This window comes from Cupressus sempervirens, chromosome 5, assembly GCF_028749045.1.
Source record: "Cupressus sempervirens isolate cs-2001-9-10 chromosome 5, ASM2874904v1, whole genome shotgun sequence".
NCBI classification, from domain to species: domain Eukaryota; kingdom Viridiplantae; phylum Streptophyta; class Pinopsida; order Cupressales; family Cupressaceae; genus Cupressus; species Cupressus sempervirens.
In genome coordinates, this window is record NC_143122.1 from 233584132 (window position 1) to 233656220 (window position 72089).

The following is a 72089-nucleotide window of genomic DNA, read 5'->3' on the forward strand; positions in this document are numbered from 1 at the left end:
TGCAAGGGAGTTACCTCAAGGATATTGTTGTTTAAAAATTTACTAAAGCCAATACCATTTGTGTGTAACAAGAAACATAAAGTGCTAAAGGAAGTTTGTGGAGATTGTAGAAGTTGTTCAGACTATCCCTTAAAGAGCTCGTACAAATTTATTTTTGGGGTGACATCAATAATTTGATTTGAGTAAGACTTAATTCCAAGATTTCTTAGAAACTTGTAGAATGCCATGCAAGATCTTCACTAAATGATACATCTTTTCCCCTTTAAATGACAAAATGACATTTTGAACAATCTAAAATCATAAAATAGTAAAATTTGTAAAGTTGACTTCAGAAGTTGAAGTTTTCCTCCTTGGGTTAGGGAGGGTCCCTTTCCAACCTGCCAACTTTGCTTTGAATCTATTAACCAGCTTAGCTGAAGAGGGCTCCAAAGGTTTCAGCCCTAAAGGAAGCCCCAAATAGGAGGTAGGCAAGTTATTAACTGATAAAAAAAGATAGATCTTTTATACCAATTGATTAACTAACCTGATGCCATTCTGTACACCTGAAGGAATTCTTTAAAGCTTCTATGTTATTTTATTGTTGCTTCTCCCATCATAATTGTGTCATCGACAAACTACTCACGAGAGCAAGTATGGTCATTAGAAGACGGTTTGAGGTCAACTATCAACCCTTTAGATACATGAAGACTGATTGATCTACCAAGGGTCTCCACCATGATCGCAAAAAGAATGAGACATAGAGGATCTCCTTGTCTCAATCCTCTAAAAGGTTTGAAGAAATTAGAAGAGGACCCATTAATAATAATTTTAAATGAGGAAGTCCCAACCAACTGGGAATCAAGTTGAATAAAACAATCCTCAAAACCAAAATTCTTCAAAACTTTGAGCATAAAGTCCTAGTCAACTCTTGTTAAGATTAACCACAAACAAACATAATAGTTACAAACAAATATAACCAATATCAAAAAATAATAAGTCACACACAAGAGAACACAAGACACAAATATTTAACATGGTTCACCCAATCCATGGGCTACGTCCACCAACATCAAGTCCAATATTATTATTATCTAGTGATTACAATTTGGAATCCCTTATAGCCCAATACCGCTGCACGAAGCTACAATATCACCATACATAATGAAATGCCTAATCCTAAGCCATTTTATCCAAGCTTTTTTCACTTAGATAATTAGGTCTAGAATAAGTCATCCAATAGAAAAATAGTAGCTGGCACCCTTTACAATACTAGGGTTATTTTGGATTTAGGGGTGCTGCCCCCGAAAACCCTTGTGGGGGCATTACCCCTCGACCCAACCCTATACTGCAACAAGGATTGCACTTAGGGCATTGCCCCAAGACTCTGCAAGGGTGCTACCCCTTGACCCTATCTTGGAGGTGTTGCCTCGAAACCCCGGTAGAAATAATCTAGAGGGAAACCACGTCAGATAAAACTCTAAGTTTGATTAGGCTCCACATAACAAAACTCTATCATAAGCCTTGGATAAATATAGCTTGAGAAGAAAACCTTGAGAATTTTAGCTATTAGTAGAATGAATCACCACATGGACTTTAATAATGGAATCCAAAATTTTCTTGCCTAACACGAAACCATTCTATTGAGGCAAAATAATAGAAGGAAAAATAAATGACAATCTTTTTTAGGGATCAAAATAATGAAGGTAGAAATGAGTTATTTAAGCAATTTCTAGGACCCAAACAATTCTTTAACTGCCGCACATACTTCTGACCAAATTGACCTCTAGAAGTGTTGAAAGAAGAGCATAGGAAATCCATTGACCCCCAAGGACTTCTCTCCTTCAATAGAAAACACCGCTTTATGAATTTCACCACAGATGGAATAGAAACAAAAATTTGGTTATTAATGTCATCTAACAAAGAAGGAATAGCCACTAGAAGCTAGTTCTGACTATTGGGGCAAAGCTTATTATCTTTTTTGAATATATTATAAAAGAAATCCACAAAAGACTAAAGATTTCCCATCTGAATGCACATCTCCTTTCTTTGAGGACATATTCAAAATTCTTTTAAAATCTCTATGTTTCGACACAATGAGATGAAAAAACCTAGTTTTCTGATCTCCAACCTTAATCTAGAGGGATCTTGACCTTTGTCTCCAATAAATCTCCTCTTTGGTAATAATATCATGATACTTCACTAGAAGCTCCTTTTCCATGTCTATATAACCATGAGAATCCCCTTCATCATGAATAGACCTTTGAGGTTCATCCAGACCATTTTTAATAACATTTTTTAGGAGAAAATATCCCCAAAGGTCTCCTTGTTCCAAGATTTCACTTTTTCTCAACATGACTAAGTTTTCTAGATATCTTGAGTATGGATAACCCTTCAACCTTCATATTCCACCAATCCTAAATAAGATTATAAAAATTGGGATGTTCCATTCACATCCTTTCAAACCTAAAGTGAAAATTATGCTTGACAACCAAGGGGTAAGCCAATATAGAAATCAAGAAATGGTCAGACCCTATCTTATTGATAAAAGAAAGAGAATAGTGGAATTTATTAAACCAATCACCCAAAATAAGAGCTCTATCAAGCATTACCTAAATGAGGTTCTTATTATTTTGATGATTGGACCATGTGTACGAGCAACCTTGGAGATCTACATTTAGAAAATCATGTAGATGGATGAAGTGCATAATATCTAGCCTTCCATCCATATGAGCTTGGGTAGAAATGCCTCCCAACTTATCATTATTTTTCAAGGGAGAGTTGAAATCACCCATAACCAACCATGGAATTTCAATGATAGATTTTCGAAAAGTCCACAACCTTTCCAAGAAGGCCAACCTCACATTTTTTTAATTGCATAGACATTAGAGAGAATCTATGATAAATTATCTCTAATATGAGAAAAATTAATACAAAGGATATTTTTTAAAGCTTAAAGGACCACACCTTGAAGAAGGAAATAATTCTAGAAGATAGCCACACCTCCTAAGACTCCTTCAAAATCACACCCAACAACTTTTCCATTCTTAAAGAGAGATAGGACCTCAACTTTTTCTTTAGTCATATCAGCTTCTTGGATTAACAACAGATCTGATTCATGATCCCAAATCACATTCCTCAGTTTAGCTTGTTGATGAGGGTCATTCAATCCCTTAATATTCCAGGACATAATCTCCATTTAGAATTACCAAATTAGATCTCCTATATGGTTCTCTATTTCCCATCTGCAATATCTTGTTTACTGGGTGATTCACGAACTTCTATTTTATTCTTTTTGCCAGAACTCAATTTTTTGCCTCCCACATCCAGTTCAATAAGATTCATGGCCACTTTATTGATAAAGGAAGGCATCTACAGCTTAACTTTTCTCCTATTATTCACAAACTGTAAAGGTTTCTTAGAAGAGGAAAGCAAAGAGTTCATCTTAACTGATGCTTTTGACGAGTGGCCCTCTAGAGAGAAATAAGTATCTAGGACCTTCAAAACGATCCCAATTGAGTCAGAGAGCTTCTAGGGTTGAACCTCAAGCTCTAGAAAGTTCAGAACCACCTTTACACTGGACAAAAGGTCAAGATAGCACCACTTGGCAATTTTGAATGAGCCCATTAGAATAAGGGGAACCCACCAAAACACCCTCAACTAACTCTTTTGGGCCTAAATAATCTCGTCATTCCCCACCAACTTCTTCCTTAGATTCATCATCCATCAAATCATCTTCAAGAAGAACCCTATCCTCCAAAAGATTCGCCCTCTAAGAATGCATCAACTCTAATTGCAACTCAGTATCAAAAGCGTCAGCCACAACCTCAGAGGAGAGGTTACTTGCTTCTAGAGGTCTTTGAGGCAACATTTCACTAGTGAGATTTGGATCCACAAGAGAATCCTCCACACTCACTACCTTCAGAGAGAAGAGAATACTTTGATTCACTTGACTCAAAACCTCCACCTTAGAGCGCCTCTTGGGGAGAGGACCCTACTTATGGATCCATTCATTTTTTGTCTAGGGGGAAGATGAGGTTGAGGAGTCTCTTTGATTTTTTAGGATAATTTTTAGCTTAGTACACTGATCATCAACCAACAGTTGACCAAAACAAGTAGCAATACCTTTAAAAATTACTTCATTTCAAAAATCCAATGGTAACCCAGGGAGTCTGACCCAAACTAGGACATAGGCAAAAAAATTATCCTGAAAGGTCCATTTAGGAGCCCATTTTTGAAAAGATAGGGCTATTTTTCCAATCAACTAAGGACCTTGACAAATAAATTGATTACAATCCTCTTTATTAGAGGATTTAAAGAACAAGAAGCCCTTGGGAAGAGCTACAATCTTTGGCCTTGCAGATACCATCTTTTTAACATGGGAATGAACTTCCTCAATATTCGGACTAGATCCAAGAAACTTACATATGAGCATCACCTCCAAAGCTGAAATAGAAGAATCCAAAAGAGAGTATGGAATAAAAATCAAGAACTCCCTATTCTAGCATCCCACTTTGATAGGTTCGACCAGACATGAAGGTATTTTATTCAAGGTGGCCCCAAACAATCTCCCCCAATCTTTTCATTCCCACTTGAACGTCCCATTCACAGGGCCCCCATAGCGCACATTCGAAGGCTCCATAAGACCCCCCTTGCCAGAACTAGAAGCAACACATGAGGAAAGTGGGACTGCAATCTCAAACACTCCAGGTGGAGTCACCACAACACCATGCTTCAAGGAAGATTCAAAGGAAACACCCAAAGATTCTAGGAACATAATACTATTAGTAATAAATCTTGTAGCAAGGTAAGATGCCCCTGCAAATTCCTTTGGACATCAAGCATCATGCTCACCATCACCATTTTTCCCACTTGGTAATTTCACATTCCAAATCAAATCCTACATTTGCATTTTATTCACTTACTCCTTTTTCATATCCAATTAATTCAATAGATTTATAACTCAAGCATGGATCCAAAGGGTTCCTAATTCCAGATGCCCCTTCTGTAGTCACCGTGAGTCCTTTCTACATATTTTCTGGTTTTGTAAATGTGTACAGAATTACTGGCACTAGATTCATGATTTTTTCAAGCCCTTTAGGCCCGAACCATTTTCATGGCACATGTTCTTGCTGGGTGATTCCCCTAGAATTCCCAAAAAGTACTCCTAGATTTGGCATACATTCAGGATGGAAATTTTGTTTACTTTGCGAAAAGAGAGAAATGCTATTTTATTCACACACATCTTTTTGGATGTTAACATTGCAAAAATGTCCACTAAAGCTTGTATTTGTAACAATGTTATTATGCAGATACAGGTGCAAGCTAACAAAGTTTCCCTGGAAGTTGTTCACTAGTAGGAGTTGCTCAACCAATGGCACAATGCCCCTTGCACTGAGGCTCGAGTACCTCCAGATGCCTCGGTTGACACCTCGACACATTGTGGCTGCCAGCAGCGACACCACTCCTCAGGCTGCCACTTGCACACTATGCGCTCGTAGGCCTCCCGCCACTACCTTCCCAGTGATGGGACTAGTAGCTGGAGGCACCACTCTGCCTCCCCACCCCATGGTGGCTTTGGCTGGTCCCCACCTCCTTCTCTTGGTGATCGTCGAGATAATGCTAGAAAATGGCCCTGCCTAGTGCTGGTAATTTCTCCTCTGTGGCCTGAGGTCAAAGATGTGGAGGCTGCCACTGATCCCCCTACTACTGTTGCTCCTGATGATAGCTGGTCTGTGCCCAACCCGCCCCCCAATCCTAGAAATGATTGGGGTTTTAATGACAAAGATGATCCTCCCCCCTCGGCTACCACTGCTTTGGCAACCTGAGGTTGCTATATATATATATATATATATATATATATATATAATGAATAGTTGCTTTTTTTGGCTTATGCCATGTGTTTAGTTCCAGCTTAGGCCGCTTGAACTCTCTTGCGGGGATATCTTGTATCCCCTGACCCCTTTTTTGTGAATTGTATTCTACGTATATTTATTAATAAAACAAGACTATTCATAAAAAAAAAAGTAATTGTGTTTTGCCTCCTTTTAATTCGCCATAGAATATATAGTTTTATTTCTTTCAATCTAAAATAAAATATTGGTTCCATGTATGTCCTTTCTAGAGGAAGATGTCGCTGGTTTACAATTCAACTAATCTTCCAACCTCGGTCAACAGAAAATACGTAAGCTTCCCTTTTCTGTATAATACTCCAAACACCATTTCAATGCCAACAGATTTTGTCTCTATAGAATCAGTGGCTACCATCCATTAATATGGTCAACACGATCATTGATCCATCTTGAAAAGTGAAGAACACTTGTCCGTAGAAGCCCAACATTCCAATATATTGCTATGATACCTTGTCCTATTTAATCGTGATGCTCCACTCGAAACAAAATTGGGGATAATTCTGAGCATCCAAGATGCTACTACAAACATGAAAGGGCATTTTTGGACTCGGTTAAGAGTTGTAGCAACTTTATATAGCTACCTTCTATAATATAGCGACAACATTATCAGTGCAAAATGTCGATGAAAATGGAGGTGTTCATGGTGATGTTGGTACAAGCTGTTTTACCCATCATTAAGCCAACTATATTCTCGACCATTGCAAGATCATGGTGATGTAGGCACCGCCATGGCTATGAGCATTAGATGAATTTTTTGTTACTAGTGGAGGGCGAGGATGAAATAGAGGCATTTTAAGAGATTATTGAAGAAAAGCCTTCTGATCAATGTTGTGAAGCCCAAGATGGGTGTAGTGTGGTTCAATGAAGGGCAAATCAAGAAATCCATGAATGATTTTAGTTGCACGAATTTAATCGGCCAGGGGAGTTTTGGAATGGTGTACAACGCAAAACTTCCCGACGGTCAGATGATTGCCATGAAGAGAATGAAGAAGTGCTTTGTCGATGATGATGCAAATTTTTGGAATGAGGTAGCGATTTAGAGCAGCCTTCGCCACAAGAATTTGGTGGCTCTGTGAGGTTTTGGCATTGGCGGTGATGACAAAGAGGGGTTCCAACAGTTTCTCGTTTATGACTACCTCGCCAGTGGCAGCCTCAATCAGCACATTTTTAGAAATGCCACCGGGAGAACGCTGACATGGGAGCAGAGGAAGAAGATTATAATTGGGATTGCAAAGGGGTTATGGCATCTACATTCTGGCGTTCGGCCAGCGATATATCATAGAGATATAAAGGCCAAAAACATTCTACTGGATAAGGACAAGAATGCCCATGTTGCTGATTTTTGGCTGGCGAGGTTGACAAGTGAAGGAGAATCATATCTCGTGTCAAAAATAAGCGAAATGCGTGGGTATTTGGTGCCCGAGTATGCTCTGTATGGAATTCTTACAGATCGGAGTGATGTGTATAGCTTTGGAGTTGTCTTGTTGGAAATCATGAGTGGCAGAAGGGCTCTGGATATCTCTATGGAATGTTCGACTGAATACCTTATTACTGATTGGGCATGGAAGCTCCTGGAAATGAGTAGAGTAGTTGAATTGATAGATTGGAGAATGCACGAGAGTGAAGAGGTGAAAGCAATGGAGAGATTTGTTAAGGTGGGTATTTTGTGTACTCATGTTAATCTAGCTTTGAGGCTGAGCATGGCAGAGGCAGTGAAGATGTTGGAGGGAGAGGCTGTCATTCCCGCAATACCAGAAAAGCCTTTGCCAGTAGCAAATCACAGAGTGGCGGACAATGGAAAGGCATTTCTCAACATTATAGAGAGTTATCCTTCCTTCAACTCATCTGTCATTGGAAGATAGGCGGTGCTCATTGGTCGTAACCCATGATGGTCCAATACATGAATTTCTTATTCCTTGCTGGTCATGTTTTTTATAGAAATATCTCAGCGGAGATGCCGATATCCTTGTTGTTTCTGAAAAAACAAACAGAGAGAATAAAACAGCAGAAAGCTCAGGAAATGAGCGCTGAAAACTCCAGGCCCAGCAGGTCTATTTATAGATGAATGAGTAATAAATTTACAGAGCATTTCAGAGATAAATTTGGTTGTATATTTAATGAGAGTAGTTGGAGGGATGGCCGCACATGTCTCCAGAAACATCTTGGTCGGTGCCGACCAGACCTTGCAATGTAATTAATTTACGTTGACATCCCCCCTAAATTAATTACAATAGCTATACTAAAATCTACTGTCTAAATATCCCCCCATAATCTATATATGATGGGTCCCGGCCTAAAGCCTTGTTAGGTACCCATTTACAATCAGTTATCTCCTAAATACAATGGTTGGAATTCATAAGAATCCCCCCTGAATGACAACCATGAGATAATTATGTCACTGCTCTTAAGCCCAAAAGATGTGGAAGATATACAAACTTGGCTTCACTTAAAGCTTTGGTGAATAAATCAGCAATCTGGTCTTCGGTCTTGCAATATTGAAGATGAATCACCTGTTGTTGGAGGAGATGCCTGATATAATGATGATAGACTTCAATATGTTTGGTGCGAGCATGGAACACTGGATTCTTAGACAATGATATGGCACTTTGATTGTCACAATGAAATAGAGAAGGCCCTGCATGATGTTGCTGAAGAACTGATAGGATAGCTCGTAGCCAAGTGATTTCTTTTGCTGCTTCATTTGCTGCAGTATATTCAGCTTCTGTAGTGGATAGAGCTATGGTAGACTGCTTTTTACTGCACCAAGAAACGGGACCTGCACCAAGATAGACAATATAACCTGTAGATAGACCGGCCACTTGGGAATTGATAGAGTTGCCAAAAGGTAAGAATGTGGTTAACAATAAGTGGGTTTATAAGACCAAGTTCAAGTCAGATGGGAGTATTGAGAAACATAAGGCAAGACTTGTAGCCAAAGGGTATTCACAAAAAGAAGGGATAGATTATACAGAAACTTTTGCCCCAGTAGCAAAATTTAGTACTGTCAGAGTTATTATAGCATTAGCAGCTCATTTTTAACATCCATTTGGTGTAAAGGCCACTTAAAATGAGCTGCTAATGCTATAATAACTCTGACAGTACTAATTTTTGCTACTGGGGCAAAAGTTTCTGTATAATCTATCCCTTCTTTTTGTGAATACCCTTTGGCTACAAGTCTTGCCTTATGTTTCTCAATACTCCCATCTGACTTGAACTTGGTCTTATAAACCCACTTATTGTTAACCACATTCTTACCTTTTGGCAACTCTATCAATTCCCAAGTGTTGTTCTTTATCAAGGAATCATACTCATTTTTCATAGCTTTTTCCCATTCATGTTTTCACTAACCACAAGATTGGACATCTCACCAGCCATAGTTAAATTTCCAATCAATTACCAACACACATGCACACAATCACATAAGCATCAAGCAAAGACCACACCTTGATATTGGCCTTCTTAAGAACCTATCAAAACAAAGACTTCCAAAATTACCACTTTCAACTTCCCACACAAATCTTTCAAAGTGCTCTTTTTAATAATATCTTTCAAATGTACTTGATTACTATATCACCAAACAACCACACACAATTTGTATCTTCAAACGAAACAGTCTCAACCACATATAGTATCTCAAAAGATTAGTAAAATAACAAAAACGTGCAACACTCGAATGTGTTATAATTCTCAGCAGAATATGGAAGCTTAACAAATAGTAAAATTCTGCCCCAAACAGCAATTTATTTCTCCAATATTTCATAAATTAAACTATTCTCCAACTGCACCAACACACATATCTATCCATCAAAAAAAATGTTTAGCTGGGATCAAACATACCTTCAGCACTTGCCTTGATTCGTTTAATTCTTCCTCAGCTCACTAATTACGTTTCAACTTGATTTCAGCAATACTCAAGAAATCGAAAGGCTCCTTGACCTCTCTTGCTTCTGCAAGCTCCAAAACTTGAAATTTCAAACTTGCAAAAAACTCACCACACCTTCAATGAACAAGCAGAAGCAATTAATCTCGCCAATTTTCCAATTCCTCAAAACTGCACACAACACCTCTTCAGAACTCTCAAGACTTTCAGTGTCTCCAAGGAAATAGTACAACACCTCAAAACAGCAACAGCCAAGGCAAAGCTTCGATCCAACTCCCTTTCACAAGCTCTGATACCATGAAAAAACAAACAGAGAGAATAAAACAGCAGAAAGCTCAGGAAATGAGCGCTGAAAACTCCAAGCCCAGCAGGTCTATTTATAGATGAATGAGTAATAAATTTACAGAGCATTCCAGAGATAAATTTGGTTGTATATTTAATGAGAGTAGTTGGAGGGATGGCCGCACATGTCTCCAGAAACATCTTGGTCGGTGCCGACCAGACCTTGCAATGTAATTAATTTACATTGACAGTTTCTGAGAGAGAAGTGAGCTGCTAAGAAATCAGTGTTCTTTATTTTTTTATTTTTCTTGCTGTGGTCTCCATTCATAAAGAAGTTTTACTCATTTGGAACTAGAACTCGAATGGTATTAGGCTGAAATGTTTGTGTTCAAAAATTAAGAATTGTCAACTATTCATGCATTTTATAAAATTTATCTAATCTACAATTTTTACTTCATTTTTAAGAAGTATCCTTATGAAACAAACCAAAGACCTATAAATATAAAATATATAAAATATTTATTTTAATGTAGAATGTATTTATATCTTAAATTGATTGCTTACTTGAAATTTAGGAATAAGGATTTAGATGTTAATAAATGAAAAAAGGTTTTAAAATGTTTATATGAGTTAGTATTTTTTTAACAATTATTTCTAATTTTATCTTTTAAAATGTTTAGATATACTTTGAACAAGAGGACCTTTTATAGAACTAGGGTTTTTTTTCTTAAATAAGTGGAGGATAGACCTCATTTTCCATAATTTGTTATATGAAATCAAATCCCTTCTCAAAAATTGATTTATGTCCTTCATGACAACAACCACCAACAACTTATCTTGCACCATGATCTTGCTCTATGTTTCTAGTATTGCATTGCACAATTACTTCAATATTTTAGTGAATGTTTAGTTGCATGAGAGAAAATGCTTCTAGATTTCTTTGTATTTAGATGATTGAGTTGAATGCAAGTTGTAGTGCAATTATAGATTGTGTTTTGACATATTTCATAACGTAAGGCTACTATAATGCTCCCTTTACTTAGAATTCAAACATAGTTTTCTTAAGAAAATATGCTACAAGATTGAGAAAGGACTAATGATCACATAATAACATCATATAAATACGACTTAACAGAAAAAAAAAAAGTTCACTCTTTTTAATTGCTTTCTTAGATGCTTTAATATATAATATAATTTAATATAGTTATATAAAAAAGGCAAAATGTCATAACCCCATTTTTATTTTTTAATTTAATAATGGAAAATTCATAACTTTTCCAAGATAATTATCTGAGTCAAAGTAGAAAATAGTTAAACTATCTAACATGCAATGTTTAATTCTTACTACATTAATGGAGTAAACAAAACATATTTAACCAATTATAAAATTTAAAAATAAACAATGTCATATTGTGAAATATTAAATCCTAGTAGATCCTTATAGAGGCAGTCAAACATAAATAAATTTAAGTCTAGATGCTATTTATATAGCATGAAAGACTCTTGGCAGGAGGATTATGAGAGGGGGGGGGGGGGGTAGGAGATTGATTTTCAGACTTCACAATTTTAGAAAAAGTAACACAATTTGAAATCAAGAGCAACAGATAGGTTATTTGGAAGCCTTGAAGGACTAAGGCTATTTTAGAAGTTATCGTTGTAACTTTTAGGTTTTTATTTTTCTTACATAAGTTCTACTCAACAATTTAAGTGTGAAATCTTCTCATAACCAACTTTAGACTCCTATATTTTAGTATGCTTTGTCGACTTTGTATGACTCTTTTGACTTAATTGGATGTTTGTTGACTCAATTCATAATGTTTAGATAATATAAATGTTTTATAGCTTTGCTATTTTTACATGTGATGTATTTGACTATGATGGGTTATCATTGTTAGAGTGGTCGTTATTGTTGCATCAAAAGATCAGCCTATCAATGCCTAATACAACTATTAAACTTATATAATTCATAGGAGGTTGTTAGTTCATGTCACAAATTTGGAGGGGAGCACTAACTATTTTGTGGCTAGAAATAAATTGAAGGTTCTTTTTCATTTGGAACTTGTGGCTAGAAATAAATTGGATCTTTCAAGATTTGGAAATTATAAGTGCTCTTCTATGAAGAATTATTATTTAGATAATTCATGTAATGATTCTTTCAAAATGTAACTTGTTAGTGATCCTATGGATCCTAGTGATCTAGTTATGATATGGAATTTGGATATTGTTGATTGTAGGGCTAACCCCTTAGCAAGAAGGAAATTAAGGTATGCCGAACATAAAAATATTAAATAAGGAAGGTGGTTCATCCATTTGAGAGATTTTTAAAAGTTAAAATGAATCGGTCTTCTAGAAGGAAATGTGGACATGCATGAATCAATGGTGTTGGTAGGGACAATAGTGAAGTATTGTGCTCCTCTTTTCCTTCTATATCCATTCTTTATGCTATAGAAAATGGTTCTCCCTTGATTTAAAATTAGATTATTTTGTCACTCAAGTTGCACTCAATATGTTAAATAGTAAACATTTGAAGGAAGCTAATTGGTAAGTATTTGTACTAGTAAGATAAGTCCTTAATTGATAGTCCTAGATGGATTATATATATTTTTTGGTCATACTTTGAGGAAGTAGAAAAATGTAGTAGCTTTCTTACTAAATGAAATTCTGAGAACTAAGGTAGGTAGGGTATGGACTATGAAGTCTCTTGAGATTGATTATAAAGGGGATAAGAACAAAATTATATCCACAATCCATATGAAACTATCCAATCTTATATGTTCCTAGATTTGATTGTGTAATTATTTTTGCATCAACATTTTAGACCACACTTGGTGATCCATCATTAGGTTAAGAGAAAGTGACACTTTATTTCTTTCATGACACTCTATTTCTCTTATCATGATGATGGATCATAGAATATGATCTGAAACATTGATGCAAAAATAATCACACAATCGAATCAAGGAAAAAAATATAAAGAGGATGTGGATAAGTTAAATATGGATTCCATAAAGTTGACTAGTTGTGACCTCTTTCAATTTGATTGTGTCTTTGCCTTGAACTTTATTGTGTTGCTCTTAGGTTTTTCTTTGTATGTCTTGATTTATTTTGAATAAGTTAATTACCCCTCTTTTCTAAATATAATATTGCATCTTTCTCTTAAATTCTAAACCTTTGATGTCAGAAAGAGGGTATACAAATTTTCAACAAGCATGTGTAATTTTATTCTACATTCAAATGATTTTTTTTAATAAATCAAAATAATTGCAACACCACTGAATTGCTCAATTACATGCAAAATTGACAAAAAGAAGATAAGTGCATATTTCCATATATAGCTTCTAAAGTTATCAAAACTTTTTAAAACATGAATATATTTAAGTATGCAAAAATTGCTTTTAAAGCAACGAAGACTCTTAAACATATAGAAAATACTAATTATAAAATATCAAAATGCTAAAAATTAAATTTAAAATAACTTCCTAAAACACTTCAACTCTATTCTTGATAGTATTATCTAATGAATTTTTTTTAAAACATAGAAATTTTTATCTATGCAAGATTTACTTTTAAAGCAATGAATCTTAAAAATATAGAAGATGCTATTTATAAATAATCAACATGCTCAAAACCTTCTAAAACACTACAAATCTATTATTGACATTATTATCCAATTAAAATATGCTAGCATGACATTATTGGCAAAGCCATGCAAGGTATTTAAATTATGTTTTTGAGAAGTAAAGGTCTTGTGAAAATTTTATTTTTCGAACACAAGATTATTTAAAATTTTTTGTTGGAATGGAAAATAAGAGTTCCTAACTTTTAGAAATTTTCCTACAAACCTGATTTTTTTGTCACATGTCAATCATTTCTTAATAATTTGACACTTCTCAAGAAATTTTCTTTAAATATTATTTTAAAATCTAACAATATGAACTCTATTTTTTTTTATAGAACTTTCCCTCTACAGAACCTTAAAATTCAAATACTTAAACTAAAATTCCAATAATAATTTTTTTAATAAATAATCTAACATTAAAAGAAAAACTATATAATTATTATTTTTTTAAATGTTAAGCCTGGGATATAAGCTATATTTTAGTACATGGCAGACATGCTCTAGACTTATTCGATATTAAAGCGATTGTAATTGTAATGGTTCGAGCATCACATACAAGATCAGAAGTTGTAGATGATATGTTTTATACTTCATGTTAGTGTATCGGAGTGATTTGTACATTATCCTAATTTCTGCAAAAGCACAAAAGCATGCGTTGTTATTATGCCACGAACAAACTTGATGGTTTTCAATGTCTAACGTTAAAAATTAAGTCCAGCGATTGTACATTTGATGATAAAATATTGTGCAAATGTAAGCCAAAAGAAGATATCGTATATGAAAGAATGATATTAATACACAGTTTTCTTAAGTTCAATATTTTCCCACAACAGGAGAACACATTACATGAAATGCAGCACGGCCGCTGCATATTTTGTTCAGACGGACTAGTTGAAAGAAGGGTTTAAAAATCTGAGAAAATCTGTCCCGTCAGCCTCTGCTCTATGAATTACTATAGGTTGGGGATTTTCTGGCATTGCAGGAACTGCAACCTCTCCCTCCAACATCTTCAATGCTTCTGCCATACTCGGCCTTGATGCCACACAAAATTCCCACCATTACAAATCTCTCCATTGTTTTCAACTCTTCCCTCTCCCGCATTCTCCAATCTATCACTAGATCTATTTTATTGGATGCCTTGAGAAACTTCCATACACAATCGGTAATATGGCATTGGCAAGTTATATCCACAGCCCTTCTGCCTCTCATGATTTCCAGCAACACAACCCCAAAGCTGTAGACATCACAAAGATCTGTCAGCAGTCCAGTCAGAGAATACTCCGGCGCCAAATAACCATGCGTGCCTGCTACTTTTGACTCCAAATGAGATTTCCCTTCCCTTGTTGCAAGCCCAAAATCTGCAATGCAGGGATTCATGTCATCATCCAGCAGAAGATTGTCAGCCTTGATGTCTCTGTGATATATCGCGGGCCGAACGTCGCAATGCAGATAACACAACCCCTTTGCGATGTCAATTATAATCTTCTTCCTCCGCTCCCACGACAATGCTCTCCCATTTCTAATTTTCCCTCGAAAAATGTGTTGATCCAGGCTGCCATTAGCGAGATAGTCGCAAACGAGAAATCGCTCATGGCAGCCCCTGTTTGCCGTCACCGGCAACGCCGAAACCAAGGAGAGCCAACAAATTTCGGTGGCGAAAGCTGCTCAGCATCTCCACCTCATTCTAGAAATCGTCGAGAGAGCACATCATCTATCCGTCGGGAAGTTTGCCCTTGTACACAATTCCAAAGCTCCCCTGTCCGATTAAATTGGTGCAACTGAAATTGTTCATTGCCTCCTCCAATTGTCGTGCGTTGAACCGCACTGGGCCAAGGTTTTCATGGAAAGAGTATTTCATTTTCTTCATAGCAATCATCTCATGAGCTTCGGCAAGTCTTCTATTACACACTATTCCTTCGAAATTGCCCTGATCAATTATAATGGCGCAACTAAAATTCTTGGTTGCGTCCTTGATTGGTAGTATATTGAACTGCACTACGCCCATGTGAATTCTCACAAAACGCTTAATTTCGGCCCTTGCACAGCACCAGTAACTGATTCCCATGCTGCAGAACAAAATCATAGCCATGGCTGCCATCACCAGGAAGACCTCCATTTTCACCAAAAATTTTTACAGAGAATGTCGTTACTGGATTACAGAAGAAATCAATATCCAGTTTGCTACAACTCTCTGTCGACGAGTGAATAATCGGCTAAATTTATAAGGAGGGGCCAAATTGCAGAAAAAAAACGTTACCAAATACATAATCAACTAAATTATAGAGACTCCAAATGGCTAAATTGTAGATTTTTTTTGCCAAATCCATAATCAGCTAAATCATCGAGACTCGATCTTACAGAGCTGAAGGAATCTTTAGATTTGAAATGCGCGATCCGACTCCGCAGATCTACGGTTCACAGTGTCTTAAAAGTGCACAAAAATGATATAAAAATTTTCTGTCGTTGGATTTCGGTATCTCCATTTCGAATATCTCGGCAGTAGTTGGAAGTTTCCATTTCCCATTTTATTTTTTCCTGAAACGTCCAAAGCTGCTAAAAGAAATGATTTGTTTCTATCAAATCGCAGATGAAGAAGAAGAGACGCAATGCACCTTATATGTGTTATCTAATTTTATTAATTATATTATATTTTATTTGTATTTTTCTAAACAAATCAGTGTATAATTTGAATTGTAGCAATAATTCTTTCTAGATTTTTTTATTTTTTTTAAAAATTGGATTTTGTAAATTAGCAAATTACATTATTATTATAATTATTTAAAAGTTTTAATGTTAGAAGTTTTTTCACTATATAAAATTATATATTACAAATTTAAATTAATTTTTAGGTTAAATAAAATAATTTTGTCAAATATAACAATAATAAGAAGTAAAGTAAACTGTATGTTATAATTTTATTTACATGTAGGTTATGAATTAATCTATATAAAATTAAAATAAAATAGAATAAACTTATATATTATAGGTATTACTTATGATGTGAAGGATTTTGCCATGAGGATTAAGTAATATGGAGAATGGTGGCAAAGGTTGAGTAAACTACCATTGCATGTGTCACTTGAGAAAGCTTGAATGTGGATATTTTTACATTTTGGCATCTCAACTTTACGTAATGACTGTTCATGTGGTCTATATTTATGCCAAAAAGTGTGAAGTTTATAAACCACCCTAATGCCAACAATAAAATTGCTAGTGAGTAACGATGGTGGAAAAGGTTCATTGTTGGGATAATTGTAAGAGGAAATCCACATGCATTTCAAAGAAAATGTTGAAATTGTAATTTTTGATTTTTGTATAAGGCTAAAAAGTGAGTAATATATTTGTCTTTAAGTTTTTGCTACACTATGTCATCTAGTAGAATTGAAGAGTGATTTTGGGACCAACCTTATAGAAGCAAACAATACTTAGTTTCTTACACCAATGAAGGGCCCATCATAGATTATAAAGTGAAAACATAGAAACCCAATTGAAATTGAATGAATGTAAGGAATACGAGATTGTTGTGCAAAATTTGTGGGCCTCGGTGGAATCTATCTATCAGATACCATAAGAAGGAATAATATGGTAAATTATTTTATATGTTCTCTACTTTTTAAACATCACACTTATTTACCTTCTAGTTATATGTGGCTTTTGGGTATTGATCTATTCTTATACTTAAAATCATATTTTAATATTTTCTTGTATTTTGGGAAAAGTTACTTTTTGTGCATCTTCTAGTGGGCATTCAATTTCTACAGTTGATGATTTTTATGGTTTGAATGAAGAATGACAGAGATGACTTCTTGGAGTGAGGTGGTTTACTTATACTTACAAAGCCTAAGCCTAGAGAAAAAAGATTACTAGTTCCATCCATAATAGGAGCAACTAGAGTTATAGTTGGGAAATTGGTTAGAATTAAATGCTAATGTGTTATTGATAGTAGTGGCAGTGACCAAAATTTGCTTGATCTGCTACATTGTTTTCGTAGATGCTTATCATGGTTGAGGTTATAATATTTTTTTTTGCTATGTATGCAAAAATTTTGAACCACTAATTGTTCTATTTTATAGCTATAATTTTGGGTTTTCAATGCAAAAGGAATACTAAAAGTGTATTTATACTATCTCAACTCATGTCATAGACTTGAATCTTTTCTTTTGGATATGACATTAGCAAATTTTGTCAATTACATTATAGCCAATTTGTTGGAGTTTCATTAAAGTCATACAACTTGTAAATTTTGTATGATTATTTTTAAGAAGATATTTTGTATTGGTAGCATGGTGAGTGTTGCCACAATTTTGAGAATTTTTCTAACTACATTTCTCAAGAGTTGTTTAAATTGGAGGTAGAAATCTATATATTGTGACTATGAAGAATGGTAAAGGAGATTGACAATGATGACATCTTGGATATTTAAAGGGAAAAGATGAAAATGATATTAAGCCTAGAGAATGAATTGAGAGAAATTTGTTTAATGTGATTCAATATTTCAATACTACCTCCATTTTATTTTAGAGTTATTCTTACATTGTTTTCTATATTATAAGCATGTAATTTTATTTTATTTTAAGAGAAAAATAAGGATTTTTGTTGTCAATAAATAAGTAGTCATTCAAAAAGAGTTTTGATTTATTTTTTACTACTAATAAATAATCCTTATCTAAACATTAAGAAGATATATTTTGACTAAATATACCAATAGGAACTAGAAATTTTCATTCTTTTTGGACAAGTTGATCTTTATACAGTGAGAAAGGCTTCAATTCAATAGTAAACATTCTCTTTCAAAAAACCATTATGTCCCCTTGAATGTTAAGTCCATATCTCATTTTAGAATCTTGTCAAAAAAAAAAATGTATATAATCTTTCAAAATTTTGAGAGTACACCCAAATGGCTAAATAGATCCCCAAAATGAATAAAACAAAATATCAATGGATTTTCCTTGTAACGATAATTTTAGTGTTGGACACGATCATAAAAGGATGTGTAATCCATATGGGCATTGTGGCATCTGTTCCAATTGTAACATTTAGTGCAATGAAATATTTTGTATCCGTGCATAGATATCCTTAGATCATTCATATAGAGCGTACTATAAAGTTAAAATAGGGGTAGTAGAAAACTTGATACAAAATTGTAGGTAGAGAAATGTGCTTCTTGTGTATACAAGTGAAATTTTTTGGATGTGGGTCATTCCTCCCATAAATGATGCCTTACCAGAGGTTGAGGAAAACACTATTAGTCCTTGCCTATGTAAGGAACTAATGATTTCTAGAAATTTCTACCAGATTTTTTTTTTTTTTAACTATAGAAAATCTATGCAGAAAATTTGTAAACCTATTTTCTCAAATTCTCCAAGAAATTGTTAAAATCAACTACAAATTCTACATCTATTTTTGATGCCATGCTCAACAAATAAATCTAGAGTCCAATCTTATTAGTCGGTTGCATGCAATGCCAAGTCTCGTTGTCTGAATAGACAAATTACATCAAGTCTCGTTGTTTGAATAGACAAATTCCATGGAGAAAGAGTCACAGAGCTTGAAGCTTAATTTTCTAAAGATTTTTATCATCCTTCAGATTCGAACCCTGGACCTTTGAACAAGTTGGGCTCTGTAGAACAAGTGATTACCACTGCTTGAAAACCCTATTCCAACCCAACTCCATATGTTTCTGGTCTTCTCTACATACTGAGACAACACATTTCGCTGACAATTCAAAAACAATATGCACAACTTTGTTTTTTTAATATACCAAATGATCATGTTGTTCACGTCTTTACTATTTCCAATCTTGTTGTCAATGTTTCAACTACATTTTATTTTAACACCTTCTAGAATTTACTTTATCATCATAGTTCCTAAACTTGCCAACCACCCCAATATGGAAGCTACTCTTTTAATTTTGGAAGGATTACTAATTTGAATTAAAAGATATGTAGTCTGATTTTAAGGGCATGATTGTTGTATTATAGAAATGAAATTATTTTCCACTTGATATTTGAAGATATTTAATATAGAAAATATTTTTTAATTTTTAATAAATTTAAATTTTTGTTGTAAAAAAAGTCTATAAATAAAAATTAGAAAAATGAATAATTTATCTCAATTGTTTAAATTATACTCATGACATTATTAAATATTGATAAATGTTTAATACTTGAAAATTTGATATTAAGAATGTTTTACATAGCTTCTTAACATATAGGTCATGTCACAAATATTTTGAAATTAATTTTTTTTGATTAGATATTTAAAAAAGAGAATGTTTAATGAACTTAAGTTTGTCAATGTCTTTTGGTATAGTGATGTTTTTAATTATCAATTTATTTTCTTCTTTGTAAATAACAATTAAAGTACTATATTAAAATTAATTAACCTAGTACAATTAAAAACTATTTTTTTAATATAAAATAATTTCAACACCATGGGCAACACTTCTCTTGATCGACAACAAAATGGGCGTCACCAAAGATGATTTAAAAAGTTGTTACCAATTCCAAACATTTTTGAGGAATGATTTACAATAGCGAGGGTAGTGTGACTACTCCCAAAAAAGAGTACAAAATAAATTATCAAGCTAGATTCCAACATGGGTTCTTCTCGTAAAAATCTTGTCAAACAATATAGTGGTTTCACAATCATATCCATATCTAATATGGTTGTGGGAACTCTGATAAAATCTAACACTACTTTATCTGCAATCGTCGTTAATAAATTTTAAATAAAAGTAAGAATTTCTATCTAGTTCCAAAAATATGTTTGGAGTCTGAAGGGCTTTTAAAACTCCATATCTTCATTTTCAAAAAGTAACAAGACAAAATATAATTTATTGTTTTTGAAAAGATTGGGCAAGTGGTACAATGCCTGGATGTGAGATAATGAAAAAAAAGAATAATCTTGTGAATAAATCAAAATTAATCTGCTATGAAATCCAAATATACTATAAATACTCTATACAACATCTTCCTATAGTAGATTATTTTCACTCGTATCATACATTTTGAAAAATATTGTACTGGTGGAATCATTGAACATAACATTGTATTTGGGTTTCATTTTGCATAGTCACCATACAAAAATAATAATTACTATACGTGGTTCCATTGGAATTCTCTAAAAATATCATATAATAATTCAGTGAAAATGTAGCCTAAAATATCTCATTCAAATATTTATTCTTTTCATTTCATAGAACTTTAACATATTAATCTTAAATGATTTTAAAATAAATCACATTAAGAAAATACTTTTTACATAATATTATATGTTTTAAATTACCAATAATTATAGTAGTTAATTTTGTATCTATTCTAATTCTTTCTTTTGACTAGTAATAATAGAAAATTTATTCTTATATTAAGACTAGTAATACAAATCATTTTTCTTGCATTCAGTCACTACACTTTAAACAGAGAAATAAAACTCAACAAGACCGGGACTCTAGCTCTTTCATAGCTCTTGTTTTATTAATGGAGTTATTAGAGGTTCCAATTTATAGTCCAAAAATGCTTCAAATGATATAAATGTCTATCAATGGAATTTTTAGGGTTGACATTTTTCTTCAAACTCTCATCAAAATTTTAAACCTATGAATGTAATATAAGTATCAAAAGGTTGTATACAATTCACAACCAGAAAATCTATTAAGTATGTGATTTTTCAAAGTTAGCAATTTAAGGAGAATTGCCAAAAAATTTCTAGTTAGTAGTTATAGATAGGATTTTCTAACCCATTCAAGCCAAAATTAAACAAAAGAGATATAGTACTTAATTATAGAATTCATTGATTTCAAACAAGTCCAATATTTCCTTTAGAGGACGAGTCATCCAAAAAAACTTGAGTTCAACAAGACACTACCACAATATATTCAACCATAGTAATCAAGAGAGTGACTAACTCTTATTTCTTAATACACAATGTAACTAGGTAGTTTCCCACAGATGGGGGACCAAAAGGATTCCAAACTATTTTTTGGTCCCTCAAAAGCAATATGGAATGCACATCCTATGGGTAATACACCCTATATAATGTACATAATATGTTATTGTTAGAATATACAGTCCACCAATATAACTGAGAGGCGGGGAAGGGCGGGGTGAGGTGAATCAGTTATCCAATTGATATCAAAATTATCAACCTTATTAAACTTTAACTATATGAGAAATATAATCAGAAACCACAATAAGATACTCATACACAATAACACCCGATATGTTAACTAGGGAAAACCATGGTGGGGATGGTACCCACAAGATGATGTACTAATATAAATGTTCCTTTTTAGAGGATGGACCCTGTTAAGAGTCTGTGAATACATTAAGTACATATAAGTCCATGGTAGGACACTTTGTATCCCTGTTAGGAGTTGTCCCAACCTTGTTAGGAGTTTTGGAAGACAACTAGACCCACTACCCAAATAACTTCAAGGATAAGACCAATGAACCCACTATCCAAATGATCTCTACATTATTCCTTGTAGAATAATAGAAATGAAATTTAATTCCTTCCTCTATCTTTGTCCTATCAACTAGACCTATGCTCCTTCTAATCTTGTAACCAGATCAAAAATCTCGCATCCAATGATCCCTTGGATTGCTTACATGCAATAGGATTTGCGACACCTAATTAGGCAACATTTTGATGTAAAACTTGGCCTAAACCATATCATACTCTTTAGTGTCTTTTTAATTATTTTTTCTATATCTTGGGCAAGAATGATGTCACCAATAAATTACACTTATATATAGCTACTATGAGATGTTAGTACACCATGAACCCAATTGTCTTGATGGCTGTTTGATACCACATTCTTTAGCAATGAGTAATTATTATTGTTGTCTTGATCTTATCCATTATTGTATACTAGGTGTGTTTTTTTGGTAGAAGGGTGCTACTGCAACTATGTTTCTTTTTCTTTGCTTCATTTTACTAAACATTCCCTATCAACAAAATATTGATTGTGTTTCAATATTAAAATGTATGAGGGTATGTGAAGACTTCTCATGTTATCCACAGAAACTGTTTGAGAAGCACATGAAGTTTTGACAACTCATGCACCCTTGCCTCCTCAACTGGTTTTATTTTCAAGTAATAGGTAACAAAATTTCTCTCATTCTCATTCTACTTTATATCCATGGTAGAGGGTTATTTCACTAGTCGAGCACAAATTGGATGCATCATAAATGCTTTGTCTTTTATTCTAGACAAAGTGGGTTGCATGATGGCAACTCACATTGGTTCCTATAAGGGCACTAACTCTGTCTTCACAAAAAAAAAAGGATATCCATATTTAGGAAATGATACTAATTTAGAAAGGAAAAATTGTGTTGTTTTCATTAATAAAAGAAAAGCCTGTGATTCAATGCGGTAGTAATTGGTGAACATTATCTTCAGCAATTAGTAGCTGATAGTTGTTTTCTGACTTCAAATAGACTTGACTATAATATTTATTGTGTACACTAGACAAATCATGTGCATTTGCACCATTTTTCTAAAAATCGTCTTCAAATTCCCTATTAGTATCTTTTAGGTCTGTGTTAAATAATTAGACATATCTTTTGTCTTCATCTTTTTTGGATTTGGATTGCTTTGCATATAATATTGATCTGTGTGATTTAAATATTTTCTTTGAAAATCGACATAGTTTGTATCATGTTCAAACCTCATCTATGATGCTTTTTCTTGGCAATCCACATAATCTATTTGAGAAACACATAAAAATTTAACAAGCCTTGCACCCTTGCCTACTGAAATGATTTTATTTTCAGCTAATAGGTAACCAAATTTCTTCCAATCAAGGTTGTGCCATTCTTTCATTTTTAGGTGAATTAAAAAAATAGCTCAACACAAATTGGATGCACCATTGATGCTTTTCTTTTCCTTCTAAACAACATGGATTTGCATGATGGCACCTTAGAATGATTCTAATTAGGATTCTAATCTTTTTTCTATAAATTAGTAACTGGCCATTCAACTTTATAAAACAATGCTAGTTTAGAAAGAAAAACATGCATTGCTTTGGCCCCTCATTAATAAAATCAAAACATTTTTTTAATTTGGTAGTAATTGGTGAACATGATCTCTGGTAGGGAGTAGCTAATAGTTGTTTTCCATAATCAAGTGGACCTGAGATGAAGAATTCTAGTGCAAATTGGCAAAATTGTGGGTGTTCGCACTATTTTTCTTAGTAGCATCCTCAACTCCTTCTTGATGATCTTTTAGGATTGCTTTTTTATTTAGGCACATATTTCCTCTTCAGCCTTTTTGAATCTGGATTACTTAGGATTCAATGTAAATCTATGTTATTTAACTCACCTCTATTTTATCTTTTACTTTTAAAAGTAACCTACTTTGTTTTATGTATAGACTTAATTTATGACCTATTTTTCCTTCAAACTACCATTTCAGACAACCTAAGATCCAGTTTTAATTGTGGCACTGGAGTATTCCTTATTAAAATCTCATATTTTTTTAAAGTGTAGTGGTTCTACCACTACATATGGTCGCCTTCCTTTGTTAATCTATCATGACCTTTTTTTTTAAGACAGGCATGAAACTTCTCTTGATAATCACTACTTTCCAGCACAGAAGCTTTGTATTGATCCTTGGATATATTTAAAATCCTATGGAAAAAAGATGAATCATTTCTTTAAAAACTTGCTCCTTCCACACAAGAAGCTACTTTTGAATTGTAGATATTAACCAAATTATTAACAAGCTCCTACCATTCTCAGCATCATGGAACTCATAAGAAATTGAATCCCTAAAATTAAGCAGCTTACTATGTTTATGCCCAAAATATCTTTAGGTTATAACCAACACCTTGGATAGGATTATAAACTAGCAACACCAAGCAGTACAGTTAAATAAATGTTTGTCATGAGCTATAGCTAATTGGCCACATTCTAGATAACTATAGATTCAATCGTAGGGATCTAATAAATGCTAAAATCCATTTTTCAATTTTGAATTGATAGAAGAGCATTTTAAACATAAAACAATATCAATGTGTTTGGTTCAATAAGAAGTTTCTTGGGTCACTTTGAATTAGAAATGATCTGAATTTCAAGATTGAAAATGAAACACTTATTACATTTTAGCTATTTTTCCAATTGATATTTTCATCTGTTGACAAAGGGAAGGCTAAATCAAGAGAGCTTTTAGTAGTGTACAGAATCACAATGTCATGGCTTAACATGAATATTGTCATAATTATAAGATGTTGAACTCAATTCTATAGATCAAATATATATTAATACATCTGCTGAGCAAGTTCCATTTTTTCTTTTCATTCTCGCATTGGTCAAAAATAAAAATTCTGTGGCTGATTTGATCAAAATTTCGACCAACCTATGTATTCTTAAGTTGAATTTTGACCAACTCAATGTTATAACAAAAAAAATAAAAGTTTCATTCATTCATGGGTTAAAAAGAAAAAAAATCATTCATTCACGAGTAATGCATTTCCTCACACACCTATTTATGCCGACTGTTGGGATTCCTTAAGCTTTACCGCTGGTAAGGGCTTGCCATAGACCTGCTTACCACATGAGTGAGCACCTAGGTGAAGTGTAAGTTGGTTCATAGCCAGGTAACAAGCCACAGTCATTGCTTTCTTTTTTTTTTTGCTCGAGTCATGCACCGCAATGCCCTTTCTGATAATGCTTGCATTGTTGGCTACAAATGGCACAAGAAGCAGAGAATGATGGATTGGAGAAGAGGTCTAAATTTGTGACATTGCTCGGTTGGTACCAAATAGGTATTTCTCCATTATCCTTTTATTAGGGTTTCAACTTATGTGTAGTCACCTGCATTTTTAAACACTCTCCCAATGTAGTTGTTTCAGGAATTACCAAATAATATTTTAATTTACTTCAATGTTTGTTATCTATAATATTTGAGTCTCACATAAAGAAACAACAATATATTTAACTTAATAGTTTTATTGACCATATCAAAATCATGAAAAAAGGTAGAACTACGAATTTTAGCAAGAATTCGAACAAGGCATTCATTTCTCAAAATAATTTTGGGCGTAATAATCATGAACATTGACAGATCTCTGCAAATTTCTAGGATTCTTCTCAGGCATTCTTTGCAATGGATACTGATAACAAATTTTCCATATTGAAAAACTTGGACAATCATACTGTTTCAAATCCTGACAAGTCAAATCCGCAGCATAAGGAGAAGCATGGAAGGAAATGTCTTCAAACCTACACAAAGTGTCTCCATACCAAAAGTATTAGATAGGGTTTCATTATAGTCCCCAGGACATGTCAACTTCCCCAATACAGATATGCCTAGTGTTGCATCTCCAAAACCCTACATTCCCTCGTATCAATGATCTGCAAAGAGGGGCCATCAGAAACATGGAAAAACCTAATGGAATTTTAGTTCATAATGCAAATCCAGGTGACAAAGATAGTCCCATCTTGATCCAAAATGATGAATCTAAAGCGACATTCTGGGAATGTCAACATCTTGGTATTTTTGCAGTTTGGAATGGGCCTAGTGAAGAAATGTTCTTTCTCTCCAACTGGCTTAAAGAAAACTACCGTGAACAGGTAAGTATATCCTTCTTTTCTAACAAAGTCATATATTTAAACTTTTTAGATGAACTGGTTAGAAAGGAATTTACAAATGTCTCTGAGTGTTTTTCTAATGGTCATATTGTCAAGTTTGTCAAATGGTGTCCAAACTTTAAATTAGAAGATTTAGATTTTAAATGCCCAATTTAGTTCAACATTCAGGCCCTACTGCCGAAATTGAATCAGATTAAAATCATTAAATCAATAAATTTTTCTTGTGGTGAGTTCACAGGGATTGATGCATCATTTTAGTATTATAATAACGTGAAATTACTAATCAAGACTAAATTCAATCATTCTTTACTTTTTCATAAAAATAGTAATAACCAATAAGACAACTTATGATTTAAATCTCATTTGAAGGAGAAATTTCAAAAATAATAAAGATTAAATCTATCATTGTCACTGATCATAAAAATTCTTCTGAATTGATTCAAAAGAATAAGGAAACAAAGAAGTATAGAGCTAAGAAAAACAAGAAAGCTTCGAAGATAAGTTTGAGACAGGGGTCAAATCTAGCTAGGGAGGAGAATGTGACTAATAAAGAGGTAAAGGTGGATATGCATCAAAAATTGATACCAAGCAATGTAAAAGGAGTTAAAGTGGTTTGTCCATCCATTTTGGAGGAAATGACTTTTAATGATTCAGGCAAGAGAGAGTCATGTAACATACTAAGCCTTTCAAGAGGGGGATAAAATAACATAAAAGATCTAATCATAGTAAAAAATACAGTAATAGGGGGCCTAGGGAAAGGTGATATAGTTGAGTTGGAAAACTCCTTACTCTTTGATCCACAAATAGATAGAGCAAAAAGCAATAGTCTATCAAAGTTAGAGAGGCAAATGGTGCAGCAACAACCACAAGCTATAGAGATTAAATCTGTGACTCCAAGCATTAAAGGTATCAACATTTCTTCAAAGTTTTGGTAGACTTCATGTACATATACAAGCTGTCCATTTACTCCAGAGAATACTTAGTCAGATAAGATTGATGAAGAAAAAAGGGAAGACAGATCCATTTCAAGAGAACTAAAGAACTTTTTAAACAAATATGTGGATAGAACTTAGAGGTAGAAATTTTAAATCTAGAAGATGAGGATCTAGATCAATTAGCTAAGGAGCTAATTTAGGTAATCAACGTTGATAATATTAGCTTCAGCATAGATTCCCAAAAGGAGGCTTTAATCCAAAGGATCCTCAAATTAGGAGGCAAAGATTATATAGCTGAAGATCTTAGAAGGGATTTATTAAAGATAGAGATGGGAGATAAACTATTAAGATAGACTCAAAATTTCGGTAGCATATTAGAGATAGACCAAGAAGATAAGAGAGTTGGAAAAATGATCTTCGAAGAGATTAAGAGTGCAGATGTAGAGCAGCCGAGAATAGTTAGTCAAATCACCAATGAAATTGAAAATGAAGAATTGGATAAACAAAATGACTTCAGAATATTGCCTGATCATAGTCTGGTAAATTCACAGCTTCTCGGAATCCATATGAATAAGGAAAGTTTGAATTCACCAAGATTTGGTAGATCAAAAGGTAAAAGAGGTAGGAAATCTCTGAAGGAACTAAGAGAGGTAGATGGACTATGCAGAGAACAATAGAAGATAGATGACATGCTAAGTATTGGGAAGGTAAAGTGCCTTCCCAGGGCATCATGAGGATCACTACATGGAACACTAGGGGTTTAAATGCCCCTAGTAAAAAAAGGTTATTAAAAAAAAATCTTAAATCTTTTAATTTTGAAATCATATTAATTCAAGAAACCAAATTGAATAATATTGAAGGTTTAAAACTTAATAAGATGTTAGGTTTTTGGAAGTCTTTCTTTCTAGAGCCTGCAGGTGCAGTAGGGGGTCTAGGTTTAATTTGGAATCCTAGGAGGGTAGACATACAGTGCTTAGAATTAAGTAATAATTGGATAAGTGCCAGAGTGCAGTCTTAAAATAGATCTAAATTTTATTTTAATTAATATTTATGGTCCAATTAGTCATTCAGGGAAGAAAATTGTTTGGGATGAATTAAGCTCTATTTTCTATAATTATAATGATAGTTCCATTTTGGTAGGTGGTGATTTTAATACTATTTTAAACTTAGAAGAAAAGGTAGGAGGTTCATAGCATCTGTCTCACTGATCTTTAGATTTTAAAACTTTGAGTGGAAAACATAACATGATAGATGTTCCAATGAATAATAGTATCTTCACATGGAACAATAGAAGGAACGACATTGTGTATATTGCTGAAAAATTAGATAGGTTTTTTATAATAGGTAATTTTGAAGATTATAATTTAAATTTTCATTCCTCCATCCTGCCAATGGCAAGCTTTGGTCATTATCCTATTTGTTTTGAGCTTAGTGAACCGTCAAAACTAGTCAGGAACCCTTTTAAATGCGAGAAGATGTGGTTTTAAGACCCCAATTTTATTGATAATATTAGAGATTAGTAGAAACAAGATAGATTTGAAGGTTCTAAGATGTTCATCTTTGTTTCTAAACTAAAATGGTTAAAAGAAAAGATCCTAAGATGGAATAGAGAGAATTTCAATAATATCTTCAAAGAAAAGATAGAAATTGAAGAAAAATTTAAAAAGCTCAACTTAGAAATTATTAAGCATGGTATGAACAACAAAACTTATGCGTCAGAAAAAGAACTCCTCGCCAAGTAGGAAGATATCCTCTCCAAAGAAGAAATATTTTGGAGACAGAATTCATGAGATAAATGGCTAGATGAGGGTGATTGGAACACAATTTTTTTCCATAACTCCACCATTTGTAATAGATCTAAGAAAAAAATAATGAGTATCATTAATTAGATGGGTATTCATACTGATAGACCACAAGAAATTGCAGATACATTTGTATCACATTTTAAGGGGATATTAAATAATTGTGAAGGATTAATAGACTCGCTCAATCGAAAATGCTTAAATTTATTCCAAAAAAATCTCATCTAAGGATAATAAGGAGTTAAATAAACCAATCACTTTGGATGAAGTAAGATCTATTGTTTTCAGTATGAATCCAGAGAAATCTCCTGGACCCGACAATTTTCGGACCTTTTTCTTTTAGAAATGTTGGGATATTGTGGGGGAGGATCTATGGAAAGCCATTGATGAATATAGAAATGGAGGAGCTTTGTTGCCTAAAATAAATTACTCATTTCTCACCCTGATTCCTAAGAAGGAGATTATTGTCCTATTGCTTTATGCAATACAATTTATAAAATCTTCTCTAAAATTCTAAGCAAATAGGCTTAAAGGTTTCCTGCCTAATCTTATTTCTGAAGAGCAATTAGGTTTTTTCCTCGGTAGATCTATTCTAGATGGTATCCCTACTATTCAAGAAACAATCCACTCGGCGTCAAAAAATAAGGAGGCATGTATGTTTATGAAATTAGATATACAAAAGGTTGATGACATGGTTGATTGACATTTTCTTTATAAGGTTCTTGAAGTATTTGGATTTTCTCATCAATGGATAAATCTTATTTTCAAATTTATTTCTACCCCTAAGATTTCTATTCTTATTAATGGAATTCCTAGAAGGTTTTTGTGAAATTTCAAGAGGAATTAGATAAGGAGATCCATTATCTCCTTCCCTCTTCATCATAATGGCAAAAGCATTTGGAAGAGTAGTTTCAGATGCCTACCAAAAATAAAAAATTACTAGCATCATTGTTACTAGGAATATGCCCAATATCACTCATCAACAATATGTAGATGATGCAATTCTGCCTGGCAAGAGTACAATTTCTAAGGCTTTAGGTCTTAGTGATATCATTAAGTCCTATATGGACGCCTCAGTTTAAAAGGTGAATGATGGCAAATTCGAGATTTATTTTTTGAATACTCCTTCTGAAATGGAAAATCAGATTTGTAGTATTATGGGTTATAATAAGGGGAAATTTCCATTTAAGTATTTAGGTATTTCTCTTGAGAAGGGGTCAAATTCTAGCAAAGTCTGGCTAGATACGCTTGAAAAGCTGGATAAGAGGATAGATAGTTGGAAAGACAAGTGGCTCTCAAAGGTTGACAAAACAACAAAAATTAGCTCAGTATTATCAGCCATTCCTATTTTTCCTCTCTCTTGCCTTCCCCTTTCTAAGAATATACTTTGAAATTTTATATCAAAACTTAGGAACTTTCTTTGGAAAGATTGTGAAAATGACAAAAAATCAGCTTTCATTAAATGGGATGATTTATGTAAACCTAAGGATCACGAGGGTTTAGGGATAGAGAATCTACAATGGAAAAATGAAGCATTAGGAGAAAAACTTATTTGGCATTTATACAATGAAAGAGATCATAAATGTGCCAAGATATTTGATAACAAATATCATGATCCAGATGATCCACTTTCTCTATTTAGGATGAAAAACATGCCAAGAGGGTTAGAGTGCTAGAATTTTATGTCTAGATGTCAGAAATTAATTTGTAAGTTCTTGACTTGGGATGTTGGGTGGGGGGATAAAGCCTTATTTTGGGAGGACTCCTGGGATGGTTGTCCCCCGATCTCTTCTTCTCCCATTCCTGTTAATCTCAAAATTAGGTTAATATCTCTATGGGGTGATAAAGTCAAGGACTATAAGATTAAGACATTTTCGAAAGGGTTTGAGCAATGGATTTGGTGACTGTATGATGGGTTAGGGTTAGATCTTGATTTAGTTAAGTCTCATGAGAAGATTTTTTTGGATAGGAAGATTAAACAATCAAAAAGGTATGATGACCTCATTTGGGCTAGCTCTAAGGATGGTAACTATAGTGTGAAAAATGGTTATAAATCCTTGGTCCATTCTCAAAGTTGGAATCTAGTGGAGATGCCTCTTAAACTATGTTGGGATGCGACTTGTCTCCCTAAGGTAGGATTCTTTTTGTGGCTTTCCCTCCAAAATAGAATTCTGACTGCCGATAGATTAGCTAGACTTGGTATTATAGGCCCTTCTTGGTGTGTGTTATGTAAGCATAATAACGAAGATGTGGATCATCTCTTGTATAGTTTTCCATATGCGAAGGCCTGTTTGGACTGGCTCAGGTTCCATCTTATATGGTCTTCACGTTTGCCGAAATCTTTTCAAGATTTCCTTTTAACTTGGCCTACTAGCATGGTTCACAGTGTTTATAATAAGCTTTGGAGTATTTTTCCTTCAATTTTAGTATGGGAGATATGGAAGGAAAGGAATCATCACATCTTTCAAGATTTGGAATTGAGTATGGAAGGATTACTTTTAAAAATAGAAGCATCTATTGTGGAGGTGTTGAACTCTCACCTTAGGAAATCCACTAAAGAAGAGGGATCCTTCTCTGTCTAGGATGGTCTTATGAAAAAGAATTGGCCTAATCTTACTAATCCACCTCTTGTATATTTGAAGAAAAGCAAGGAGGTAAGGGGTATGTGTAAATGGGAACCACCCCCTTTTGGATGGTTTAAACTCAATTTTGATGGAGCTGCAAGAGGTAATCCAGGGGTGGTAGGTATCAGTTGCATAATTAACGATGACACTGGTAAGTGGGTTGCTAAGACAGCTTCACCCATTCCTCCTACCTCTAATAATATAGCCAAATTAGAAGCACTAGATAAAGGATTACAGTTATGTATTAGTCTAGGATTGTCTAAGGTCATCATTGAAGGTGACTCTCAGATTATCCTTAATGCAGTCAGGAAGCGAGTAACTCCTAATTGGGTTATGAATTCCAAATTAAAGGAAGTCCTTATGCTCTTTGATTGTATCAAAGATACTCAAATCTATCATAGTTTTTGAGAAGGAAACCAGAATGTAGATTGGCTAGCCAATAAATGAGTTGATGGAGTATCCTTTCAAATAGTTAATTATTTGTAGTTCCTTTTGGCTAAATGTAGTAATGGTTGAAATATAAGGCTGAGTCATGACTTTGAGTAAAGAAATAAATTAGGGCTTATGGTGGGGTTGTCTGGGTTGATTTTGTAATTCTCTTCTTTTATCTCCTTGCTTAGATTTCACAAATATCTACTGTATTAATATCATTTTGGAGTTGTGATGTGACTTTCTTATTATAATGGTATTGTTTGATAATGGTAATATGTGATGGGACATATCTATTCATAATGTTCAATTGATCGAGTTGCAGTTTATGTGTTTTGGATCCTAGTAGTATTTGTGACTATTTTAGTATGTTTTCTTTTCTACTTTATAGGTTAAGTAAAGGGTGGCCTTTCTTGGTTATTTAATTTGAAAGTAGTTTTTTTTCAATTTTATGAGGTTGAGCATTATGTTAATGAAGACTAGAAATCAAACTTCATGGAATCTCTTTATGGATACCTTTTTCAAATTCATGTTTATTATGTTTTCTAACCTTGTGTTTGACTAAGCTTAGGAGGAGGCATGATTGTTTGAGGCTAGAATATGTCAACATTAAATTGGCTTCCGATTCTTGCTCTAATGGACAAAGATATTTGCAATGTAAAATGCAATCAAATCTTATGTGATCATTAGGGGAATGCCCCTATATATGTTGTAAACTTAAATTTGTATTGATTAGTAGTATTTGACTGGGGTATGTCCATTTAAAAATGTAGTAATATAGGATGTCTTTCCTGGGCTAGACTTGAGGTTTTCTTCTCCGTTCTTTCCTACTAGTGCCCATTTGAACAGAGTGAAGCTATTGTATCTTATTTATTAAATTAATAAAATTAATCAGGGCCTTGGCCGTTTACCAATTTTATATTAATAATAATAATTTAAAATTAAAAAAAAAATATTTAACTTTAATAGTACACATAGACACAATATTCTATTTCTTACTTGACCAAGAAATCAACCTAGGTTTAAGAAAAAAATATACCACCACTTGCTCTCCTCCTTTCTTCAATACATCTACCCAGTTAACATATGCATAAGCCATCATTGTAAAGTATGATTTTTTGGGGTATCACAATCCAAGGCTTCACTAGAATCTTATTGAAATATTTCTATAGGACAAAAACATGCATGATATCAAATATGATAGAAGCCAAATATAAAACTTCATCAATTATTGATATGCATTTACTTTCATTAGTCTTAAAGGTTCATAAATGCAAGTAATATAAATTTTATTTTAATATAATTAAATTTAGAATATTTAATTATGTTATAATTAATTAAATATAATGTATGAGTGAAATTAAAAACTATATAAAATAAAGATTAGAAAATTTAAATATAATATGATTTAATATTGTATAGATATATATGTTAATAAACATTGAATTTAACTTCAATTATATAATATCTTTCATAAATGTAATAGATAATATAAACTAATTATATAATTATATAATATTAATAGATAGTATAAACTAATCATATAATTATATAATATCAAATAATTTACATTATTATGTAATTAATATCACTTTTTTTTGGAAGGCAATAAATTTTTAATACAAAATATTCTTAAATATTAATTACAATTTTTAAAAATATATTTGACTAAGATTTGGACTGAAATAAATCAAAAAATTATTTAATTTTTATTTAAATATTTACTAAATCAATTATTAGGTATTCTTAACTTTTAAATTATTATTTATAGTTTGGTTGGTAGAGAGGGGAAAATGTTAAAAAGATAAATAAATCCAATTATAAAATTGTAGAATAATTGTAATATTTTTATTTTATTGTAGAATTATATTTTATCATATTTTTAAAACATTTCTAGAAATTAGTTAGAAATAATAGAAACATTGATGCATAGATTTTTATTTTACTCTTCTATTAGTATCTTATTTTAATTATGACGATATATATTTTAAAAATAGAAAGAATTTTTTTTTGTAAATGTGAAAATATGGTGGTTGAAAGAATATTGTTAGATTTTTATTATCTTATCCTTTTTTTTAACAAATAAAAAGGAAAAAATTGTGAATGTGCAAAACGTAGTGGTTGAAAGAATATTGTTAGATAACTAGAGAATACATAATTGCTATAAAGTAGATATTCACTAGCTTAATATCAAATGCAATTTTTTTTAAGGTAAGCTTATTTATTTTGAAGCCTTGTTCTAACATATAATAAACAGATGGGCACACAAATAACAAATTCATATTAGATTTTAGCTTCAAGAAATTTATTTGTGTTATTTTTTAGATTACTTCAACCAATGTTCTATTGAATATAATAGATAAATATACCATAAAATTGTTATAGCATAAATATAATAGAAATTAAAAGAATTTTTTAAAATATGTTGAAAATATTTACATTCATAAATTGTCTATTGAAAATTCTCGTAATTTTAATAATAACTACAACTAAATCAATTATAGTAGAAATTATTTCATATATATATATTCAAATAATTAATAATTAAAATTTTATTTGTATGTTTGAAATGGAAATGACTCCCTCTATGATAATGGAAATAGAAAAACAACATGACGCATTTGGAAATGGAGGGAGGAAAAATAGATACAATTACACCATGTTCTCATTCTGCCGCTTAAATCAATTTTCAGCTTAATTTTAAGTAGTAATGTGTTCCCATGCAAAATTAAAATTGAAGAAAAGGAAAATTTAGAATCTTTTCCTAGTTTTGTGGAGTGACTATTTTTTAGCAAATGAAAATAAACTGTGAGAAAAGAGAGGGGCTGGAAATAAGCAGTGACTACTTATTGAAAAAAATGACACGTCTTCACCACAATTTTTTCATCCTCTTTTTATTTGCCTATATTTTACTTTTCAGAATTATTTGCAAGAAAAATGATTTAAAAATAATTTTTAGAACATGCTTAAAATTATGCAACAAATATTTTGATCTATGGGGCCACAAGCTCCACAAATTGTGCCACAAAACAATGAGCAGCTGCTGCTAGCAAAAATAAGCTAAGTAGTTGCGACTATCCTGTAGACAAACACTTGAACAATTTTGAAAAAATAAAAAACATTTGATTTCATAATCTTGATAGTTTTTAGTAGAAAAGTACAAAAAATTTGACAAAAAAATGCTACTTCCTGAATCTGGGAAAAAAACAAGTTTAACTTTGTTTTGTCTTTTGTAGAGTTTGGAAATTAGCCTGGTTCTTAAAAATGAAAGGGAGCTTTAAAAAAAGAAAGAAAGAGAGAGAGAGACAAGAAGAGATGGAGGTAGGGAGAGATAGAAAAGACACAGTGATTGGATAGAAATAAAGATTCTAAATTTTTGGAACACATGCTGCAAGAAATGAATAGAGTCTATTTCAAATTTAGCAGCGAGGTTAGAGTTACTGTGGTTTGGTACAAACATGTCATTCCATTTGTAGCCTCTCACATTTAGGGAAAAATATAATAGAGAATGGAAACATCACATTAAAAAGTAGCAGGCACACATCGGTATTTGGCATCGACGTATTGCCTGATTGGACTGCTCACAGATCGCTGTGATGTCTACAGCTTTGGAGTTCTACTATTGGAAATCATGATTGGTAGAAAGGCTGTGGATATAACTTGTCACTACCATATTACTAACTGGGTATGGAAGCTTTTTAGAGCGAATAAAGTGGATCTAGTGATAGATTGGAGAATGCGAGAGAGGGAAGAGGTGAAAGCAATGGAGAGATTTGATAAGGTGGGCATTTTGTGTGCTCATGTTAATGTGGCACTGAGGCAGAGTGTGGCAGAAGCTTTGAAGATGTTGGAGGGAGAGGCTGCCATTCCCACAATGCCAGAAAAGCCTTTGCCTATAGAAAATCACAAAGTAGAGGCCGATGGGACGGATTTTCTCAGGTTTTTAAATCCTTCCTTCAAATCTTCCGTCAAAGAAAAATAGGAATAGGCGGCCATGTATGCATTTTGTCCGCATGTAATGCCTTCCCCTGTAGCTACTGTTCTGTGGCAAAAATATTTTATATAACCTCCCAAAAACAAAGTGTGTAGAAAAATGATTTTTTGATGAAGTATTTCTTCTTTGCATCTACACTTGCAATGAGACACCAAATGCTTAAATTTATCCACTGTATCTATGGATAATGGCACATATTTCCACTGTACATTTTCCTGACATCATTTCTGATATAAATGTTTGAAAATCTTGTAGTCTGTTGCATGGAATAGTTAAACAAACATGTTTTCCTCTTTGTGGGAGGTGAAATTCAGTTCGAGGAATTAGGTTAATGTACAAATCACTTCAAGTGATTTAGTCTTTGTCTACAAATAAAACTAGTTTTATTTTTGCCTTGTCTGCAAATACAAATGTCTATTAATGTTTTATTTCTTCTGATTGTTTTTCTAAATCTTTTGATATGCTAGTATAAAGTATAAAATATAAAACATGTCATTTCCATGGGATGTCTATGGTGGCATCAAAATGGTATTTTTAAATTAAATTTAAATTGAACATACATTTCTAAATTAAATTTAAATTTAATTATTAAAAACAACAAATTGTTGTTTTGATGTCAGCATAGACATTAGCCATTTCTTCCAACTAGGCTTAGAATTTGTTTTTATGACAGTTTGATTTTGTTAATACCTTTCATTTTATGTTTAAAGATAAATATTGATTTTCATTTTTTATATAAATTAGTAATAATTACAAAAATCTCATGTATCAAAATTTCTAAAATAATATAAATTTCTACAAAATAATCATAAATTAGCAATATATGTCAACCTTAACAATGTTTTTAATTTTATATTTTGCATCTCATAACTTTATGTACTTGAGTATCATATTGACACTTTTATAAAAAATAAGTTGCCAATCAATAGGGTTCAACAATTTTTCAGCCTAGTAATATATGACAAAAGTGGGGAAACAAAGCTAATGTCGAGCTTTATATGTGAAGCTAGAACTACTAAAATGATAAAGAAATTCAATAGAAGTATCTTACCATTAATATCATTCTAGTAATTTCCAACCTTGCATGGAAATTAATATATTTCAATGCATACTTAGTATATAAAACTCAAACAGTCCCATACAACCCTTCGTATTCCCTACATCTTTTCTACTCTTGTCTATTTATCTATTATTAGTTCTTGCCTTTGGCAGGATACTATTGTTTTAATTCAATTCAATTTTTCAATTTAACTGACCAATCAATTCATAGGATTTCAAAGATTAAAAGAAACTTCAAATGTTTATATCTTTTTCTAATTTTTCATTATTTTGTAAATCACATTTTTCATTCATTCTATTGGACCATTCTATTTTTGGCAATGAAAAAATTCAATTTTCTCCAACAAAAATACAAATATTTTATAGCAACTTTATTAATGAATGCATTAATTATAACTTAATCTTTTCCAAATTTGTGACAAGTGGATTAATTTAAAAAAAAAACAATCAGTTTTATCTTCCACATCACAAATGAATGTCTAATCAATATTAATTATCCCTATCTATTTTCGTTACCAAGTTCAAATATAGAGTTAAATGTTTTTTTTTTTTTTTTGTATTAACTATAGAGAGATCAAAAAGTATACAGTTCACCGAGAGTCAAAACAGAGGCATAGCCTCACTCCGATGCCAAAGTGGCAATAATACAACTAGGATAGATCATATACAACAAGAGGCCAACATTAAAATAAAAAAAAAAGTCCAACCAAGTGGGCCTTCCATCCAAATGATACCCTTTCACTCTTGGATCTAGGACAGCATAAAGATCTCCTCCTTTCTAGCATTATGATTCCTCTTAATAGCTTGGTTCAGTTTCTAGCACATGTGCTCAAACATCCGCAAATTATCAAGAGTCTGCCTCTATTGATACCCATAATTAAACTCGTCAAAGAAGAACGTAGCTTGGCCATCCATGAGAAACCTTTGTAATTTATCCTTTTCAATAATCATGGTAGTTTGAACCTGCAAGAATATTTTAAAATATGTGAGTCTATGATAAAACTCAATAAGAACCCTTGGCTTACCTAGGTACTTTTCCTCATTCTTGCATTTCTAGATCTACCAAAGAATGTTAGAAGACAACATATTCTAGAAAAAATTAGCATCTTTACTAAGCCTTTTAATGTGACCCGTAACAATTTCAATAATATTCACATTAAAGGGATAGTAAATACCAAAAAAAATTCATATTTCTTTAGCAAAAAGGTAATCAAACAAAATATGTCTACCCGTATCATGCAACCTACAGATATTACATATATCAAAGTGTTGATTATCTCTTTTGAGCAGAAGTCTATAAATTAACATTAGCCACATTTAAAACATTGAATTTTTGGCTCAATGAGACTTTTCCAAATATAATCTAGCAATTTATTCCAAGCTTTATTATCAAAAGAATAGTACTAGATTTTGTTAGTATGAGCAATAATGTCTTCATTATGATCAATGATCTCGTATATGTTCTTAGCTTTAAGTTTGTCTAAGACGGTGCCATCATTATGAGGAATTTGAATAATAAGGTCATTTTTAAAAAAATTACTTATATATTTTGATTTTAATATTATTTTATAATTTTGAAACATATATTATATGAAATGTAGATATCATTGCTATTTAACTTTGAAAAACATATATCAAGATTTGAAGCTTTTACATGGTTAGAAGTCGATATAAACATAACATAGATAATGACCACCTTACAAGGTTACCAAGAGATACTGAATTCTATAATAGATGTTAATGAAATACTATGTGATAACATAATTATTATTGAAATGACATTATTATTATTATATGTTCAATATTCTAGCACTATTAAAGTAATAATTACAAGACTCAGTTTTTTACATATTAGACAACTCAAAATTGAATAATGATCTATAATTAAGTCATGAGTAAATCAATCATGCCAATACTATTACATTATTCTTATAAGCCAAAATTATTATTATTTTATTATGATCATGATTATTTTTCTTTAATTTGTTGATCTTAGATTTATATGATTTAAGTCAAAAGACATTTATTATTTAAGTATTTCTTAAAGTGACATAAACAATTTGATTTTCCATCTACAATAAATTATTAAAGTTTTAATTTATTTAGTTTAATGTCAAAATTTACTTGTCACAAATTGGATGAAATTTTCTTAGTTGAATGTTCCAACTACTTGCAGCCCAAGGGGTCAAGTTTTCTTGGTTGGATGTTCCATGTCCTTGGGCCTAGCTATTAATGGCCTTGGGAACCTTTTGCATTATTCTCTCCAAGCGTAGCTATTAATGGCATATTAAATCTAAGATTGAAATAAAGATGGTTAAATCTATATTCAATCTCAACTGCATATTTCTTCTACATGATTCTTTTACTCTTGTGCATGTCATTCCATTATGGTAAAAATTATAACTAATTTAATTTCCCATTCATGCAATACTACTTCAGTCAACCATAAAAACATGAAGGTAGGAACTTTGGCGAATGCGCCCCTTTTTTTAATATAAAACCTTTCTTTTTTATTTCTTACTATTTTGGGAAACAACCTCAAAGATAACAAAAAAATTGATTGAATTATTATAAGGTATTAAAATTTTAGTTTTAAGTAATTGGAAAGGGTCAATAATGTCATATGTTAACATATTTTTCGATATAATTATGCTAAGCGGGATGATAATGCAATTTTTAAGAAAGATATTTTGAATTAGATTTTTAACATTTTAGTATGTATTTATAGATGGCAACTTTCATGCTTTTTAATATTCTTAGTTTCTTTGTAAACTAATTATGTTTTTTTTTTTAATAGAGATAGGAGTTTCTATATTTTTAACACTTTTATTTTCTTTAAAAGTTATTTTTCATGTTTCTAAAAGTTATAAAAAGAAATGTAACTGAATGTATTGTAATTTATTTTGAATAATAAAAAAGCACAAGTTTCATGAAAAGTAGATTTTTTCTATATTTCTTAGGATTATAATGCTATGTTATGGATAGAGAATTCTTTGTATGTCTTTCATTTGATTTTGTGTAGGAGACATTCATGGGCATCTCATGATTAATATTTCAAGCTTTGTAATTTATAATACATGGCAGAGTAAACTTTTAAAAATATAATGTCAATTTTTAAAAAATGGTTGGTAGTCATTTTTGGTTTTTATTAGTATCTTTTTAGATTGTAGAATGTCTCTTCTAATAATTAGATATTTATTGATTTAAATAGCACATGCATCTATAAGAAATCCAAGGAATACATGGATAATAAATCAAACGTAAAATTTAAATAAATTTTAATCATATACAAAATTATATAATAATTAAAATTTTATATGCACTTTAATAATAAATTTTTATAATTGCAGTTTTGCTGTACACACTTTGTGGGTTATAAATTTTGTACAATGAGTAGTTTGGACTCATGATAGATCAAGTAAGATGATATTATTGAGAGTTAGGATTGCCAAGTTTGTTAGAGAAGGCATATGGTGCATCAATCTTTCATTTAGTATGTTGTCTTGCTTCCTATACATAGGGAAAGGTTGTTGGATAGTGATTTGGTTGTTGCATCATTTGAGAAGAGTTTATCTCTCCTATGGCATGATAAATCATATTTTATCATCAACTTGTTTCAAATTTCATATCAAACTCACTTGATTTAATTCAATCTTAGCCTAATGTTAAGAATTTAGTTCCTATATGTGTTTGTCACTGGGTAATTAGTGAAGATTTATTATTAACTACAATCGAACAATTTAATTTCTAGAATGGGGATGAGTATATTATCAAAATAATTAATTACTACAACCAATTGGTTGACACAAACCAAGAACAAGATACTGGAAACTTATGAATTGTATGTGTGGTTTTTTCAATCCGTCCGCAACTAAAAACTACCATCTACATCTAATTACATTTAATAAATATTTTTGATTAAGAGTTAAAGTAGGTTTTTTTTATAGAGGATCCAAAACCCCAAGAGTTAAAACCTCAGATCCAACTATTTAGTTCAAAATAAAATAGTACCTATAAGAACTAGTACACCCACTACAATAGCAACAAGAAAAAGCCTACAACTAGGCAACTGAAACTAGTTAATGGCATAAAAACAAACAAGAGAAAAGACAAGAACTACCAGCGTGACTGAAATCATGCCAATTCCTTGACTAGCTCCTCGTTGAGCTCTTTAATTCTACAAATGGCTTCTTTAATGTAGATTCTTGATTAAGAATAGGGCTAGTAGACTTCTTCCTTCTTGTACTCATTTTGGTACATTTCCCTAGACTTGTTGTATCCCCATCTTCTTTAGATGCCTCTCTATCATGAACCAATAACTTACTATAATTCAGATCCACCTTCCCCACCAGCATATTCAAGCAATCCATAGTCACCTCCATTACCCCCTGAAACCTATTGGTAACACAATTTACAAAAAAATTCCATTTTTTTGATTCTTTCCTATAAGCCCTCAAATCCTTTATCTTTATTAACCTTGTCCCTAGCCTTAACCTTCTCACTCCCATCCATCATTATATTTTGGATCTCTTCCATCTTATCCTAAATAACTCTCTATTTCAGGTTTAAAGTCTTAAAGGAGTTCAAAGTACATTTATCCATCCAAAATGTATAAAGAGAAATAGATTTCATTGTTTGTGAAACCCCAAAGGCATGGTTGACCTTATAATCTCTCAAATCATCATCCACCAATTTAACATTAATCTCATTTGGGTCCAGCATTTTGAGCATCGAATAGTTTCTCTCATTGTTTTCCTATTTCTTACCCCCATCACCCTCCTCACCTTTCTTCTATTTTAATCTTTTATTTAATTTCTCTGTAGAGGCTTGAGGATAAATCTAGACATCATGCTCAATAGATTTCCCATAATCCACTAGGTGAAGGGCCTCCTTTTTAATATCCTCTTCACTCTTATCCACAAATTTGTCTTTCTTCCCATCACTCTTCTTAATAGGGGAGGGATCTTCCTTCTATAGGGACCGGGAAGACACATGAGACTGAGTAGTACTAGAGGGCTTGTAAATCCTTTCAATGGACCCATAAGAATCCTCACTCTTCCCTTCCTCAATTATCTCCATAATATTCAAAACTTGATAAAGAAGAGTGTCCTTAGGCTCTTCATAAAAAATTTCCCCCTTCAACTCTGTTTCTATTTCCTTATAGTTAACTATCTGATTCTTTCTTTTGGTCATCTCAAGAGCAACATCTTCTAGATTTACCATTCATTGTTTCCCCTTACATTTACTACTACCAAGGCTCAAAGGGTTTCCTTTAATTTCCATAATAGGTTACACTAAAAATTCCTTGTTATTTTTTTAACATTAACTAAAATATCAAATGCATAAGCCTTTTATACAAGTTAGGCTTATTGGGCTTCTCCATAAAGACTTTAATCCTCTATATTAATGAACCAAGGCAGTAAAAGTGAAAGTCGACCCTCCTCTTATACCTAAATTGATTCAACATAATGAAATCGTAGGTATGGGATCTATCATAGTTCCTGCCAAGCATTATATACTCCACAATAATTTTTAACACCCGTTTCTACATAAGCTTTGTCAAAGAAACAATATATACCTCCTTTTTTCCTTTACCCATTCCTAACATTCTCTTTCAGAAACATTCTAATAGAAACACCAAAAATTTCCTTGTTATGATAAAAATCCATACCTTTGGTATTCAACCCCATATTATTAACTGTGACCTCAATGTTCAACTATGATTTCCTTCTGGCCATCATGATCATTCCACAACCCTAGCCATTGATGAATTGTTTAGCTATCTCTGACTTGGAGTCTTTCATCCAATTTAAATATCAGACAATACCACCATTTTCTAGCTTCTCCTAGACCATTTTTTCTTTTATCCATTTCTTACAATTCCTTGAGTCCCTTATTTTTATTTTGCCTCCCATTATACTAGACTTAGAGACAAAACTCTTCAAATTCACTCTCAATGCAACATTCTAAGAAATGGAGGAAGAATTATTATACACAACCAAAAACTAAACACCCACAAAGTGAGGCAACTATACCTTTTCTTGGGATTTTTTCTTGCCAAAGTATCATCATCATTAAATTTAGTGTTCTGATACTTCCACTTCATTGTTAGAGAGATTTGACAAGTCAATAACTTTACTTTGCATCTTATCATGATTTATGGGGGATTTTAAATTTTCATTACCAACCATGCTCCATCATTTCAAGAAGTGATAGATATGTTACTAACCCACACATTTTTTAATACATCAGTGACCCCATTTGATTCTCAACTCGATAAACTTACTTGACATCTTTAACAAATTGAGTGCATAAATAGGAAGATTTTGAAAGTTGGCTTGATTAGCTAAAGTTTTTCAGCTTGACTCAACAAAGCACCTTTCTAGCCAACAAGTTTTTTTTATTAAAAATATCAACTAAAGAAGACCAAAAACAATTTGGAGGCTTGAACTCTAGTGGAAGACCAAGGTAGAATGTGAGGAGATTATTAACCTTACACCCCAAGATATTCACAATCTTCACTTGTCTAGGGACCAAAGTATTGATAAAGATCAAATAACCTTTTCCCCAATCAATCAGCTAATCAAAGACCTTAGTATAGATCTAGAGGATATCTTAGAAAGCCTTGGCTTCCTTGAGAGAACTCACCCATCCTCATTGTATCATCAAAAAATTATTCATGAGAGAAAACCAAACCAGGAAAAGATTATTTGAGCCCTGAGGTTAGCTTATTAGATGGAGAGATTGCCAAAACCAAACACCTCAAAATATTTCAGTTGAGTCAGAGAGCTTCGAGGGCCAAACCTCAAGCTCCACAAAGTTCATGACTACCTTTACAATCAAGACAAAAGGTCTAGGTAGAACCACTTGGAAATTTTGGATGAGCCCATTAGAAGAAGGGGAACCTACCACAACACCGTCAACCAACTCTTTGGGGCCTAAAAAAAATCTTGCCATTCCCCACCAACTTCTTCCTTAGATTCACCATCGATCAAACAATCTTCAAGAAGAACCCTATCCTCCAAAATATTTGCCATCTGAGAAGGCATCAACTTTGATTGCAACTCAGTATGAAAAGTGTTAGCCGCAACCTCAGAGGAGAGGTTGCCCATTTCCAGAGGTCTTCGAGGAAACGTTCCACTAGAGAGATTGAGATCCACAATAGAATCGAATAAAATCGATCTAGTGATAGATTGGAGAATGCGCAGAGGGAATTAGCAGAGAAAACAATGGAGAGATTTTTTTTTGTAGGTATTTTGTGTGCTCATGTTAATGTGGAATTGAGGCCAAGCATGGCAGAAGCTTTGAAGATGTCGGAGGGAGAGGCTACCATTCCCGCAATGCCATAAAAGCCTTTGCCTATAGAAAATCACAAAGCAAAGGCTGACGAGATGGATTTTCTTAGATTTTTAAATCCTTCCTTCAAATCATCCATCAGGGAAAAATAGGCGGCCATGAATGTATTCTATTCGCATCTAATGCGTTCCCTTGTAGGTACTGTTCTGTGGTCTGAACTCACTTGGAAAATATTTTATACTAGCTCCGAAAAAAGTGTATAGAAAAATGATTCTTTGATGTTAGTATTTCTTCCCTGCACTTACACTTGCAATGAGACGCTAAATTTATGATGGAGGACACATAATATTTTAGAATAGACTAAATCGATGGCACATTTATCCACTGTACATTTTTTGGACATGATTTCGGATATTATTATTTGGAAACCTTGAATTTGGTTGCATGGCATAATAAAAGGGACGTGGCTATCCTCCCTACAAATTGAAGTTGACCAATTTTGAAAAAATTTAAAATATCATATTAAAGATTTTTCTAAAATTTTCAGCATTTGATTTTCATGATTTGCATAGTTTGTAGTTGAAAATAACAAAAAAAATGGAAAAAAAATCACTACGTTTTCGTGAATCTTCAAAAAATTGATAACATCATGGATTTTTTCTGAAAATTTCATCATTTGATCTTCATGATTTGCATAGTTTGTAGTCAAAAATTAAAAAAAAAATTGGAAAAAATAATTCTGTAAAAAAAAAAATTGTCTTTGTTTTGTCTTTAATGCATTTGTTTGAAGATTAACCTGTTGTTAATAAAACACCCTTTTACCCTTCTGGTTTGGTAAAATTCATTTCATGAAATTAGGTTAATGTACAAAGCAATTGAAGTGATTTAGTATTTGTCAAATGAACCTGGTTTTATTTTTGCCTTATTTGCAAATGTTTTATTTCTTCTGATTTTTTTTTTAATCTTTCAATATACTAGTATAAAATATATAACATGTCATTTCAACTAGTTCCAACCTCTCAAAACTTTCGAGCTTTGTATGTGAAGCTAGAACAACTAAAATGATAAAGAAATTCAATAGCAGGTAACTTACCGTTAATATCATTCTAGTAATGAATATGGATGCTAAAATATACATATATGCCAACCTTGCATGGAGCATATTTCAATGCATACTTAGTACATAAAAATCAAACAATGTGTTAGAATAATGTTTATGTACAATTGTGGTAGTTAGACATTTATTATGCCTTCCAAAAACTCTTGAACAAATAGAAATGAAGACTCTAGATTTTCTTTGTTTTCTCCATTGTAGCTGACTCTAGAATCTTCTAGAGGTTGCAAAAAAATCTATAAATATAGAAGCCTCCCCTCACAAGTGTATGTAGAAAAATTGGAGTGTGCTATGTTAATAAAGTTTCAATTTATAATGTGCATATCTGTTCATTTTATTTTGACTCTGCAACCAAATTTTTTGCCCTATTTTTCTACTGCTATTCTCTATGCTCTGTTTTTATTGAAATAATTCATCATGGTATTAGAGAACTTTTTGTTTTTGGGGTTGTGAATATATGCTATTTTTGTTATGAATATTTATACTTGCAAGCTGGGAGTGAGCAACATCAACATGGTTTTTTATGAGCAAAAAAGAATATTGCAGCAAGATAAAAGTTTTCTTAACAATTTGGTGAGAAAACTCTAATCTCAATTTGAATTTCTTTTGAAATCTCTTTCATTCTCATCCAAAAAGGAGAGAATTTTATAATGGAAACACTTGGTGTGATTTTTCCCATAGTTAAATTGAATGGAAATTTTTTATTATGATTAGTATCTCATATTGAAATCACTCTAACTCTTCAAAATTGTTATGAAATTGTGACTGGTACTGAACAAAGGCCTAAAAATCTAGGAAAGGATCAAGATAATTGGGATAGAAGGGACAAAAAGGCATCAGCTCTAATCAAGCTCACTTTTAGAGGAGGTTTTTCTAGAAGTTCGTAATGAGAGAAGCAGACTCAAAGTATGAGAAATTTTGAAGCATCTATATCAAAATTCAAGTGATGTATGAATCTTATCACTCACTATTGAGTTATATAATATGAAATTATCAAGCTCATAAGAGATAGTTCCACATTTAAGTAAATTAAAGGAAAAAAAAATGATCTTGCTTCTCTTGGAAAAGATATAGAAGGTAAAGATTTTGTGCAAATTATATTACAAAGTCTTCTAGGATCTTATCAATCATTTATAAGGGGTGTAGATACTATGGATAAATTAAAAAGTATTAAATCTGAAGAATTGCGTGCTAAGATAGTCTAAGAAGAGAACATACAAGTTAAAGAAAAAGAGTCATATTATGGTGAATCTCAAGCATTTGTAATGATAGGAAAAACAATATTATAAGAAAACACAAGATAAACAATCTAAAGAAAGAAATTGGAAGTATGAAAATTAAAGTGTTTCATCTATAGATCATAATAGAAGTAAATAGAAATGTAATTATTGTCGAAAAATGGGTCATAAGGAAAATGAATGTTTCAAGAAGAAGAGAGGTATAAAGAAGAAGATTAATAATTCTTCAAAATTTGGTGATTCTAAAAGAAATGCATTTTGTGTTGCACTTAAAGAAAATAATACTTTCACAGATGATTGAGTTATTGATTCTGGTGCTACACAACACACGTCTCATAATGAGAAACAATTTGAATCAATAAGTGAAAATAATATAGAGAATATATATTTGGGAGATAATAGTGCTTTAGAAGTTAAAGGGACTGGTAATGTCAAGGTTGAAAATGGCTTGTTCAAAAATGTGAAGTTAGTCCCCGAATTAAAAACAAATCTACTTTCAATATCTCAAACTGTAAGTCAAGGATATAAAATATAATTCTACAATGATAAATGTTTAATCAAAGATGTCAATGATAATTATAGAGTTATTGCAATTGGAAAAATGGAGAATGGATAATATAAGTTTCAAGAATTTGCTTCTAAATGTGGAGATAAACATATGTGTGCTATTGCCCAATATGATGATATGAGTAGGTTATGGCACAAGAATTTCTAGGCATGTCAATTTTCAAAGTCTCAAGCTTATGGAGAGATTACAAATGGTGCATGGGCTTCCGAAGATATCATCAAATCCAAAGGTATGTGAAGGATGTGCAATGGGAAAACAACATGTGGAAAGTTTCCCACAAGATAAATCATGGAGACCAAAACTCCTCTACATCTAGTTCATAGTGATGTAATGAGTCCTTTTAAAACACCTTCAATTGGAGGATCAAGGTATGCTCTCACCTTTATGGATGATTATAGTAGAAGAATTTGGGTGTAATTTTTACAAAATAATGGTGAGGTGTTTCAAAAATTTAAGGAGTTTAAAGCTTTGACTAAAAAACAAAGTGGAAATTATTTAAAGATAATAAGAATTGATAGAGGGACTGAATACATGAATAAGTCCTTTTTAGATTTTTTTTAAAGAGCATGGCATAAATAAGGAATCAACTATCTCTTATTCACCCCAAAAAAATGGGGTTGCTAAAAGAAAAAATAGAACTATAATAGAAATGACTAGGTGTATGCTTCACTCTAGATGTCTAGAAGCTAAACATATCTTGAATAGAACACCTACTAAGGTAGTTTTGAACATAACCCAAAAAAAACATGGAGTGGAAGAAAGCCTACAGTATCTCATTCTAGAATTTTTGGTTGTGATTCATATGCTCACATTCTTGATGAGAGACGAAGCAAACTTGAAAGGAAAAGTGATAAGTGCATAATGGTTGGATATAGCGATGAATCAAAAGGATATAGGTTATACAATCTTAATACAAATGAAATATATATTAAAAGAAATGTATGGTTTGATGAATATATTAAGGATGATAGCTCCCAACATTATCTTTCTTTCCAATTTTGATTGATGAAGAAATGTCTACTTCTATCAATGGTCAAAGTCAAGGTGTGCAAACTACTACAGGAGAAAAGACAGAAGTTGAAGAATAAGGTGAAAGTGATAATGAAAATCCAAGGAAATCTAGATGCATCCAAGAAATTTATCAAGAAGGTCCTAGAAATATGTTTTCTAACTATGCTCTTATGACTAACATGATGTAGGTTGACACTCCAAGCACATATGAAGAAGCGAAATATGAATGGGAAGCAACTATGCAAGAAGAATACCACTCTTTGATAAAGAATTGAACATGCAAACTAACAACACTTCCAAAAGGAAAAAATATGGTTGGTTGCAAGTGGACCTATAGAAAAATTTTACATAAGATGGAGCTATTGAAAAATACAAAGCAAGGTTACTGGCTAAAGGTTTATCGCAAATAGAAGGTATAGATTATACTGAAAACTTTGCTCCAGTTGCCAAAATGACTTCCATTCATGCAATAGTTTCTTTAGCTACAAAGTTTGGTTGGAAATTTTTTCAAATGGATTTATAAAGTGCATTTTTGCATTGTGACTTAAAAGAATAAATTTACATGCAACAACCATCAGGATTTATTAAGTACAATGAAGAAAAATTACTGTGTAGATTAATAAAATCACTCTATGGTCTCAAGAAAGCACCAAGGGCATGATACTCCAAAATAAATAAGTACCTTCTAGATGTTGGATTTAAAAGAAGTAAAGTTGATCCAGATGTGTGTGTAAAATACAATGATGATAAAGTTGTTATCATTGTATTGTATGTGGATGACTTGATTATTACAAGAGATGACACACATAATATTGACTTAAAAGAAGAAATTTACATGCAACAACCATTAGGATTTATTAATTACAGTGAAGAAAATTTGGTGTGTAGATTAATAAAATCACTTTATGGTCTCAAGCCAGCACCAAGGGCATGGTACTCCAAAATAAATAAGTACCTTCTAGATGTTGGATTGAAAAGAAGTAAAGCTGATCTAGATGTGTATGTAAAATATGGTGATGATAAAGTTGTTATCATTATATTGTATGTGGATGACTTGATTATCATAAGAGATCACACACATGATATTGAGATAACTAAAAATCAACTCAAACTATTTTTGAAATAATTGATTTAGGGCTAATGCACTATGTTTTGGGCATACGAGTATGAAAAGAAGGAAGGATCATGCTTTCTCAACCTAAATATGCTCTTGATGTACTAAAGAAATTTAATGAGTGATTTTAAACCATATAAAGCAGCATGTGAAGTAGGATTGAAGTTCAGTACTAACTCTACTCAAAAGAAGGTAGATGAAAAATTTTATAGGTAGCTTGTTGGAAATCTTTTATATCTTACTATAACTAGACCATTTATTGCATATTGCATTGGTATTGTATCCAAGTACATGGAAGATCCACACATTGAACATTGGAAATCAGCCAAAAGAATACTAAGATACATTAAGGGTACTCACTAGCTTGGCATTGAATAAAAATATAGAGGAGAACCTACTCTAGTTGGATATAGAGATTTTGATTATGTAGGTGACATTGATGATAGAAAATCAACTTTAGGATATATATTCCATCTCTGATCATGACCAATTTCATGGAGTAGAAAGAAAAAATCAATGGTATCACTTTCATGGACAAAAGATGAATATATTGGCTCATCAAAGACATCACAAGAAGAATTGTTGCTTAGGAAATTACTTGAAGAATTACATTATCGACAAGACTCTCCCACTCCAATACAACCCTACATGTTCCCTACATCTTTTCTAGTCTTGTCTATTTATCTTTTTATCTGTTATTTTATATAGAACCTTTCTTCTTATTTTTTACTATTTTGGGAAACAACTTTAAAGGTAACAAACAATTTGTTTGAATTATTATAAGGTTTTTATTTTTCGGTGTTCCATTATGTCAATTTATTGATTAGAATTTTAGTTTTAAGTAATTGGAAAGGGTCAATAATGTCATATGTTAACATATTTTTTGATATATAAGGAAGATATTTTGAATTAGATTTTTTACATTTTAGTATGTTTTTATAGATGGCAATTTTCATGCTTTTTAATATTCTTAGTTTCTTTGTAAACTAATGTTTAATATTCTTAGTTTCATTATTTATCATCAACTTGTTTCAAATTTCATATCAAACTCACTTAATTTAATTCAATCTTAATTTGATGTTAAGAATTTGGTTCCTATATGTGTTTCTCACTGGATAATTAGTGAAGATTTATTGTTAACTACAATCCAAAAATTTAATTTCTAGAATGGGGATGAGTATATTATAAAAATAATTAATTATTACAACCAATTGGTTGACACAAACAAAGAAGAAGATACTAGAAACTTATGAAATACATGTGCAGTTTTTCCCATCTATCCACAACCAAAAACCACCATCTACATCTAAGTTCATTTAATAAATCTTTTTGACTAAGAGTTAAAGTTGGGTTTTTATAAGGGACCTGAAACCCCAAGAGTTAAAACCTTAGATCCAACAATTCAATCAAAAAATAAAATAGTACCTAAAAGAACCAGTACACCCACTACAAAACCAACAAGAAAAATCCTACAATCATGCAACAAAAACTTGTTAATAAAATAACAACAAACACAAGAAACCAAAAGACAAGAACTATCAGTGTGCCTGAATTCACGCCAATTCCTTGATTAGGTCATCCATGAGCTCTTTAATTCTATGGCATGTACACAAATATGGGGGACAAAAAAGTTGGTACTTTTTGTTTTTCCCCAATCTAAGACATAGTTCATATGCACCATGCTTTCTATTTCTTGAACGATAGGCTCAGACAAGGAAAAACATAGTCCGTGTACACACTATAGTACGTACATGCTATTTAAAAATAGGAAACAAGTACCAATTTTTCAAATTTAAATAGTGTGTACGCATTATTAAAAAATAGAAACAAATTGCAAAATTTTTAAATTTAAATAATGTGTATGCATTGTACGCACTATAGCGCATACACACTATGGTCTTCATTGAAGATTTCCAATCCTAGGGGTTTAATTTTCCTTGGATATCCAACCCAAAGGCTTGGACATCTGAAACAGGTCTTAGACATGATTTCCAATAAGTATACACAAAAAATGTAGATTTGGTTATGTGGCATCCATCAAGTTTTTTCGTGGTTTTATAATGAGAGAATCAAGTTACACAAGATTATTTATCTCCTTGTTAGCTATCTAACTATATATATTTTTTGAATTCAGAGTATGTTAAGCCTTTCAACACTAATTTGTTTTCAATGCATGTCTAATTTTTATCCTAAACCAACTTGTAGTATTTTGGGAATAGATTCTCATTCTTTCATCATTTCTTGCAACAAGTTATATTTTTTGAAACTAGAATCCATTCTACACAATTAAAATATTTATTTATTTATTTATTTATTAGTCTTCAATTATTTTTAGGGGTGTCGCAACAAAATTTAATGTTTTTGAGATGATTTCACTTTAAAAATTCATAATAAATCAAATATAGAGTAAATAAATTACCAAATAAATTTGCGATAAACTACATGTAGTGTTATCTATCTCCTCACAAGAATTATTAAAAAAATTCAATTTTTAAAAAAGATTTTAGGGGGAGCACATTTGACACTATGTTATAAATTCACTCAAAAAACAAGACCACTTTGTGTGCTCCCCCTTTTTGAGGGTCTTAAACTCCACCATTTATCAAAAACATTAGTAGTTTAAAAACTAGGTTCAGAGGAACAACTTTTGTTTTTATAATATCTTTAAATTTATTGAGTCCAACTATCTTCCATTTCTTGCTAGATTTTAGATTTGTCTAATTTTAGAAAAAAGTGGCAACTTATACCCCCTTTTTGGTCCGCCATTTTTGTGCACTTACCCTCTACAAATGGTTTCTTTAATGTAGATTCTTGATTAGGAATAGCGCCAGTTGACTTCTTCTTTCTCATATTCATTCTGGTATTTTTCCCTAGACTTGTTGTATCCCCATTTTCTTTACATGTCTCTAGATCATGAACCAATAACTTACTATATAATTTTGGTCCACCTTCCCCACCAACTTATTCAAGAAATTCATAGTCACCTCCATTAACCCCTAACAACTATTGGTAACACAATTAACCAAATTTTCCATTTTGTTGATTCATTCCTTGATGTCCTCAAATACTTAATCTTTATTACCCTTATCCCCTGCATTAACCTTCTCACTCCCATCCACCACTATACTTTGGATTCTTCCATCTTATCTTGAATAGCTCTCTATTTTAGGTTTAGTGTCTTAAAGGAGTTCAAAGTCCATTTATCCATCCAAAAAGTATAAAAAGAAATAGATTGCACTATTTGTAAAAGCCCAAAGGGACAATTGACCTTAACATCCCTCAAATCATCCTTCAACAATTTAATGTTAACCTCACATAGGTCCACCATTTGAGCATCAAATAGTTTCTCTCATTGTTGTCCTATTTCTTAGTCTCAATAGTCCTTCTCACCTTCCTTTTGTTCTCATCTTTTATTTAATTTCTCTGCAGAGCGTTGAGGATAAATCTAGACATCATGCTCAATAGATTCCCCACAATCCACTAGGTGGAGGGCCTCCTTTTTAATATCCTCTTCATTCTCATCCACAATTTTTTCTTTCTTCTTGTCACTCTTCTTGGCAGGGGATGGATCTTCCTTCTATATAGATTGGGAAGACACAAGAGATTGAGTGGTACTAGAGGGCTTGTAAAGAATTTCAATGGACCCATAAGAATCCTCACTCTTCCCTTCCTCAATTGTCTCCATAATAGTCAAACCCTAATTAAAAAATTTTTCCTTAAGCTCTTCTTCAAAACATTCCCCCTTTGATAGGGCTATTTCTGTCTCTTTATAGTTAACTATTTACTTCTTTCTTTTGGTCATCTCTAGAGAAACATCTTCTAGATCTGTCATTATCTATTTCCCCTTACCTTTACTACTACTAAGGCTCAAAAGGTTTCCTTAATTTCTAGAATAGATGACACTAAATATTCCTTGTTATTTTTTAACATATACTAAAAAATCAAATGCATACGCCCTTTATACAAGTTAGGCTTGTTGGGCTTCTTGCCATAAAGGCATTGATACTCTTTGTTAATGAACAAAGAAAGTAAAAGTGAAAGTTGACCCTCCTCTTATACCTAAATTGATTTGGCATAATGAAATGGTAGATATGAGATCTATCATAGTTCCTATCAAATGCTATGTACTCCATAATAAATTTTAACACCTTTTTCTACATAAGCTTAATCGAAGAAACAACATACACCTCCCTTTTTCCCTTTACCAGTTCCTGACATCTTCTTCCATAAACACTCTAATAGAAACATCAAAAATTTCCTTGTTATGATAAAAATGCACACCTTTGGTATTCAACTACATAATGTTCACCCTTACCTCAAGGTTCAGCTATGATTTCCTTCTGACCATCATGATCATTCCAGAGCCCCAACTATTGATGAATTTTTCTATTATCTTTGGCTTCAAGGAGTCATTCATCCTATTCAAATATCAAACAATACCACCATTTTTTAGTTTCTCCTAGACCATTTTTTCTTTTATCCATTTCTTACAATTCCTCAACTCCCTTATTTTTAGTTTGCCTCCCATTATACCAGACTTAGAGACAAAACTCTTCAAATTCACTCTCAATGCAACATTCTCAAAAATTTAGGAAGAATGATTATACACGACTGAAAAATAAACACCCACAAAGTGAGGCAACTAAACCTTTTCTTGGGATTTTTACTTGCCAAAGTATCATCATCATTAAATTTAGTGTTTCGATACTTTCCCTTCATTGATAGCAATATTTGATAAGTTAATAACTTTACTATGCATCTTATCATGATTTAATAGGGATTTTAAATTTTTATTACCATCTGTGCTCCATCATTTCAAGAGGTGATAGATATGTTACTAACCACCAAATTTTTTAATATGTTAGTGACCCCATTTGCTTCTCAACCCCATAAAATTATTTGAAATCTTCAACAAATTGATGGCATAAATAGGGAGATTTTCAAACTTGGCTTAATTAGCTAAAATTTTCAACCCTGACTCAACAAAGCACCTTTCTGGCCAACAAGTTGTTAATTAAAAATATCAAATAAAGAAGACAAAAAATAATTCAGAGGATTGAGCCCTAGTGGAAGACCAAGGTAGAATATTAGGAGATTATTAATCTTACACCCCAAGATATTCACAATCTTCACTTGTCTAGGGACCAAAGTATTGATAAAGATCAAATAACTTCTTCCCCAATTGACCACCTGACTAGAGGCCTCAGTATAGATCTAGAGAATATCTTTGAAAGTCTTAGCTTCCTTGAGAGAGGACTCATCCATCCTCTTGTATCATCAATAAATTATTCACAAGAGTAGACCGAATTAGACAAAGATGGTTTGATCATCACTCTCTTCCTAGTTTCAACTCTATTATTCATAAAACAACCAAGTGTTTCCTCCATAATAACAAATGGAATGGGAGAAATTGGGTATCCTTTCCTTATCCCTCTTGCAAGTTTGAAAAAAATAGAGGAAGATCCATTAAGAATAACAACATTAAAAAGAATTACTAATAAGCTAGTTAACTGATTGGATGAAGAGATTGCCAAAGCTAAAACACCTCAAAACTTTAAATAGGAAATACATTTAACAAATGTTATATCTAAGTATGCTTATATATTTATGATATACTTGCCTATAAATATAATGCTTGGGCCAGCTAGAATTTTAGTGGTCCAATTTGCAGTAATCTACTTGTTATGTGTTTGCAATTATTGTCATGCTATCTAAGCCACGAGTAAGGAAGGATGCATGTTATTTTGTTGTGTAAGATAGTATTTGGAGCTAAGGAAATCAAGGAGATGATTGCAAGGGAGTTACCTCAAGGATATTGTTGTTTAAAATTTTACTAAAGCCAATACCATTTGTGTGTAACAAGAAACATAAAGTGCTAAAGGAAGTTTGTGGAGATTGTAGAAGTTGTTCAGACTATCCCTTAAAGAGCTTGTACAAATTTATTTTTCGGGTGACATCAATAATTTTATTTGAGTAAGACTTAATTCCAAGATTTCTTGGAAACTTGTAAAATGCCATGCAAGATCTTCACTAAATGATACATCTTTTCCCCTTTAAAAGACAAAATGACATTTTGAACAATCTAAAATCATAGAATAGTAAATTTTGTAAAGTTGACTTCAGAAGTTGAAGTTTTCCTGCTTGGTTAGGTAGCGCCCCTTTCCAACCTGCCAACTTTGCACTGAATCTATTAACCAGCTTAGCTGAGGAGGCCTCCAAAGGTTTCAGCGCTAAAGGAAGCCCGAAATAGGAGGTAGGCAAGTTATTAACTGGTAAAAAAAGATAGATATTTTGTCCCAATTGATTAACTAACCCGATGCCATTCTATACACCTGAAGGAATTCTTTAAAGCTTCTATTTTATTTTATTGTTGCTTCTCCCATCATAATCCTGTCATCAAAAAACTACTCACGAGAGCAAGTATGGTCATTAGAAGACGGTTTGAGGTCAAGTATCAACCCTTTAGATACATGAACACTGACTGATCTACCAAGGGTCTCCACCATGATCCAAAAAAGAATGAGAGATAGAGGATCTCCTTGTCTCAATCCTCTAAAAGATTTGAAGAAATTAGAAGAGGACCCATTAATAATAATTGTAGATGAGGAAGTCCCAACCAGCTGGGAATCAAGCTGAATAAAAGGATCCTCAAAACCAAAATTCTTCAAAACTTTGAACATAAAGTCCTAGTCAACTCTTGTTAAGATTAACCACAAACAAACATAATAGTTAGAAAGAAATATAACCAATATCAAAAAATAATAAGTCACACAGAAGAGAACACAAGACACAAATATTTAACATGGTTCACCCAATCCATGGGCTACGTCCACCAACATCAAGTCCAATATTATTATTATCTAGTGATTACAATTTGCAATCCCTTATAGCCCAATACCGCTGCACAAAGCTACAATATCACCATACATTATGAAATGCCTAATCCTATGCCATTTTATCCAAGCTTTTTTCACTTAGATAATTAGGGCTAGAATAAGTCGTCCAATAGAAAATTAGTAGCTGACACCCTTTACAATACTAGGGTTATTTTTGGCTTTAGGGGTGTTGCCCCCGAAAACCCTTGTGGGGGCATTACCCCTCGACCCAACCTTGTACTGCAACAAGGAGTGCACCTAGGGCATTGCCCCAAGACTCCACAAGGGTGCTACCCATTGACCCTATCTTGGAGGTGTTGCCTCCAAACCCCCGTAGAAATAATCTGGAGGGAAACCACGTCGGATAAACCTCTGAGTTTGATTAGGCTCCACATCACAAAAACTCTATCATAAGCTTTGGATAAATATAGCTTGACATGAAAACCTTGAGAATTTTAACTATTAGTAGAATGAATCACCACATGGACTTTAATAATGGAATCCAAAATTTTCTTGCCTAACACGAACCCATTCTATTGAGGCAAAATAATAAAAGGAAAAATAAATGACAATCTAGAGGTAAGGACTTTAGAAAACACCTTATAAATACAGTTACATAAACTTATTAGTCTCAAATCTTCCACCATTATAATACCCTCTTTTTTAGGGATCAAAATAATGAAGGTAGAAATGAGTTATTTAAGCAATTTCTTGGACGCAAACAATTCCTTAACTACCGCACATACTTCTGACCAAATTGACCTCTAGAAGTGTTGAAAGAAGAGCATAGGAAATCCATTGACCCCCAAGGACTTCTCTCCTTCAATAGAAAACACCGCTTTATGAATTTCACCACAGATGGAATAGAAACAAAAATTTGGTTATTAATGTCATCTAACAAAGAAGGAATAGCCACTAGAACCTAGTTCTGACTATTGGGGAAAGGCTTATTATCTTTTTTGAATATATTATAAAAGAAATCCACAAAAGACTAAAAGATTTCCCATCTGAATGCACATCTCCTTTCTTTGTGAATATATTCAAAATTCTTTTAAAATCTTATTGTTTAGAAGCAATGAGATGAAAAAACCTAGTTTTCTGATCTCCAGCCTTAATCTAGAGGGATCTTGACCTTTGTCTCCAATAAATCTCCTCTTTGGTAATAATATCATGATACTTCACTAGCAGCTCCTTTTCCATGTCTATATAACCATGAGAATCCCCTTCATCATGAATAGACCTTTGAGTTTCATTCAGACCATTTTTAATAACATTTTTTTGGAGAAAATATCCCCAAAGGTCTCCTTGTTCCAAGATTTCACTTTTTTTCAACATGACTAAGTGTTTTAGATATCTTGAGTATGGATAACCCTTTAACCTTCATATTCCAGCAATCCTAAATAAGATTATAAAAATTGGGGTGTTCCATCCACATCCTTTCAAACCTAAAGTGAAAATTATGCTTGACAACCAAGGGGTAAGCCAATATAGAAATCAAGAAATGGTCAGACCCTATCTTATTGATAGAAGAAAGAGAATAGTGGAATCTATTAAACCAATCACCCAAAATAAGAGCTCTATCAAGCATTACCCCAATGAGTTGCTTATCATTTTGATGATTGGACCATGTGTAGGAGCAACCTTTGAGATCTACATTCAGAAAATCATGTAGATGGATGAAGTGCATAATATCTAGCCTTCCATCCATATGAGCTTGGGTAGAAATGCCTCCCAATTTATCATTATTGTTCAACGGAGAGTTAAAATCACCCATAACCAACCATGGGATTTCAATGATAGATTTTCTAAAAGTCCACAACCTTTCCAAGAAGGCCAACCTCACATTTTTTTAATTGGGAGCATAGACATTAGAGAGAATCTATGATAAATTATCTCTAATATGAGAAAAATTAATACAAATGATTCTTTTTTTAGCTTAAAGGACCTCACCTTGAAGAAGGAAATAATTCTAGAAGATAGCCACACCTCCTAAGACTCCTTCAAAATCACACCCAACAACTTTTCCATTCTTAAAGAGAGATAGGACCTCAACTTTTTCTTTAGTCATATCAGCTTCTTGGATTAACAACAGATCTGATTCATGATCCCGAATCACATTCCTCAGTATATCTTGCTTATGAGGGTCATTCAATCCCTTAATATTCTAGGAAATAATCTCCATTTAGAATTAGCAAAGCAGATCTCCTATATGGTTCTCTATTTCCCATCTGCAATATCTTGTTTACTGTGTGAGTCACGAGCTTCTATTTTATTTTTTTGCCAGGACTTGATTTTTTGCCTCCCACATCCAGTTCGATAAGATTGATGGCCACTTTATTGATAAAAGAAGGCATTCATTGCTTAACTTTTCTCCTATTATTCAAAAACTGCCAAGGTTGCTTAGAAGAGGAAAGCAAAGAGTTCATCTTAACTGATGCTTTTGACGAGTAGCCCTCTAGAGAGAAATAAGTATCTGGGACCTTAAAAAGGATCCCAATTGAGTCAGAGAGCTTCTAGGGTTGAACCTTAAGCTCTAGAAAGTTCACAACCACATTTACACTTGACAAAAGGTCAAGGTAGCACCACTTGGCAATTTTGAATGAGCCCATTAGAATAAGGGGAACCCACCAAAACACCCTCAACTAACTCTTTTGAGCCTAAATAATCTAGTCATTACCAACTTCTTCCTTAGATTCATCATCCATCAAATCATCTTCAAGAAGAACCCTATCCTCCAAAATATTCACCCTCTAAGAATGCATCAACTCTAATTGCAACTCAGTATCAAAAGCGTCAGCCACAACCTCAGAGGAGAGGTTACCTACTTCTAGAGGTCTTTGAGGAAACATTTCACTAGTGAGATTTGGATCAACAAGAGAATCCTCCACACTCATTACCTTAAGAGAGACAAGAATACTTTGATTCACCTGACTCAAAACCTCCACCTTAGAGTGCCTCTTGGGGAAAGGAGCCTACTTATGGATCCATTCATTTTTTGTCTAGGGGGAAGATGAGGTTGAGGAGTGTTTTTTATTTTTTAGGATAATTTTTAGCTTAGTGACTTATCTTATTGCAAATTAAAAAAATAAACGGAAGGGTTTCAAATTTGACCTCCTATTTGAGAAGCCCCTACTTTGAGTTAATCGTTACACTAGACGACAAGTTTTCTAGTCTATAAACATTGACACAAATACGAACAAAGACCAACCTAGATCTAACTATTGTACACTGATCAACAACCAACAATTGACCAAAATAAGCAACGATACCTTTAAAAACTACTTCATTTCAAAAATCCAATGGTAACCCAGGGAGTCTGACCCAAACTAGGACATAGGCAAAAAATTATCCTCAAAGGTCCATTTAGGAGCACATTTTTGAAAAGATAGGGCTATTTTTCCAATCAACTAAGGACCTTGACAAAAAAATTGATTACAATCCTCTTTATTAGAGGATTTAAAGAACAAGAAGCCCTTGGGAAGAGCTACAATCTTTGGCCTTGCAGATACCATCTTTTTAACATGGGAATGAACTTCCTCAATATTGGGACTAGATCCAAGAAACTTACATATGAGCATCAAATCCAAAGCTGAAATAGAAGAATCCAAAAGAGAGTATGGAATAAAAATCAAGAGCTCCCTATTCTAGCATCCCACTTTGATTGGTTCGACCAGACATGAAGGTATTTTATTCAAGGTGGCCCCAAACAATCTCCCCCAATCTTTTCTTCTTCTTTTTTAAAGAGGGGTAAACACTTTGACCTGGAGCTATGAACCAGTGAGGACACAAATGGGGGACCTCATCCCCATGAGATTTGAAACTTGATGGCAAGGATAACAACACAACAACTTAACCATCACAACATGCCACTATTGGCAAAAGGGTTTGTGTAAACCTAGTGTGACTCGAACCGGAGTTGATGTGTAGCACCAAGATTATTAGCCTAACACTACGCCTCACGACTCACCTTCACACCAACTCGGCTACTCACTCACCCTTAAAAGGGTTTGTGGTAAACCTAGTGTGACTCGAACCAGAGTTGATGTGTAGCACTGGGATCATTAGCCTAACACTACGCCTCACGACTCGCCTTCACACCAACTCGGCTACTCACTCACCCTTAAAAGGGTTTGTGGTAAACCTAGTATGACTCAAACCGGAGTTGATGCGTAGCATCGGGATCATTAGCCTAACACTACGCCTCACGACTCGCCTTCACACCAACTCGGCTACTCACTCACCCTTAAAAGGGTTTGTGGTAAACCAAGTGTGACTCGAACCAGAGTTGATGCGTAGCACCGGGATCATTAGCCTAACACTACACCTCACGACTCGCCTTCAAACCAACTCAGCTACTCACTCACCCTTTAAGGGTTTGTGGTAAACCTAGTGTGACTCGAACTGGAGTTGATGCGTAGCACCGAGATCATTAGCCTAACACTACGCCTCACGACTCGCCTTCACACCAACTCGGCTACTCACTCACCCTTATAAAGGGTTTGTGGTAAACCTAGTGTGACTCGAACCGGAGTTGATGCATAGCACCGGGATCATTAGCCTAACACTACACCTCACGACTCACCTTCACACCAACTTGGTTACTCACTCAGCCTTATCTCCCCCAATCTTTTCATTCCCACTTGAATGTCCCATTCACAAGGCCCCCATAGCGCACATTTGAAGGCTCCATAGGACCCCCCTTGCTAGAACTAGAAGCAACACATGAGGAAAGTGGGACTACAATCTCAGACACTCCAGGCGGAGTCACCACAACACCATGCTTCAAGAAGATTCAAGGGAAATAGCCAGAGATTCTAGGAACATAATACTATTAGTAATAAAGCTTGTAGTAAGGTAAGATGCCCTTGCAAATTCCTTTGGACATCTAGCATCGTGCTCACCATCACCATTTTTCCCACTTGGTAATTTCACATTCGAACCAGCATCATCATGCTGCCCTTCCACTGACCCCTCCAAACTCACCATTGTGTTTGATGACAATTGCTATTTTTTATTATTAAATATTAATTTTTAGTTTTTATAATTCATCTAGGTAATAGGATATTTTTGGGAGTATGTAATTGGGTTGCTATTTGTTTAAATATTTTTATTTTTATTTCTCCAATTGATTTTCATAACAGATTTGTTTTAGTGGAGATTTAAAAATAATAATTATATTCATATGTTATAAATTGAATATAAATAAATAATATTTTTCATCTATTTAAAATATTTTGTTAAATACTTTTTTAAAATAAAAATTATTTATAATTTGATTTAGTACATGAGGTTATATTTTGAAGTTATCAAACACCTACCTATAGTTTTTTTTAACAAGCACCTATTTACTTATCATTGTAAAAGTACAAAAGTGTGCAACTACTAATTAAGAACAATTAGACATTTATATAATTAACAATAGACAATAAGAACATTGTATATTTTTAAATAGAAAAACTAAAAAAATTGAAAAAAATCACATTCAGTTATATATACTAATTGAGATTTTATAAAAATTAATTATACATTAAAACGATGAAAAAAAAACCACAAATAGTTAAAATCAAATCCACATTAGAAAAACTTAAACGCTGAGTAAAGAAGTCTTAGTGAGCCATATTCACATATAAATTTTGAATTCATGAAACATAGTCACCGACTCACCTCATTTTTTAGTCACAAATGTCCAAATCAAATCCTACATTTGCATTTTATTCACTTACTCCTTTTTTCATATCCAATTAATTGAATAGATTTATAACTCAAGCATGGATCCAAAGGGTTCCTAATCCCAGATGTCCCTTCTATAGTCAGCCTAAGTCCTTTCTACATATTTTCTGGTTTTGTAAATGTGTACAGAATTACTGGCACTAGATTCATGATTTTTTCAAGCCCTTTAGGCCCGAACCATTTTCATGGCACATGATCTTGCTGGGTGATTCCCCTAGAATTCCCAAAAAGTACTCCCAGATCTGGCATACATTCAGGATGGAAATTTTGTTTACTCTATGGAAAGATAGAAATGTTATTTTATTCACACACAACTTTTTGGATGTTAACATTGCAACAATGTACACTAAAGCTTGTATTTGTAACAATGTTATTATGCAGATATAGGTGCAAGCTAACAAAGTTTCCCTGGAAGTTGCTCACTTGTAGGAGCTGCTCAACCACTGGGGCAATGCCCCTTGCACTATGGCTCGAGTACCTCCAGATGCCTCGGCTGACACCTCGACACATTGTGGCTGCCGGCAGTGGCGCCACTCCTCAGGCCACGACTCGCACACTTCGTGCTCACAGGCCTCCCGCCATCACCTTTGAAATATCCCCGACAGGATGATTGACTCTTTAAGCACTAAATTTCTTAAAACTTCAGAGGTTTGACATTTCGTCAAACAATTAGCAATCGTGCTCTGATACCACTGAAATATCCCTCGCTATAAAGGTCACTAAAAACCAATACTGAACTGTGGCAATTCGTCAAATAGTTGGCAAACAACTTAATACTGCTGGAATGAATTTGTCTCTGAAACTACTTGCAATGGTTATACAAGGGATGCCATGATAACTGGAACACCAATAATAGAAAACCCTTCGTAATAGTGCAATGATTACAAACCCAAGTATCAGTAACAAGTTACCCTACGGGTAATACAGGAAAAATAACAATGCCTGATAATTTTAATTGATTCTAATGATCTATTGAGAACCTGATTTTGTTTGTGTCTTTAGCCATGGTTCCCTCAAGTTGGTGATCCCTCCTTGGTTGAATGTGAGCCACCCAAACAGTATTTTATACAAGGGATCAATAGCATGAACCTGAGGTTTTAACAGGTACACTTCCTTGTGACTGTTCAAACTATGCATAATCAAGTCTAAATCGACTAACCTCTACTTTCTTTAAAACCTCGTCACCATATGCGTAAGCTTCCGCATCATGTATAACCACCTGATTGGTATCTTCATCAATTTTAAAAACCTTTGTGGGACTGCTATCAACCCAGTCTAGGCTCTCCATCAAATTCTCATTGATATGAATATCAGGTTCGTACATAAAAGTGACTGTTGTAGCTGGTGACCATTTGGCATGGTCCTTACCGATACCCTTCCTGGCTATGGCTCAAAGCTTCAACTCCTGACCGCGTTGAAGTTTAACTATGATTATGCCCCTCTGTTCGGTCAGATCATAGTCACTGACGGAGCGATTAGCTGCAACAGGAATAACTCGATCATCAGACGAGACGAGGTCCAAGCTGGTGACATCGAGGGTTTGGTCATCATCGCATTTGGCATGGAGGTGGAATTCGACAGAGCTGCTGCAGTAAATGTTCCTTACTCTTCGATCTGCACTTGGTTAGCTGCGGGAGAGCAGTTTCTAAACAGAGGCGGAAAACTCTCCAACTGTACAGCCCTTCAAATCCCGACTGCAACCTCGGTCTAAGTGGCAATCATCTCTCCGATCCGTTATCTGTAGCCGTCATCTCAAATATGACTCAGCTCCGGATATTGAAGGGTGAGTATCAACAATATGAGCGGCCTGATTCCTTCATGGCTCGGCTAGATGCCATTAATCTGGTCTTCCAAAATTCCGCTAGACTTTGTGCAAATAATTTCAAATGCCTTCTATACAAACAGCTCCATATACGGAAATGCTAGCTGGAAGGGAAAACTTGGAAACTCGTTCATGCCTCCAATCTGCTCATACCGCGTCTTCCTCTATAGAAGGCTGAAGATATCGCCTTACTCCTCTTGCCACCTGAAATTATAATGAATTTCAAACCTTGCGAAAGCTTAAATCTACAAATAGCAATTCTCAAAATGATCCTCTGGATTTGGCCTTAGGCCACAGATTATCACCCTGATGAAATGACTGAATGTCACCTCCAATCTGCAATAATTCGGATGATATTTCACACCCTCAAAATCGCGTACCAATTGAGAGTTATCATTCTCAATGGCCAACTGTGACAATTGCGAAAAACCCTAGGTTCCACAATGCACCCGTGATTGAATCACAATCTGAAAATCAAAGAGAGATAATCAACTGCCTAATTCGAATGGAGCCCCGGGGTGCCTATTTATTCTTTCCCTCCATCCTCTCCAGTGACTTCTAGAACCTTTTTGATCTTATCCCTCAAGTGACTTTATTAAATATTTTCCAAGTCACTTTATTAAATACAAGGTTATCTTTTAATATTTATTTATTTAATTAAAATAATTAATTAGTCATCCTTGAACAACCAGATTAATTAAATTAATTAAATCGAACTGTCACCAGAAAATTGGGGACATGACAGTCCGCCCTTATTGAAATTGCTTGTCCCCAAGCAATGGTTGAACCATGAACCAATCAGTATGCCTGGGTCCCAAATGTAAATCTGTGTATCATCCCAATCCTCATCATACTCCCATGGAGAAATCATCAATACCAGTATCTGAGAAACTGTACTCAACATCCAAACAACTGACAACTCTGATGAAATCGTCTGAAAACCAACTGTAGATGTCAGTAGAAGAACCCATTCTGCAGAACTCAAGCCAACTGAAACATCAACTCTATCAAAACTCAAGCCCCTGTCAAAAAGACAGCTGCACCCAACTGCATTGTAGATATGACAATAGCCATAGGTACCTGAATTACTGCCATCAAATCCAATTTCTGAAAAACTGCTCCGAGTGTGTCGATGTTGCAGGCTGAATAACTTGCTACTACCACTTCTTTTTTCGAAAGAAGGTGCCTATCTATCCCCTAATGGATGGTAAGAAACTGGAGCCAATCTACATCTGCGTGAAATAAAATCTTCTATCTCTGTGTCAAAAGAGAAATGATGAGCGTACCCTACCGTATAATGCCAGTAAGAACCTCCAAATTCTGCTGCTAGCTCATCATCACTGAACTGGTAATCAACATATGGCTCCAATCTCTGACTCCGGGTGACTGTAGGCTGGATAGGATCCCGTGCATTCTGCTCAACAAACCCTTCCTCGAGATCCTTGTGAGGTAGCATAGTAGCAAGGACCCCTATAATCTTCTCAACCAATCTGCAAATAACACTAGTATCATGGATGAGAACACCTTCTGTCACTTCATGCGAGTGCAAATGAACACATGCACTATCCATCAAATACACCATGAACGGTTTAGTGCAGTAAAAATTATATGAGGAAACATTAACATACTCTCCTTTACACCACAACTGGTCCTCCTGAAAGGGTGGCATACTTAGCTGTACCACACTATCAACTATCTGAGAAGAATCAATCTGGAAACTGGACTCTACCGGTATCCCAAACTCATTAAAACCAACTTCTTCCAAACCCTGAACATGTGTGTCAGTCTCAACAATAAGCTCCTCAAAAGCAACTGTAGGAGTGTACTTACCGTCATCTACCTCAGTAGTCAAATGAATTGGGTCTGGGGCTGGTTTTGACCGCAAATGCTCCAACTCCACGGTCACCTCCTTTAACTGAAACTGCGACTTCTGTAGATCTCGCTGTGTGTCCTCTAATGCCTCAGTAGTCGCTATGAGCTCTTGGGAAAGCTCACTCACCTCCTCTTCATGATCCAAGAGTGCCTCATAGGCTGTACTTCCCCACTCAACCAAGTGATCACGGTCGGCTACCAATCGTAAATAATCCTGCTTTAAAATCCGAACAGCTTCACGCAAGGCATGAATCTCTGCCAAAGAAAAGTAACCACCGCAGAACTCATCTGTCATAGAAGTACCCCAACCAGTAACGGCCAACAACTGACGAGCAGTATCAAAATGCTCACAAGCGATAGCAATGTCTCGCTCACTAACTTTCAACTGGCTAGTCACACGATGGCTTTGGCTGAACTGTCTCCAACAAGCTTCTTCTGGAGCTCTTAAAGGAGTATCCTCAATATTAACATCCATATCTCGCGAATCATCTGCACCTAAAGAATCTGTCAAGGAAGCTGAATCTTCAAAACTGTTTACTTCATTCTTCTGGATGTCATCAAGGTCAAAACGATCCTGGGACTCATCTGTACATGCTTCCAAATATGAAAAACCTTCAACACTTTCCAGCAAGAAGGGTCGTCTACATATATGAACCAAGCCCAATACCGGTGTATAAAAACTAATACCAACATCGGATGTTCTGCTGGTACAAGGAAAGACAACACCGTATACTTTGCTAATCAAATCCATGATAGCACTCAGACAATCATTGCTACCATTAAGTGTTAAAGATCTCCAGTTAACTGAATCCCAAATGCTGCGGAAACGTTCTCGAGTCCATATCCGTAAACAAGAAACAGCTGGTAACTCAAGAAAACTCCTTACCTGAGTAATGTGACCAATACCCACTAACTTCACATACCTGTCTGCCATTGTCCTTGTATCCTGGATGTGAATGCAAGATGAACTCGTAACATTATTAGCTACCATATATGATCCGTCAAATGTAGAAAACTAAGTGTTAGACGTACCAGATGAAATTAAACTTAGCTCCATGCCATGCTCATTCTCATGTCTCTCCCAGTCCTGTAATGCCAAAGTTGCTCGAGTGTCCTCAAGCTCGCAAGAAAGCTTGACAACTTCCTCCTCCTTCCTCCTCAAGGCATCTGAATAATCTTTGGTAAGGCTTAGAAGATGATCACGGTCTGATAGAAGATGCAAATAGCTCAACTTCGTCGTTCCCATTCCTTCACCAATTGCATGTAAGTCACAGCAAGAAGAATTCGCCTGAACTCCCTTATGTCTTCCTTGTAACTGAATCATCTGGATGTGCTCTTCTAACATCTCCCGCATCCTGTCATGATGAGATAAAGAAGCCACAATACTATCTCTGCTTACCTTCAGCTGGCTGGACAAATCATGTGAAGTACTGCCATTCTCATCCTCATGTGACGAAGCATCTAACTGAGCCTGGTACTCTCTGTCAGCAAAATCATAAATGCTCAATGTCTGCTCATTTTCACCAGGTATCTCATCACCATGCACAATGACATCTTCATCATCATTTGAACTCACTTCACTGTAATCATTGCTTGTCGGAACCAAACCACCCTGAGTACATGAGACATCACCCTTGGGAAACCTGTATTCAACTATCTCAACTTGAGTGTCAAGTTGATAGTTACTATCCATCAGCGTAATATCCTTCACCACTTCTTCCTGTGACCGAACTGAAGCCTCTGACTGGTTGCACACTTGTTTCTCGAACTCCCCATTAAGGTTCCTAGTAGCATCTCTCATTGTATTAGTCAACGCTTTGTGAGAAGATTTGTCAAAATGAAATCCAGTTGATTTATTCACCTTAGCTGGGATGGACAGCCTGTCAAGCATACGGTGGTGTTTAACCAACAGTTCAGACATGTTACGTTTGATTTTTCTGAGCTCATCCTGAATGCCTGAATAGTCCTCCTTTCCACAATTCTGACTCTGAATACTGCATCTATTACTTGTCCGAGATTGTGTCCTTGGAGACTTTGTGTTGTACCTGTCCATCTTGGTTGAAGTAGAGTGCTGATCACTCATGTAATTCGGTTCTCACCCCACAGGATGGCAAGAAAACCGCTCTGATACCACTGAAATATCCCCGACAGGATGATTGACTCTTTAAGCACTAAATTTCTTAAAACTTCAGAGTTTTGACATTTCGTCAAACAATTAGCAATCGTGCTCTGATACCACTGAAATATCCCTCGCTATAAAGGTCACTAAAAACCAATACTGAACTGTGGCAATTCGTCAAATAGTTGGCAAACAACTTAATACTGCTGGAATGAATTTGTCTCTGAAACTACTTGCAATGGTTATACAAGGGATGCCATGATAACTGGAACACCAATAATAGAAAACCCTTCGTAATAGTGCAATGATTACAGACCCAAGTATCAGTAACAAGTTACCCTACGGGTAATACAGGAAAAATAACAATGCCTGATAATTTTAATTGATTCTAATGATCTATTGAGAACCTGATTTTGTTTGTGTCTTTAGCCATGGTTCCCTCAAGTTGGTGATCCCTCCTTGGTTGAATGTGAGCCACCCAAACAGTATTTTATACAAGGGATCAATAGCACGAACCTAAGGTTTTAATAGGTACACTTCCTTGTGACTGTTCAAACTATGCATAATCAAGTCTAAATCGACTAACCTCTGCTTTCTTTAAAACCTCGTCACCATATGCGTAAGCTTCCGCGTCATGTATAACCACCTGATTGGTATCTTCATCAATTTTAAAAACCTTTGTGGGACTGCTATCAACCCAGTCTAGGCTCTCTATCAAGTTCTCATTGATATGAATATCAGGTTCGTACATAAAAGTGACCGTTGCAGCTGGTGACCATTTGGCATGGTCCTTACCGATACCCTTCTTGGCTATGGCTCAAAACTTCAACTCCTGACCACGTTGAAGTTTAACTATGATTATGCCCCTCTGTTCGGTCGGATCATAGTCACTGACGGAGCGATTAGCTGCAACAGGAGTAACTCGATCATCAGATGAGACGAGGTCCAAGCTGGTGACATCGAGGGTTTGGTCGTCATCGCATTTGGCATGGAGGTGGAATTCGACAGAGCTGCTGCAGTAAATGTTCCTTACTCTTCGATCTGCACTTGGTTAGCTACGGGAGAGCAGTTTCTAAACAGAGGCGAAAAACTCTCCAACTGTACAGCCCTTCAAATCCCGACTGCAACCTCGATCTAAGTGGCAATCATCTCTCTGATCCATTATCTGTAGCCGTCATCTCAAATATGACTCAGCTCTGGATATTGAAGGGTGAGTATCAACAATATGAGCGGCCCGATTCCTTCATGGCTCGGCCAGATGCCATTAATCTGGTCTTCCAAAATTCCGCTAGACTTTGTGCAAATAATTTCAAATGCCTTCTATACAAACAGCTCCATATACGGAAATGCTAGCTGGAAGGGAAAACTTGGAAACTCGTTCATGCCTCCAATCTGCTCATACCGTGTCTTCCTCTATAGAAGGCTGAAGATATCGCCTTACTCCTCTTGCCACCTGAAATTAGAATGAATTTCAAACCTTGCGAAAGCTTAAATCTACAAATAGCAATTCTCAAAATGATCCTCCGGATTTGGCCTTAGGCCACAGATTATTGCCCTGATGAAATGACTGAATGTCACCTCCAATCTGCAATAATTCGGATGATATTTCACACCCTCAAAATCGTGTACCAATTGAGAGTTATCGTTCTCAATGGCCAACTGTGACAATTGCGAAAAACCCTAGGTTCCACAATGCACCCGTGATTGAATCACAATCTGAAAATCAAAGAGAGATAATCAACTGCCTGATTCGAATGGAGCCCCGGGGTGCCTATTTATTCTTTCCCTCCATCCTCTCCAGAGACTTCTAGAACCTTTTTGATCTTATCCCTCAAGTGACTTTATTAAATATTTTCCAAGTCACTTTATTAAATACAAGGTTATCTTTTAATATTTATTTATTTAATTAAAATAATTAATTAGTCGTCCTTGGACAACCAGATTAATTAAATTAATTAAATCGAACTGTCACCAGAAAATTAGGGACATGACAGCCTTCCCAGTGGTGGGGCTGGTAGCTTGAGGCACTGCTCTGCCTCCCCACCCTGTGGTGGCCCTGGCTGGTCTCCGCCCACCTTCTCCTGGTGCTCATTGAGATAATGCTGGAAAATGGCCTTGCCTAGTGCTGGTGATTTCTCCTCTGTGGCCTAAGGTCAAAGATGTGGAGGCTGCCACTGATCCCCCTACTGTTGTTGCTCCTGATGATAGCTGGTCTGTGCCCAACCCGCCCCCCAATCGTAGAAATGATTAGGGTTTTAATGATTAATAGTTTCTTTTTTTTGGCTTATGCCATGTGTTTAGTTACAGCTTAGGCCGCTTGAACTCTCTTGTGGGGTGATCTTGTATCCCCTAACCCCTTTTTTGTGAATTGTATTCTAAGTATATTTATTAATAAAACAGGACTATTCATTAAAAAAAAAGTAATTGTGTTTTGCCTCCTTATAATTCGCCATAAAATATATAGTTTTATTTCTTTCAATCTAAAATAAAATATTGGTTCCATGTATGTCCTTTCTAGAGGGAGGTGTCGCTGGTTTACAATTCAACTAATCTTCCAACCTCGGTCAATAGAAAATACATAAGCTTCCCTTTTTTGTATAATACTCCAAATGCCATTTCAACGCCAATAGATTTTGTCTCTATAGAATCGGTGGCTACCATCCATTAATATGGTCAACACAATCATTGATCCATCTTGAAAAGCAAAGAACACTTGTCCGTAGAAGCCCAACATTCCAATATATTGCTACGATACCTTGTCCTATTTAATCGTGATGCTCCACTCCAAACAAAATTGGGGATAATTCTGAGCATCCAAGATGATACTACAAACATGAAAGGGCATTTTTGGACTCGGTTAAGAGTTGTAGCAACTTTATATAGCTACCTTCTATAATATAGCGACAACATTCTCAGTGCAAAATGTCGATGAAAATGGAGGTGTTCATGGTGATGTTGGTACAAGCTGTTTTACCCATCATTAAGCCAACTATATTGTTGACCATTGCAAGATCATGGTGATGTAGGCACCACCATGGCTATGAGCATTAGACAAATTTTTAGTTACTGGTGGAGGGCGAGGATGAAATAGAGGCATTTTAAGAGATTATTGAAGAAAAGCCTTCTGATCAATGTCGTGAAGCCCAAGATGGGTGTAGTGTGGTTCAATGAAGGGAAAATAAAGAAAGCCATGAATGATTTTAGTTGCACGAATTTAATCGGGCAGGGGAGTTTTGGAATGGTGTACAAGACAAAACTTCCCGACGGTCAGATGATTGCCATGCAGAGAATGAAGAAGTGCTCTGTCGATGATGATGTAGATTTTTGGAATGAGGTAGAGATTTAGAGCAGCCTTTACCACAAGAATTTGGTGGCTCTGTGAGGTTTTGGCATTGGCGGTGATGACAAAGAGGGGTTCCAACAGTTTCTCGTTTATGACTACCTTGCCAATGGTAGCCTCGATCAACACATATTTAGAAATGCCACCGGGAGAAGGCTGACATGGGAGCAGAGGAAGAAGATTATAATCGGGATGTCATCGACATTCTGGCGTTCGGCCAGCGATATATCATAGAGATATAAAGGCCACTAACATTCTACTGGATAAGGACAAGAATGCCCATGTTGCTTATTTTTGGCTGGAGAGGTTGGCAAGTGAAGGGGAATCATATCTTGTGTCAAAAATAAGCGAAATGAGTATGCTCTGTATGGAATTCTTACAGATCGAAGTGATGTGTATAGCTTTGGAGTTGTGTTTTTGGAAATCATGAGTGGTAGAAGGGCTCTGGATATCTCTATGGAATGTTCGACTGAATACCTTATTACTGATTGGGCATGGAAGCTCCTGGAAATGAGTAGAGTAGTTGAATTGATAGATTGGAGAATGCACGAGAGTGAAGAGGTGAAAGCAATGGAGAGATTTGTTAAGGTGGGTATTTTGTGTACTCAATTTAATCTAGCTTTAAGGCCGAGCATGGCAGAGGCAGTGAAGATGTTGGAGGGAGAGGCTGTCATTCCCGCAATACCAGAAAAGCCTTTGCCAGTAGCAAATCACAGAGTGGCGAACAATGGAAAGGCATTTCACAGCATTATAGAGAGTTATCCTTCCTTCAACTCGTCTGTCATTGGAAGATAGGCGGCGCTCATTGGTTGTAACTCATGATGATCAAATACATGAATTGCTTATTCCTTGCTGGTCATGCTTTTTATGGAAATTTCTCAGCGA

The 72089-nt window shown here is 34.0% G+C and overlaps 2 protein-coding genes and 1 pseudogene across 2 annotated transcripts; 2 read left to right on the forward strand and 1 right to left on the reverse strand.

Annotated features, from left to right (window-relative positions):
- The first annotated feature begins 6730 nt into the window (after window positions 1-6730).
- Window positions 6731-7750, forward strand: LOC149555320 (putative receptor-like protein kinase At1g11050 pseudogene; annotated as a pseudogene).
- A 6861-nt stretch (window positions 7751-14611) lies between these two features.
- LOC149555321 (putative receptor-like protein kinase At1g11050) lies at window positions 14612-15785 on the reverse strand. Its single transcript, XM_089829329.1, has 2 exons — window positions 15401-15785; window positions 14612-15330 (listed from the first exon to the last, which is right to left on the reverse strand). The coding sequence occupies exons 1-2, from the start codon at window positions 15783-15785 to the stop codon at window positions 14612-14614; spliced, it is 1104 nt and encodes a 367-aa protein (XP_089685455.1).
- Window positions 15786-71365: 55580 nt separating this feature from the next.
- LOC149555322 (putative receptor-like protein kinase At1g11050) lies at window positions 71366-71999 on the forward strand. Its single transcript, XM_089829330.1, has 2 exons — window positions 71366-71420; window positions 71587-71999. The coding sequence occupies exons 1-2, from the start codon at window positions 71366-71368 to the stop codon at window positions 71997-71999; spliced, it is 468 nt and encodes a 155-aa protein (XP_089685456.1).
- Window positions 72000-72089: the final 90 nt, after the last annotated feature.

Bases quoted from the DNA above. Each gene is read 5' to 3' on its own strand.
- LOC149555321 (XM_089829329.1), bottom strand. From the start codon at position 15,785: ATGGAGGTCTTCCTGGTGATGGCAGCCATGGCTATGATTTTGTTCTGC. The intron at 15,331-15,400 runs GCAAACTTCCCG...GATGCTGAGCAG, and splicing joins CTTTGGAATTGTGTACAAGG to CTTTCGCCACCGAAATTTGT.
- LOC149555322 (XM_089829330.1), top strand. From the start codon at position 71,366: ATGGGAGCAGAGGAAGAAGATTATAATCGGGATGTCATCGACATTCTG. The intron at 71,421-71,586 runs GCCAGCGATATA...GAATTCTTACAG, and splicing joins CATCGACATTCTGGCGTTCG to ATCGAAGTGATGTGTATAGC.